The sequence below is a fragment of the Melospiza georgiana genome, chromosome 5 (genome assembly GCF_028018845.1).
Source record: "Melospiza georgiana isolate bMelGeo1 chromosome 5, bMelGeo1.pri, whole genome shotgun sequence".
NCBI classification, from domain to species: domain Eukaryota; kingdom Metazoa; phylum Chordata; class Aves; order Passeriformes; family Passerellidae; genus Melospiza; species Melospiza georgiana.
In genome coordinates, this window is record NC_080434.1 from 18009214 (window position 1) to 18081302 (window position 72089).

The 72089-nt window shown below is 38.3% G+C and overlaps 1 protein-coding gene across 1 annotated transcript; it reads right to left on the reverse strand.

The window, feature by feature from the left end:
- Window positions 1–1599: 1599 nt before the first annotated feature.
- PAPSS1 (3'-phosphoadenosine 5'-phosphosulfate synthase 1) lies at window positions 1600–41573 on the reverse strand. Its single transcript, XM_058024524.1, has 12 exons — window positions 41287–41573; window positions 33773–33887; window positions 31373–31608; window positions 29852–29990; window positions 27643–27761; window positions 22839–22952; window positions 20809–20920; window positions 17688–17893; window positions 15428–15563; window positions 13255–13523; window positions 11306–11535; window positions 1600–2655 (listed from the first exon to the last, which is right to left on the reverse strand). Exons 1-12 carry the CDS (start codon window positions 41344–41346, stop codon window positions 2517–2519), a joined length of 1875 nt encoding a protein of 624 aa, XP_057880507.1. The 5' UTR covers window positions 41347–41573; the 3' UTR covers window positions 1600–2516.
- Window positions 41574–72089: the final 30516 nt, after the last annotated feature.

Below are 72089 nucleotides of genomic sequence, written 5' to 3' on the forward strand. Positions count from 1 at the left end.
TTGCATGACACGTCCTGAGGTCACAGCTCTTTAGTGCCAGAGCAGGTGGGAAGGCACATGTTTGGTGCAACAACCCTCACCTCATTAGTCCTGCTGCTACCTCTGGAGAACCCCAGCTGCTGTCTCAGAAGCACCTCAAATGCCATAGCACCCTTAATGAAGCTGAACCTGCTGTTGAAAGCAGAATGTTAGGACTTGTCAATTGATAATGCTATCCCCTGAGAGAAGACAGGGAAAAGCTAGAGACACTGGCAAAAGAATAATTTCTGGTAGGATAGCATTTTCTTGTAAGTATGGCTTCCTTAAATATGGAAGCTGCAGACAGGAGGAAAAATTTGAACTCTAGAGTGAAAACTCATATAATACAGGAAAATATTATTGTACAGAGCAAGTCCTGCCTACAAATGATCAGATGCTCCTGTTCCCAACAGCATTATGCTGGGAATGCTGTGGCTTTAGGTTCACAAAATACTGCAGCTTCTTTAATGCAGAGCCCTCCAAGAAATGCTTTGCAGAGGCACTGTAACAACAACATGGGATGCATCTAGAAAACGGGATATACTTGTAATCACTGTTTTAATCTGCTTGAAGGCATTTCTGCTTCTAAATTCACTTCACAGGATGATTCAAATTCACATTCATCACTCCCATTTATTTTCCAAGCTTCATATAGCATTTTAAAAACAAACTTCTGTGTTTGCTATTCTGTTAAAATATTATCTTTCATCACAGCTAGCAAAAGAATCAAACCTGACAGCAAAGAGTCCAAACTGCAACTTCCAACAGCAAATCCCATTTTAGCAGCTGACAATTCTAGTTCACCTTCATGGTTAAACTTGAAGTTTTCCATGAACAGCTGCACATGGATGAATGGACTCTTTCTTCTGGATTTTATACATCCTATATATTGATACAACCTAAAAAGAAAGTTCAAGTTTGAAGAAAATCTGTTCAGTGATTCTGCTTGACACTACTAAAACAGTCTCAAACAATTGCTGTGGTTTGCTAATAAACAAGCTTCTAGTTTTTCCCAATTTCACCTTACTGTCTATCAAAGTAAAGATTCCACTAAAAAATATATTCTACATCTCTTCAGAGACAGAGGAAGAGGTCAGTCTCAAAGAATTTGTCTTAAATGCTACTGTGAACAAGTAGACAAACACTTCAAGTAGCATTCATCCAATTCATTACACAGATTCCCCACATCACAACCTTCCTGGCATAAAAAAATTAATCTAGATGAGCACATGCTTCATCCAGTATCAACATTCTAACAACAGTTTTGAGCTGGATATTCCTATATACACTGTTTAACAAGAAAAAAGTTTCTGTGACAAGGATATGAGGTAGTTTCTAGCTAAGAGAGGTTATGACTGCTCCACTGGTTACTTGCAAATGCTTGAAAAGACACCAAGAGACACCAGTGTTACTTTACATGTGAAGAAATGTTTTACTTTTCATTTCTTATGTTTCTTCAGGATTTTTGAAGAATCCTAAAAGAACATGTGCTTTGCCTTTAAAGCAAGCAAAGCTAACTCACAAAAATTACTCTTTGGAGACCTTGAAAAATAGACAGAAAATTAATATCTGAACAAAGCATTTTTACCACAGGAAATACCAAAATCTAAGGATTTTCTTTATTTTTCTTGCAATTATTAAACATGAAATTAAGTTTGGGCTGCCATGCTTTTTTAAAAGTTGTAGTAGGCTGATTAAGCATATCTGGACTCAAAAACCAGTAAGTTACATCAAATGAAATAAAACATACCCTACTGACACCTGTGGCAGTAAGCATATATGAGAGCAACCAAACAATATATGAATTTGTTACAATTGAAACTGAAAACTAGGTATTTTCTTTTATTCATTACTTGTCCACCTTTACAGGTCCACAGCAGAAGAGAATCAACATACAACTAAATAAACTCCAAAATTAAACAAAGAAAGCAAAATTTTAATTATGCTACATAAAAAAAAAACCCTTCTGCTTTTTGATTACATAGTCAGAAATAAATTTTAAGTGCTTCTGGAGATGATAATAATGAGATAAAGATGAAGACACTTTTACAGACATTTTGAAACATTCTTTACTTTTTTGATTTATAGATAATCTATCCATAGTTAAAAGATTAAGTCTGACATTTTCTCCTACAAACTACTAAAACCAGACACTACCCAGGAGCTTAAACATATGAAAAAGCTGCATCTATTTAACAGCTGCAGAACTCAGGACAGAGGCAGTAAAATATAAAAAAAATACAGGAGTTAAAAATCCTACTGCATGAATATTAACTGTAATAAAAGAGAAGACATTAAAACCAGCAGCTAGTTAGGTGCCAGGACATAATAGAACCCATAAGGGCAGGCAAAGAATGATGCTAAGTTAGGAAGAAAGAATCTGTTTTCAGAGAACTTCCTGACAGACACCACAACAAAGCAACATGAATGGTGACTGTGTGGTCCCCTTCTCGTAAATAAATCAGGCGTCAAAGGTTGATCTGCAGTTAATAAGAGGCCTAAGCCTTCTCCAAGGATTTGTAGTACTCTGTCAGCACAGTCCAAGCCTTGGGAGCCATGAAGCCTTCCGGAGGGTTTTGTCCTTCCCGAGCCAGCCTGCGCATGCGGGTCCCCGATATAAAATCAAAGTCTTCATGGCTGACAGGGTAGGGGTGGAGGAAAAGGGAGGGAAAAAAGAACATACATTAAAGGCAGGCAAAGTTGCTCATATTCCTTCTACTTTCTTGATATTTTACACATTTTTTTCTTGGGCGTATAATGCTGTATAGCAGCTGTCATTTCAAGGCCAGCAATGGCAGTAAATCTCAGGAATATACATCCTCTACAATATTCAGCTTTGGTAACTCCTGAGGTTTTAGCAGTGTAGCCACATTTCTCTTCACAGAGAAAAGCAAGGCACAATTCTTACCAAGAATACTTCTGGGTTTCACATTCTCTGAATGAACCTCAGAGAAAGAAAAAACAACTCTTATCTCATTTACTGCTCCTGTGTTTGTTCACAAGTGGAATGCATTGTGGAAGACTGTTTACCTGAAGCGAATTGATAACTGGATTCTGGTGTGAGTGCTTTGATTCACTGACCAACTGGATCCAGGTGTGTGTGTACTGGAACTGTTGGCTGACAGTCACAAGATTCAGCGCAGTGGAGTGCTTGGCAGATTCAGTTTAGATGTAATGTAACATAGTGTAATATAATATAGAATAATATAGTATAATAAAGTAATTAATTAGCCTTCTGACAAGATGGAGTCCTCCTCATCATTCCTTACCCTCGTCAGGGGCAAAAATATCTACCATATAGCAGCATGGTGCAACTGAACCCCTGTGGACTGAATTCAGTCTGGCTTGCTCTCTGTGAGGAAACAAACTCCTGTTGAAGGAGAGCCATCTACTCTACCTACTGTCTGAGCCCTCTGCCAAGGCAACAGCAGCCATCCTGATTTACACCTTGCCTTGCCAGGGCAGGAGACCAGCCTGATGAGCTGGCTGGATGTTCCTTTGCTGGTTCAAGGAGGTCATTTTAGTGCCACTAGAGAATGTGTAAAAAAAATTTGTACATCTTAGTGGCACTGTTTGGAGAACAGAGAACGTAAAAGCCTCAGTATCTAGAGGCAAGCTTCCCAGCTGTGCCTTTGCCAGACACTCAGCACACATATACATATTTATGCATATTGATAGCATGGCATATACAGCTCAAAATAAAGAGAAAAGCAATGGAATAATAAAAATACCTTCCCCTAAAGACACCTTTTCCCATAAAAAACAAAATTCAGTTGGACAAATGAAAAAAACTGAAGACAGATTAGGATTGTTTACCATTGTTTACATAAGACTCTAAATTATTATTAACTTCTCAGGTATGTAGTCATAAGCAGCAAAAGCTCCACAAATTAAGTTGCTCCTCACAGGACTGAAAGTAAAAGCAAGACAGGAATGCCAGAGCTCTATTAAATGTTCCAAAGGAAAAAAATATGTATTTCTAAATTCAATATACAATTTTACTTATGCCATTTGCTCAATTTGCAACATGTATGAATTACTCATTCTTTACTTGTCTGTTTGAAATAAAAACCAAGTATTGATCTCAGATGTAAATGCCTTAGACAGAGACAGGAGCCAAGTGTGCACATCAGAGGGCAGAACTTGGCTCTAAGTGCTGGTCTATGCTCAGTAGGGTATGGAAGTTAGCAAGATGCAGAAAGCATTCCAGAGTTCCCTTTCACAATAACACTAGCCCCATAACTTTTTGATTTGGGCTGTATACATTTACACACCAGCACTGCCATACATGCTCTTTTCTTGTTGCTCTAAATTTGGGACTGTGGGTTCCTGAAGTGTCACAAGACAAAAAAATCCTACTGTGCTTTAGTCCTGCAAAATATAAATCACATAAAAATGAAAAATTAAACTTGGTGTAGCTCCATGGGAGAAAAAGTTTGCACTGCTATTTATAACATCTGAAAATTTTATGCCTTAGCAGAGAGATGTCTGCTGTTCACTAACACTGCCTGGAGGTAACTTGAGTGCTTTGCAAAGAGCTATTTTTATAAAATATATGTGGGGAAGTGATAAATCTGGTTAATTCTGTCAAAAAAATACCAAGTGTTCAGATGATCAGGAAGAGAAGAGTAAAGCAAGTACTATGAAGTTACTCCATGTGTGGTTTCTCCACACTAAAGCTCGAGCATTAAAAAAAAAAAAAAGGTGCTTTATTTCCACTTGTTTCTTAAGATTTCAGAAAAGCACTCAACTTTGTCCCATACCCTGCAAGTGAAATAATGCTACCAAACTACTACATTTAGATATGTCATAGAAGTTTGCATTAATAACACATACAACTCCTTTAGCTGCTTCTTATCCCTAGCTGCACAAAAAGCAGGTAAGAAGCAGAGATACCAAGGAAGAGAGAAACACAAAGCTGAAGAGATCTATAGAAATTATAAAAAAATGAAATGAAAAAAGTGAGTGAGCTTCAGATCAGAAACATAGTACATTCAGCATGTTATAATGTTTCCAAAATGCTATTAAAAATTAAAAATTATGTCCTCACATTATCCTGAAGGTCTGTTTTGAAAGGGTTTTTCTTTAAAAAAAATTCTTATTCAAATGGAGCCTTGGCAATATATACACAACAAGACAGTATTTTTGCCTTTTTTAAAAAATTAAAGCATTTAAAAATTTCAATAAAATTTCAGAAACTGAAATTCCTGCTAAGGAGAAAAACCTCATCAGTACTGTGACCACTGTGGCATGTGGCCCACAAGCATTTTGAAATAAAACATATCAGGATGAGTAACTTGCTTTAGTAGAAGGAGATAGTAAAAGGAGTCACCAAGAAATGTCGTTCAGAGTGAATTTTTAGGACATTAAGAGTTAGTCTATATAAGGTGGATTTGAGTGGAACATGAGAGGAGGAAACACTTCACCATTAAAGATGCTATTTAAAAAAAATCATTCAAATCCCATTCTTGTCAGATTTGAAATGACCCTCAATGAAACTTAACACAAGCCTTTTCTGAGCATGGTATTTTAAGTGCCTTTAAAAATTTTACTCAGTAGCTGGTGGAATCAGCTTTCTTTTAGCTATGCTTGATGCTACTAAATACTCTTAACATTAACTTGACTTTTTACTGCCAATTGAGTTTGACTGACACTAACTTTAGTGCCAATTGAGTTTGACTGGTACTAACACAATACTTTGTGCCACTGCAATTAAAAGCATTCTCCAAAAAGAAGGAGGAAAAGAAAGCAGAAATAGAACCACAACAAAAATTTGTCAACAGAAAAACAGTCCTGGCACATTTCACACTGAGGACTGGTATTTGCTCGGAGGCATAGCATCCTAGAACTCTACTACACTCACAGTATGGAAAAAACCATACCTACACACACTGTGAAATTTTCTTACTGATGGAGGACAGGGATTACAGAGACCTAACAGGTCCTGTGGCAAAACAAGGACATCATTAGTTTGCAAGGAGGAAGTGACTGCCACAGGCTTACAGGGAACCTCCTGTGCTGGATCTCTGAGGTGTCAATAGTGCATTAATACAGTAACTGGAGAGAACATTTCTTCTGCTTCAGTATTCCCTACAAATTTAATCTAAGTATAGACCACATTACATAGTAGATTTTTCATCTGGAGAAAGACTAAAGATGACTAAAAATCAGTCATAATCTTGGGAACCCTGACCTTCTCTCAGGTATGTCCAAATGATCTTCTAGAAACTCCCATTCTCTGTGGAGGGCAATGTCTGATGCTCTCAAGGTCTTAAAGAATTACTCTTAAATACAAGACTCATGATGAAAGTACAAACCATTCATTCACAGTTTTGCCTTTTTTTTTTTTCTTTTTAGGCAAATAGAACAATAGGGAAATAAAATAATAACATGACTTATTCACCCTGTTCTGTCTTCAAAACAACTGTGATGTTCCACTCAGCTACTAGACTTCAGACTAATTTCTGGGACAATTCACAGACTCCTTATCTGGGGTCTAATTCTAACCTTAAACTCCTTCTAGAAGGACTTGCTCTGAATTTAAACTTGCCCTTGCAGCATCAAGTCATGACTTACTCTGTAACTCTTCCAGGAAGTCTACACTGTGCCTTGGGAATGAATGTCCCATGATGCTGAATGAACCAGCTACTGCCAGCTAGGTTCAAATCCCAACCACCCTGGAACAAACTTGTAAAATCAGAACACAATATTGTGATTAATGTCAACATATGCAAAGCAAATCCTTTCCTAATTCCTTTCTGACTGGCAGGAGGGTTAAAGTCTCCGGGCCTGATGCAGAGCTTCAGTGTATCCTACATTATGTACTGATGGTAATTGAAAAACCATATTTCACATAACTAAATTAGGGAGAACAGTCAAGTGTGCTTATTGCAGCCTCTTACTATCACTTTAAAAAACTAATTTGAGAACAGTATGTACTTAGTTGGAACAGCTCCCCCATAAGTATGATTTTATAGGATTAAAGCAGTAATGGCAACCATATTAAAGGTCCCAGGAAAAAAATATATAAAGTTAAAATCTCTCTTCTTCACAGATACCCATGCTTCATTTACATTTTATAGACAGCATGAACAATCTGCTCCAGTCACCTTACTTATGGGTTTCTTTTAGCCAAAATGTTCTCTTTGGTTTTCTTTCAGGAAAAAAAAAAAAAAAAAAGTAATTTAATTCCAGACACTGTTGTGGCTTTTTTAATTGCCAGACTAATTTCCTTTCTTAATTGCGTTTTTTCTCAGCAGCAGTCTGTGGCTGCATTTTATAGAACTGATCTTCCATAAAGAATTGGGAATCTCTGCTCCCAAAACCAACTTCTATTATTAAGCCACCAATCCCAAATTACACTTGTCTGTGGTAACTGTGTGAGGCCTTTTTGGCTGAAGAATCTCACTAACTGATTTTCTGAAGGAATTTCAGCATTGGGTAAGCTTTTTTTTTAGGGGGGGTGGGTGGGTAGGGGTGTTATTTGTTGGTTTCTTGGTTCTTTGGTTGTTTTCTTTACACTTCACTCTACCAGTTGTTTACAGGTCAGACATTCAATTTAATTATCCATTATAACTAGAGTTCTTCCTATAAGCTTTTCTAAAACACATTTGCATATATTCAGTTACAGATAAAAATTTTATAAAATATAAAAGTGCAAAAACTTTGATAAGGACTATAATAATATTCCTGCTAGCTTTTATATGCATTAATTCAGAATTCTATGCAAGTGGAAACGCTCAAGCTTCCCACACAGAAACTCAGATTAGGCTTTCTATCTGACTTGAGCAAAAAATGGAAATTTTATTTTAATCATCCTCATTTTGACCAAAGGGAAAAGAAAATTAAATTAGTTCTACCTGTGCTGCTATACATCACTTCAAATACATTCGTCAAATCACTCTCCTAGATCTAAGTTTCAGACAAATTGTTTTTCAAAAAATAAGTTTCAAGAGTTCAGTTTCATGAGGTGCTAAACCTAGTTCTAAGATGTCCAAGAAACAAATTTAAAGTTGTGCTGGCTTCATGAGGTAAAACATTAATATAATTCTAAGTCATCGGTTGTTCATATGTCTTAATGTTCTAAGGGGTAACTTTATTTAAACATTTTATAAAAGTTAAGCTTTGCACAGCACTTTGCAACTACACTTGCTGTGCAGCTGTTATTAATGCTTTCAGGTCAGTCTTTCCTTACCCCCTCTCCTCACAGACAATGCTGTTATCCTGAATGCAACCAGGGTATTTCTGCCTTTCCTTACTGACAGGGGCCAAGTGACTTCAGCTCCCACACAGCAGCTCAGCACTGTTAAGCAGCAGCACAAGATCCTGACCAAGTCAGCAGTCTCCACACTGGTCCCAAGCAGCCACTGGATCAACTGAAACCCCAAGGGCAGCACATGTTCTGGAGGGTACTAACAGAAGTGAGAAACAAACTGACCTTCTACACCAACTCCACAAACTGTGCTTGTGCGGTCACCTCTGGGAGCAGAAGACTTTAAGCACAATATCACAGGCAGCACACCAGAGCAGTAAGGGCCTCTGGCACTGATTTGGAGGCAGGGCCAGTGTAGGCTTTTTGGTGCTTCCCAGGCCTGCCAGCAAGGTCATGAGCAGCTCAGGCACAGGCAGGTCTCACACAGTTGCCCAGCACCCTACTGGAGGCAGCTGACCAGTGGTGACCCAGCCTCTGAACCCATCCCCACAGGCATACAAGGAGTGCTGTCAGCAAGTGTTACACCTTTCTCATAAAAGCTGAGCAAATCAACTCTCTGCCACCGCTAATTCTGTAGCCACAGCTTTTCAGACATCCCTCTGGCAGCTGGACCAAGCTTTTGGCAACCTCTCACCATGAGCCAAAGATTCATCTACCACCATCCTCATGTTAGGACTTCCCTGAGAAGCCAAAAGGTATTTCACTAATGGCAGCAAAGAGCCCAACTGCAAAATCTCTGCATGTCTTTGCTCCCAAGCCAGGTGTGGGTGCAACTCTACCAAATTACAGACACGCTCAAGGCAGCAGATGGGGTCTACTATGGCTTCTCACAAGCACCCTCCCAGACAGAGGAGTCCAGGAGGCCTGAAAGAACAGAAGAGATGACCACATGGGGAAAGAATAACCACACCCAGCAGCTAAGACACAAGGCCAGCTATAGCTCAGTCCAAGGGAAACCCCCTTGCCATAAGCTTCCACACATTCATTAGTGATGTAAATTCTGGAATTGTCTAGTTGGCTGTCAGATGTCCAAGTCTCGAAAAACTGAGAAAGGTGCAAGAGATAACCAAATTACCCTTTTCTGATACAAGTCACAGCAATGCTTCTATGCATACAACCCTCCTTCCCACATTTTCACACTGTGTTTTTCACCAAGTGAGCTCAGGAAATATTTCCACAAACATCACTATTTCACATGCAAGGGTCTTCCACCAGCACTGATCATCTCATGTTTCCAGGCAATCTCTCTTCCCTGCCATCCTCCTTGCAGAGTCAAACACCACATGGTCCAGGAGTCTGCCACATTTTCAGCATTACACAGACTATCTTGGATGGCAGCCAGCTGCACCCACCCAGGCTCTGAGTCTGTCTGGAGCCTACCACAGTGCTCGTCTGGCAGGCAGAGCAGTGACGGAAGCCTGCACGTGTCCGCATTGCCACCTAGAGGATTGCTGCCACACACCAGCCCATCTACAAACAGCATCCAGGGAAGGACAAAACAAATGGGCAGCACCAGGGCAGAACTGCACACATTAGTGGCAGCATGGCCTTTTTTCCATGACACTTAGAGAACCATGGAAAAAAATGCCCCAAATCAAGGCTTTATAGACACAGTGAAAGGATAAAAGGGCGCACATGATGTGCAGTCTGTGACCAAAGGCAAAATCTGTTCCCACTGCTTTTTATAATGAAATCTCAGAGCTGTTTGGGTTCTCTTTAATCATTTGCTACACTTAATGACAGAGGTATAATTTTACTTGATTCAAATCACATCTATCCTACTAAGAGTACAGTATTGATGATCAGAGAATCAATATTCTGAATTTTGGCCTGTCACATTGCTACTTCCTTACTATTCTAATTTAGTAAGAATTGATATACCAATAAAACTACTTCACTTTGATCCTTCTGTATTGAAAGATCTTCCTGACCAGCAGGTCCAGGAAGGTGATGTTTCCCTTCTACCCCACTGTTGTGACAGCCCACCTGTACTGCATCCAGACCCTAGGGACCTCAGCATAGGAAGTCCATGGATCTGATGGAGTGAGTCCAGAGGAGGGCAAAAACTTTGATCAGAGAGCTGGAGCACCTCTCCTCTGCAGACAGGCTGAGTGTTTAGTCTGTAGAAGAGAAGGCTCCAGGGCAACCTTATAGCAACTTCATGTTCCTAAAGGAAGTTACAAGAGAGCTGGAGAAGAACTTTTTGCAAGGGCATGTGGTGATAGGAGAAGGAGGAATGACTTCAAACTGAAAGAATGTAGGTTTAGATTAGATATTAGGAAGAAACTCATTCCTGTGAAGGTGGTGAGGCACTGGAACAGGTTGCCCAGAGAAGTTTGCATTTCAGTACCAACTTCAACTGCAGTTTGATGCAAAACAAAAGTACATGTCAATAATCTGAATAAAGAGGGTTAAATTAAAATGACAAGTCATCTTCCCAGTATTATTCATTGTCACCAGAGCAACACATACACAAAGTTTTGAACACTGCTATCCCACACAAGGGAAAAATAACATTGAAGTATGCATACAGAAGATTAAATGAACTGTTCTGTAACTGGATTAAAAATAAAAACCCAACAAAACAGCTGAAAACCCTGGGACACAGAATGCTCTCAGCGCATCATTGTGCTTTATTACCAATAGAGAAAATAAATAGGTATTTGCCACCCCATCTTGTCCACTTTCTTTTCCGTGCTGCACACTCTCACTGTGTCTCTTCCCTCCTATCTGATGCACACCTGACACCTGAGAAGCTTATTTAGAAAGAAAGCTAATTTTACCATTATAATAAATAATAATATCTTTTTCTGGATTTACCAATCTGTGTCATTATGTTCCAGAATCAGAGAAACTCCAGTACCTGGGGAGTCTTCATGTGGCAGCTAAAGTTAGATCAGGCAGCTGCACTGTGAACCAAATCATGCTGAAATTAAGCTACATTTGTTTAAAATCACATCTTCAACACTGCCATATTTGAGCAATATAAATTTAGTTATGAACAAATTTTTTATGTGGGCAGGGGTAAGAGGCCGCTATTGCTCAGAATTTTCTTAAAATGAAAATGCAACTTACTGATCAGAGTCATAATAATCCATGCACTTCTTTTTTTTATTATAGGCTGCAACCCTGAAGGGTACAATTTCCAGTGCTCGGAGGCCTGGAGCCATTGTGAGCACTTTGGCACCATGGGTTGGTTCATACAGGTCTTTCCCAGTGTCAGGGTGTGGCATCCCTGCTGGATCTCGCCCTACAATGTAGAAGTTAGCTCCTGCAACCATCCGGGATCTGCAGTGCCACTGAACCTACAACAGAGACAGCAAAAACAATTAACAGAAGAAAAGGCTCCAAAACTGCGGCTCTCAAAATGGCCATGCACTCTGTAACTACTATTTTTCCTTAATCAGATGTGATTTTTACTATGGAGCCACAACATAATAAAGAACCAGTTAAGATGACCACCATCAAACTTACAGCTAAAACATGCTATCCCCTTTTTATCTGCACATTAGGTACTCAGAAAGTTACTTCAGCACCATCTACACATTCAGAATGAAAAACCACCCATGTTCAGCATTTTCAACTTGTACATGTGGCAAGGATATTGTTCAAGGTAGAACTAACACTTTGTCTGCATGAACATTAAAACCCAAAGGACATATAAACCAGGTACACACTGCACATGAATGCTTGTAATAGATTAACTCTCCCAAGCAGGTGAATTTATTACAGTTTGATACAGCTTTCCCTTACAGAACTCTTGCTTTTCTTCCAAGGCACTTGTCAGTAATGTTAAAAATACAAAAAAATCCTAAATTGACACATATTAAAGTTGTCCATTTGGATTTTTAAAGACTGGAAGAACACATCCGTCCTGTAGATAACCATATCACCAGCTGCTTGTTCTTCTGTAAATCATTTATGCTATAGAAACAGATAGGGTACCAATGACTTTTAAATAACCTATGGAAAATTATTAAAGAAAGAATCTCTCTTATTACTTGAACAAATATTACTGTCAGGCTGTACTCTGAGGTCACTGTAAATGACCTCATAGGTCACAGGAGGAGAAAAATATGTAAGGAGAAAAAATTTATCCTGTTCAGAATAAGGAATGGGGATTTTGCTCCTCCTCACACATACAAGAATGACGTAGAAGATTTCTGTAAATTCTCATTAAAGGCCTATGGAGAGCAGCAGAAGATTCCCCACATGAACTCACTCACTAGATCAGGACTGCAGTTCTTTCTCTGGACTGAAAGGCAGAAAAAGCTCTGTTTGACCAGTCAACTGGCCAGCAGAAAATAAGTGGCATCTGCCTAATTTAACTTCACTGGTAAGATCTCCTATCTATGAAAAAGGCTCCCCCAGAGTTAACCTCAGAGCCTGGAAAAAGGAATGAGACGGAGAATCAATATCCCCTCAAGGAATTGTCCTCAACTAAGAACATTTATTCTTTCTGCTGCCTCCCACAAACCTCTAGGGACTCCAACCCAAGACCTGGCTCCTAAACAAAGTGTTGCCAAAGAATTATTTCATACAAAAGTCTTGAAACAATTCTCTCTGAATTAAGTTTGCCAAAAAATAAACAGACTGGTTTTTTTCTTAATTTGTGAATGCCCCTCTAACATATAAACTTCCTGCTTAACAATCATAAAACTTAAGTATTTTTAACATTCAGAACAATCACTTGGTATGTTAACAGATCTTATAATTATTTCCAAAAAAGACCGTAAAAAAAGGAGGAAGGATTAAATTATTATCATATCCTTGTAATTGTAAAGAAAGGAACCTATAAACACAATATTTTCTCCCAGCATTTCCAGCAAAATCCTCCAATATAGACGTTTCTTCAGAAGATAATGTTTTGGATGGTGACAGAGACTTGATAATCTGCTTTCTCAAGCAAAATTAGTCTCTCCCTCCATTAAAACAACACAACACAAAACATCAGATGTCGCGCAAAATATCTTCGTGCACTATGAAAAGGGTTTTGTTTCACTTTCAACTCCTGATGTATTTACCTCAGTGGGTCCTGCATACATCATGGGGGAAGGGAATATAGCTACCACTGTCGTTTCTGGATTCAGGACTCCCTCCTCCAGCACTGCAGCGTGCTGCTTCATGCGCCACATGAGAGGAACATCATCCTCCTTTGTCCAGCCCCCGAGGGGGTGCAGGAGCAGAACGGGGCGCCGGTAGCCGCGTTCCAGAAGCTGCTTGTGAGTGTCCTGCATCAAAAGCGCGTGCCCGTTGTGCACCGGGTTGCGTAACTGGAATGCAAAGACAGCATCTGGGGAGGAAAAACGAACAAGACAAAAGATATAAGGGAAGCAAGTTATTTTATCAGGAGGTGTACAGGCATGGAAAAAACTTCAGTGTATGTTTTTCTCTGAGGTCTATTAAACATGTGTAATAGCAGTGCTCGCAGGTCATTGAAGAATTATCAATTATTACAAAATCCCTGTACTTAGTGTTATAAGTAAAAGTTATGTTAAATTAGGGTATAGTTCAATTATATTATATTAATTATATTATATTAATTGTATTATGTTAAGAGTGGGCGGGATTATTAAAAAGTTCTACGAAAAGGGTCCAGAGTTTGGTGGAAGGGCAGTCAGGCAGGGCAAGACGAAGTCGAAGAGGGATTGGAGAGAAGATCTGACCAATCATTCAAAGCCCTGCAGGAGCAATTGGTCCAGAATGAATGGCATTAAAGACCAATGGGAAGCCTGGAAATGGACCAATGACCATGCAGATCCAAAATGGACCAATCCTGGATTCAAAGGCGGCTATAAATGAGGGAAGTTTGGGTGGGTTGGGTGTTTCTTCTTTTTGGAAACTTGTTTTCTGAGGAGAACCCAGTGCACTTGGGGGCAGCGCACTGTTCTGTTTTTCACTCTCTCTGTGGGTGCCTGGGCTTATCCTGGGTACTCTGTTCCTTACAGCTATTTTAATAAACAATAACCTCTTTCTCCAGAGAAAGTTTGGTCTCGCTCATATTCATAACACTTAGTAAGAAAAACTAATTAAAAACAAATGTACAAAACAAAATCAGCTTCCTTAACTTCTGAATTTTCTGCAGAATGACTCTAGTTTCTCCAACTTCTATTTGGATTTTTCACCTGCATAAGGGTATTGTATTCTACTAAGAAATAAAACTATGCTACCTATCTTAAAGGCTAAATATTTCATCAAGAGAACAAATGGAGCTGTTTGGAACAAAACTCATAAAAGGGGATTAAATGTTCCTTACTAAGTTTCCTTTGCCTTAGTTTAGAAGATTTTAAGCATGGTAAGAACCAAGCAAGACTAACTGCTATTCCAGAGTGTCACAAACCCTTCAATGAAAAACCCTGCCACAGGATTTCCCTCTCTCCTGCAAATTCAAATGAACTTGAGTGCCCTGCAAGACAGCAAAACCACTGAAACGAGAGATTCTCCAACATGGAACCAACGAAACCTAGAGAACAGGGATTTTTCAGATCTCAAATACGTGTTTGTTTAGGGGTTAGCCAAAAGACTGATATTGCAGACCTACAGCTCCTACACAGAACCTACAGACCACACAGAACAATGACAGGAGCTCAGGACCAGTTGTGCTTTGCATTCTTAATCTCTCTCCTCACATTTACCAGTGCAGCTGCCTGCCAGTCACTGCCACAGTGAAAGCAGCATGTTTGTTCTCTGCTTTATGACATTCCTCAGCCTCTTACTTATCTGCCTAACACAACCACTTTTGTGAAAAAAAACGTTTTATTTCTTGTGCTGGAAAGAAACTTGGCACCAGCCTACCTGCACTACTTTCATAAGCCTTGTTTCCCAGAAGCAGCATGGAACAGACTTAAAAATAGCAGAGCATGAAAGTGCACCATTCAACCATACATCTGTAGTTTTGGCCAAACATGATCTTTAAATCACAACTTACCACATTTTAACATTATCTTTTCTTGCATTACTAACATATCTACAGTGCATGGAAAGATAAAGTTCAGAACCTCAGGCATTACCAGCTTCTGTTATGCATTTAGGCAATGCAATTCCTCAGATCATAAAAATTATTTCATTTAAAAGCAAAGAAAGGCGCCTACAAGAGCATTCAAAATTTTCACCCTTGAAACAATGCCAGCCACACTGGTGGCAGCAGACATGGATAAGCCTCTGCAGGAAGAAAGCAAGCAAAAAAAATTTACTCACCGGCATTCATTTCCTTGAATTTTTGCCTTAGCTCAGCCGGAGTGAGGCGGTATTGATCTAGTCCATCATTCCAATAAATACGATCAAGGACCTGTAGATCTCCACCCACAAGCCAGTTCCCTTGCTCCATAACCATCTAAGAAAAAAAACAAAGTTCATGTCAGGATTAGTTATCAGCTTCTCTTATCAAGAGCATTGAATGGGGACACATCTTTACCAAGGATTGTGTTCCAGGTTAATTTTGACAGTTGGAAGTAAAGCATCAGTGTTAAAAAATGAAAAAAAATTCACTGGAGCATAGTCCAGACATGTTATCCCATGATACAGGAGAGATGCACAAACCTTCAGTAGGCCTTTCTTTCAAAATTGAGATAATATAAAGAAATGTAAATAGCCAATATTATTAACCAACACTGCATGACAAACAAAGATAGAGTCTTGAAAGGTCTATTACAATTTATTTAGCATATATTAGCATATATTTTTATTACTACATATTTTAAAATTTAATTACAATATAGCAATACAACAAAGTTGCACACTTAATAGTTACTGGTCAAAGCAAATGCTATTGAAGCTTTTGTAATCTCTAATATACAAGATTTACAATGCTGCAATAGAAGATAATGCAGCATTTGAACTCTGTATTTTACAAGATTCTAGTCAAGAATAAAGTAACAAACAAAACAATTCTGATTAACTATTCACCCATTTTCATCTACAAGTAAAATCACAATCTTTGAAGTAGAAGAGCTTTTGGAGTTGTTTCATGGTAGCAGTTTACCCAAGTAACAGATGTTGGACAGTCACTACACTTCTTTTCATATCTTTAAATATCACCTCATGCTTTATCAAAAAATAATTATGGCAAGCTGCTTAACATACTCTACAAAGAGACACAGACATTACTGTGAAACTTTTAATTTCTAAGAATGCATTTTCTTTTGAAGACAAAATCAAAATACTTTCAAGTTTCATACACATTTCTGATAACTTTTTTAGCCTTATGCAATTATAAATGATAATAAATCTTGATATCATAGAAGATACTACATACTAAACCTAAAAACCAAGGTGTGAAAATTAGGTGTGATTTTTCAATTTTTTTTTTCTTTGACCTGCAGGAATTAAATGATCTCACAGTAACCATTCCCTTCCTGAAGAAAATACCAGATCTTGACAGCTTACAAAGGTGGAGGGAAGGTGTGATAGTGGTACAAGGATGAGAAAAATCTGCACTACAGAATCTCTCAGGTACCCAAATATTTCTGATTAAGAATAGCCACCAAATTAACATGCTGTTATGTTACTGCTATACACCCCAGTACAGGCATAAGAACATAGTTCCTTATCTTCTGTATAAGTCATTCAAATTTTGTCTGCACAAGATTTTCTTATAAGTTATTAGATCTAGGTTAATTTTTCAATAAAGGGATAATCTTATCTTCAACATCACAGAATACATCAAGGGCTTTAAAAATCTTCTATTAGTCATACAGATACTTTTACAACTTTTCAAAGGCTTTCCTTTTTCAAGAGCAAGCTCATAATTTGAGGTATGCTTGATTTCTCTTCACCTAATTTATGTCATAACCTGTAAACAAAAATACCTCAGAGACAAATGGGGAAATAAACATATTTTGGCTCTGCAGAGCTGAGATGTAACATTCACATCAGCTTGCATAAGCCAACACAGCATTGTGGTGAGTGTGTTACAATTAGAACATTTCAGTGTGACATACACAAGGCCAAGATAATAAAACATAACGAACACATTGGATGGGAAATTACTCCCCAGAGAGCTAAATGATGAACTCTCCAGGAACAGGGCCCGTTTGAAAAACATCTAAAGCAGGCAGGTCTCACGTGCACCACATGGAGGCAGAAAAGAAGTTTTATATCCTTCACAATGCATATATCCACTGATTAAGGAGCTTTGATGATCCATCTGGTGACACAGAGGGATGTGTTTCCTAGGCACACTGGAGGGCAAAGTTCCCTCTTCTGTAGCACAGATTCTACAGTACACTTCTAAATTCATTTCATGTGTACATATTGACATTAGATTTTCACACTAAGTACAGACTATTGAACAGCTGCACAGAAAAAAAATACCTTTGTTTCTGCTCAGATATTTTAACTAATTTTCAGAGTAGTTTTTTTGTCAAAGTACATCAATCATAGACATGCACTTCACTGAATTTGCATCTCCACAACAGTACAGTGAACAGGACTGGATTTCCAACTTTCAAACACACACCTTGATGTAGGGATGTTCCTTGCATGTGGTTCCCCACTGCCTAGCACAGCGTTCCTCTTTCCTGTGCTCGTAGAATTCGGGATTACGGAGAATGGCAACGCGGCGACCTTCGTACACCAGCGCGATTGCTGTGCACCCATCGAGCCTTTCCTTGTCTTCTTGAGTAGCTGTTAGCACTATAGGCACTGACAGATTAATAACTCCCCCTGCAGAGGAAAGGAAAAAAGCCCTTTATCCCTAGTAACAGTCATTGATGTTGTTATAAAAATCTACCTAATTAACATCTTACTTTTAAGGCTGTAAGTGTATTACATGACAGGTAGTTGAAACACTTAATTTAACAGGGATTAAACAACTTTTAGAATGAACTCATTCTTCCATAAGACACACATGCTATAAAATTGAGCAAACATTGAGGTTTGAGAAAGAGTACACTGAGGTTTGAGAACACTGTACTGAAAATACAGCTCAAACACAATACACAGCAAGTACTTAGAGCTGCACAAAAATATTTTAACTGGCAGGATACTGCTTTTTGGGAAACTTAACACCTTTCTTAAGAATCTCTATAAAAAGTAGAAATACACAAATAACATTTTAAAATAAATCATCTAAATATAAGACAAGATTATTACTGGAGTGGATAATTAGTAGAAAGGAAATCATATTCTCAGTAGACACAATTTGGGCCCCTAAGAAAAAAACCATTGCAATAGGAGCAGACAAACGTACCTAAGTAGTTACCATGCATAACTGAACTGTTGCAAAAGGTAACTTTTTTTGTATACTTAAAACTGTATTCAGATTCAAGCATTTACCTTCCAGAAAAAACTGCTGAATCAGGCAAACATTCTGCATAGTTTGTTCAGCTGAAAGTTTACCAGCTACTTCACTTCTAAAACTAAGGCAATGTAGCTGAATTTTAAGGTTGTGTGGTCCTTCTTTTTAAGTACCTACTTCACTGCCAGATGCTGAAGTCTTCTTTTTCTTTTCTACAAGAGTGAGGTTTGAGAAACCCAGCAGAGTAAATATTCTAAGTCTTCTACAAAGGCCTGGGTTCTAAACTTTTGTGTGGTCTCCAGGAGAAAAGTCATGGACCCTTTAAAGTTAATGGAGGTTTTGGCATTTGCAAAGACTCTAAAATAAGGCTAATTTTGCTATAATTTAAGCAATACATTTTTTATTAGGAAAATAAATTTCTTAAGAAATTAAAAATTATAAACCTGGATAAAAAGTTTAAGAGAAAAATAGATCCCCCTTCTTTTATAATGCAAAATATATAATGCATGCTGTGCATCTCCTCCTAAATTCAGTCTTGTTGCCCAGTTATTTTCAAAGCAACTAGGTCATAAAACTGAATTTGGCAGCAGTCACACAGAGTGGTTTGACACCCCAAAAAGGATAAAAAATTGCTTTGCAGACAAGTAAATAAATATTTCAATGTATGAAGACATGTCAAACCTGTTGATTATTTTGTCCATAACCAACAAATAAATACATAATATCTTCTACATTTTTCTTCAGCGACTGCACAAATAAGAAACTGAGGCAGGGCAGTGAGGCAAGTCTGTTAAATCACAGATGAGCACAGTGTCAGGATGAGACTTCTCCAGACAACTTAACCTTTAAAGGGAGACTATCAACACATCTGCACTGCTCTCCACAGCTCAGAAGTCAGTCAGTACGAACACTGCTTTTAAAGCCCAAAGGATGAGATGCACTGCAGGTAATAAACCATTTCCCTCTCTTCAGAATCAAAGCCCTGCAAAATGACTGCTGCTGTAGGACCCAGAACTAACATACAAGCAAGGAGGAAACTTTGAGAGTGTTGTTTTGACTTAACTGTTGCCATTGCTGCAACTAGCAAAGCAGCTTTAAGGCAATCACATGTTTCTAAAAAGATTTGCATATGTAAGTGCTGTAGTAGATACCTAAAAAGAGAAAATCAGGAGCAGGACATTTAGAGGAACATAATGATTTTATCCAAACTTAGGACTGAAAATTGTTTCCATAAATAAGTTGCTATTTTTCATTACTTGTATTTTTTGTAGCACAGACGAAGTACTCAAAACAACAGCAAAAGAAGTTTAAAAAATTGTTACATTGTTATATCTGAAACACTCACCCATACAAGGTCTTAAATGCTTTATAAAAATCCTGATTTACAGAAAATTACAGGACAGGACTAGGACCTACAAGCTATTTTAGCAGTTGAATGCATTGCATATCATCTGCAGAGGACTTTTCACCTGGATGGATGTACAGAAGGCAAATGAAATGAGAACAAAACTAGCAGCCCAAAATTATACTGCAAAGTAACAGGATGGCATTATGCTGTCTGGGATCGCACCTAGACAAAAGGAAATTAAGAAATATAAGAAGGATGACAGATTACTGTATTACAGAATTGAGAGAAAAGCAACTTCTTTTTGTTCTGCTATTTGCAAGACAAGAGTGATGCAAAAGGAAGCATGAATATAGGAAAAAGGTTGGAGTAAAACAGCCTTGAAAGAGGAATAAATGAAAAATGACAGAGGATCACAATCAAACTCCAAAATGTAAGGATGTTATGACTTACTATCTTAACAAAGTTCTTAGCCAACTGGTAATGCAAAATAAAATTTATTCATTTAAATCATCCCTGGAAATTACAGTAATTCAATTACACGTGACAATTGTTCATACTCAGATTCTGATTTCACACTTGCAACAGCTCCAGCACTCAAGTCAGTTTGTTGTCCTTTCCTTCATTACTAATACAAAACAAATCTTTTGGTCACAGAGCTAAACAACAATTAAATTAGAATTTGGAATTGCAAGATAAATTTCTTCAAAACAAATTAGAATTAAATGTTTTTCAGAAACTAAGATATTTGAAAAAAATTTGTAAAGGCAAAAAGACAAAATATTCAAATTCTAATATGATGGTAGGTATAAAAAGAATAAAACCATCACATTTAAAACTGGTTATTTATAATATTCTATTCCCTTATCCCAGACCCGAAGTTGTGCACAAGCCTGATAATGTTTTACCACACCACCACTAGAAAGCAAAGCATCAAAAATATTTTGGAAGTATGATTAGTTTGCTCAGTTTTACAAATGGTGTGTTTTACCCTACCATCAAGGAGACAGTCAAAGTGAAGGCACTGGAGGTATTCTCTCTCTCTCATAAAGCCATTCAGGGGTGTTGCCCAACCTTCTGCTAGCACTTGTACCCACTGCATATCCACCTTGTAAAGAAATGGACAGATAGACTTAGAGCAGATAAAAGTTGCTGCTTAATTACTGGCATCAGGTATTAATCATAATAGATCATGCTTTAATTCTAAAATGCAGGACAGTACAAATGGAAGATCTCTCAGTGTTACCATTTTTAATCACAAATAATTCAAAGTTTCTACAAGTAAGGAAAAAAAACCTGTTCCTCACTGTTCATATTTTTGGCTATTTCCCAGTCTCTACACTGGATCAAATTTCCATGTGTTAAAAAAACTAAACCAACAAACACACAACAACAAATTTTATTTATAAATCTTGATAAAGTTCATCTTAGTAAAATTAAAGAATCCCACTTTCCTTTATCTAACAAAGTAAAATAACAAAGATGTTAAAAAGAAGAAGAAAAAACAATAACAATATATATGATTACCACTAAAAAAAAATCAGAATTATGAAGGTAAATATTAAGAGGTCTAATCTTTAAAGAAATGCGAAATAATTATTTTTCATAAACTAGTGAGACAATCCAGAACTAAAATTCTCTCTGGACTAGTACTTGTTTTAGCAGGAGATATCAGTTTACACAGAATTTCCTTCCTTAGCACTCAGTCACACTATGACTTAGTGTGTGGTCTCCATTATTTCTGCATGTGCATTACTAAGACTTGGTCAAGTTTTTGACAAGGACAGGCTTTGCTTGTGCAAGTCTCTTTTGCAAAGGGCATGATTAATTTTATTACACTGTTTAATTATACTGAGGCAAGTACAAAACACAATTTATTCCCAAAGTCGCATCAGAATCTTGATTGATATTTAACAAGCCGGTGGTTGGGGGTGGAGGGAGAAATTATTTGTTTTTCCAGATAGGGAGCAATTTAGAAAGGGACCCTACTGAAGTTTAATAATGGTGACCTTAAGTATTTATTCCTCAACAAAGCAATTAATAGTTCTAAACAAATGTATATGGAAAAAAATAGAAAAATGTGAAAGGAAGTATCAATATTCATTACTAGTAGAAGACCAAGAAAATTTTAAAATTACCTAGTTGAATGCTTAGTAGGTCACCTCAATCCTTCAAGGTCTACTCACAATAGATGCTGAACTCTGAGCTTAGCCAGCTCCTAGATCAAATGCTTAGCTTTAACTTCTAGTAATACCATCAAAAAGCCAGTGCAAAAACTCATCCACTGTATCTGTTTTTAGGCTTAGTTATACAGAAAAATGAATGAAGTAGAACAAAAACACAGCCAGAAGCAGCTTCATCTAATTGCTCTGAGTTGAAAAATAATGTATTTAACCAAAATAAGAATAGGGCTGATCAAGTTATTCCATGCTTTTCTATATTCTCTCTGCTGGAAACTAGAAACACAGCACAAGTATGCTCTAATCAGCAAAAAAAGCAATAAACTAGAGCTGGTCTTTGCAATTGTTTGAGTTTGGTATGCATATTAAAAGTTAATGTTGTTCAGCTGAAGGCTACCAACAGGAAGAATCAAGAAGTAGTAATTGATTTCCCCTATATTTCTAGGCAATTACAATTCACAACAAAATGGTTTATGTAAGTAAACTAAAAAAAAAGGAAGCAATACTTCTAGAAACAATTTCTCATACAAGACATTCCAGGCATGGTTTCATCCATGGATCTGGAGGGAGTGTGGGAGGAAATCACTGTAGATTTTTGCTCCAGGGTGGGGATAAACTAAGTAACACTATACCAGACATTATTCATGAAAGTATGAAGATGTATTATCTCTGGTAAGTAAACAAAGAAACCACAGATGCTGTTGCTTTCACACAGGGAAAGAAGGAAAAAGTCTATCAAGTTGTATTCTGTAACCACTGCAGGTATTTCTGCTGCATCTATTTACACTAAGCAACAGATCAGACTGTCCTTCAAGTGCAGGAATGAGACAGCTGAACACACAATACCTTATTTATTTCCAGGGTTAACAGAGACTCAGCATCAGTTTTGGCCAACTGTAACTTGTTTTCTGGCACATAAAGCTCTTTCACCTCATAAGAGGCATCCACTGGTACAATGTCCTGTATAGAAGGAATAAACAGAACTTAATGTTTGCTCAGAATGCCTCTTAGGCACTGAACACACATCAAGAAGTAAAATTCTAATGTTGCACTAGACAGCAGCAAGAATTTATTAATTATGCAATTTTTGCTCATCTAAAAGCCAGCACTGTTCCACGATTATGATATATTGTTAGTTACTCAAGCCAGCAGACTGGCTAAAGTGAAACATTCTGACAAGAGGTTTTTTTCTAAACCTTAAGTAACCCATATAACATTTATCTAGTAAATATTTAACTGTTGAATTGAATGAAGTTTTTATGACTTCTTAATGCCTACATTATCTACAGTAGAAAGGCAGACTCAATGCTTTTAATATGCTGAAGAAGTAAGAAAAGATTTAGAGACTAAGCATTTATGATTTTCAGTTATTCACTATACAAGACATATTAGAAATGGCAACATGAAGGCAAAATACATAAAGCTCCTTCTCTACTGAAAATTAATACAGAAGTACACATTAAAAGTATTTCCTACAGCTAATGCCATAACACCAGTATTTTCATCTATATCCTAACTCTTAGAATATTTAAATGTGACATCATCTGTGCATATATATGCAGTGAACCAAAACCTAGCTCTATAACCAAAATATTTTTATTTGAAAAAAAATTCAGTGCTCTTCCATGTGTATTAAGCAAGATATTATCACTCCACAATGCTTAAGACTTTAAACTTGTTTGAAGAGATCAACAAAGATAAAACCATAATTAAAAGAAGAGAGAAGGTCATTATGATAAAAATGTTAAGAGTCTCCTCCAGCAAAGGATGGTATAATATGTCAAAACCCAGTCAAATGTTCCAGTGATATTCAGTAGCAAAAAATCAGTGAAAAGAGGCTGACTATTCTATTTAAAACATATTTTTTAGTGTTTGAGAAACTTTTGTAAAATAATGCTTTACTTTTGGAGGAAAAAAAGCTCACCCTTAGAGAACAAACAATAATTAAATTATCTTGACTTTTCCAGTATATGCAGGGTAGAATGAATAGGCATGCTTGCGGAAAACACAAGGTTACCTCAGGAATTTTAATGCATTTATCAGACCTTAGGCACTACCTCCAAGGAAAGAAAAACAAAGGCAGTAGAATAGGCTGACAAGTGAGAGATAAAATGACTAAGGGAGTATCAAGATGTGATGAGTTTCACTGCCTGTTGCATAATTCATATGCTCAAAGACGCATCAAACGAAGACAAATTAAACTAGCACTTAGAAATTATGTTTGATAAGGAAAAGCTTGGTCCATTACATATCAGACATCACTTTGGAAGCAGATTTTAATACATTGTAAGTTAGGCAAAATCAGCCTTTTGTTTTCTCTGCCTGAGCAGCAGCATGACAGCCCAGGAGAGCTGCAGCAGACTCCTGTGACAACAACAACCCCAGAATCAAATGAAGGTTTTGCCTCCTGTAAGCAACACTGTAATGATGGAGAGCACATTAAGCTGCCTCACAGATTTCCCTCTGGACCCTGGCTCATTACCAGGTGAGGATGTCCTAATTTTACAAACCATCAATAGCTTAAAATAAACGTGCCTATTAAAAAGATCTCTTCAAGTATTACGCTGGTTTTAGTGTCCCACTAATGGGCAAAACAAGATTTCACAATGCAGTTTCTGTCAACAATCTACTTCATTACACAAATGTAAACAGTTTGAAGACAGTTCTAGCAACAGAGTCTGACATTGGGAGAACTTGTAGGACTACTAAACCTAGATCCCCTTGCACACATGAAAGTGGTTCTTAAAACATCAACTTAGACTACAAAAACATCAACAAAACAAGAAAACCAGCAACAAAAAGAATCCATGCATCTTTAAACTGCATGAATTTTAGGAATTAGGAAAATGTTAGGCTAGCAAGCCATCTAGTGACCATTCTGAGGCATCAGTTTTACAGAAAGCTTAGTTCTACCAAAGGACAAGTTAAAGAATATTTCACAATATTTGTTATTTCACAAGGCATTCATATAAAAAATGACAAAATAATAAAAAATAAACTAGAAGCATTATGGAAATGTGCCTCCTCACACTGGGGTGGTGGGTTCTTTGCTGATGCTGATTGCCTCCAGAAATCATCTAGTCCAGTCTCCTGCTCAAAACTGGTCCCACTACAGCAGGCTGCTCAGGACCTTGGCCAATCAAGAATTTAACATCTCTAAGACAGAGATGTTAAGACAGAGCACCCCAAACACTCAAAGCAACTTGTTCTAATAATTGACCATCTTTATAGCAAAAGGTTTTCTCCCCTATGTCTAATTTTAATCTCCCATATTTTATCTCATGTGTGCTGCTGTGTATACTTGTACACCTCTAAAACAAATCTTCATCAGTCTTTCCTATACTTTCTGACTTGGATGATAGAAACTGCAACAAGAACTCCTTTAGCCTTCTCCAGGCTGAACAAATCCTCTTCCTCCCAGCCTCTCCTTGTGCAGTGACATACTCTAGCCTCTGGCCATCTTGGTGACTTTCTGCTCAGCTCACAGAAGCACGTCAATGTCTGTTTTCTTCTGGGTGAAGGAGAAAGGCACAAACCTGGACAATGTATGCACACAAGGTCTTAACAAGTGCCATATAAAATTGGAAAATTGCTTCTCTTGAGTTCCTGGCTATGCCCCTGTTATTTAAAGTAGAGCATGTAGGTAGCCTTCTCTGCAGCACAAGCACGTTTCCATAATGCTGAAAAACGTTTTTATAATGCTGAACAATTTATTTCATAGAATCATAGAAGCATACAATGGTTGGGGTTGGCAGAGACCTTAAGGATCATGTAGTTCCAACCTCCCTGCCATGGGTAGGGACACCTTCCACTAGACCAAGTTGCTCAAAGCCCCATCAAACCTGGTCTTCAACACCTCCAGGGATGGGGCATCCACAGGTTCTCTGGACAACCTGTACCAGTGTCTCACCAGGCTCACAGTAATTAATTTATTCCTGATATCTAAACTATCTTTTGTCACTTTAAAGCCTTGCCTTCTCCCTAAATGCCCTTATAAAAAGTCCTTCTTCAACCTTCTTAAAGCCCTTCTTCATCCTTCTTATCCAGACTACAGGAAATCTACAGAAATCATATTCTCAAGATAGCACTGAATTAATATAGTCTAAAACCAAGACATGCCCATTTAGCCTTGCCTCGACTTCACTGTCTCTCACAGAACTAAGCAACCCCTAAGGTATCGTGCCATTCATTATACTGTTATCTTCAAAGAAGAGGAAAAAAGTGCTAGATGTGCCTTAAACAAAGCTGACTGGGCTAGGAGCCAGCAGTCAGCACTGTGTACCAATGCAAGCCTTCGGGAATCATTATCTTGACACATGTGACATAGGTTTCTATAACTATGAATTGTTCTGAGCAGGAGGCACAGGGCCCCTCCAGGCAGAAACTGCCACCTCTCATAGGTGGGACTCCTACACAGCTCTCCTATTTTCTTCCAAAAAAATATTCAGATGGGGGTTTGGGCAAAAATTATCTTATGGTTTTCTGCCCTGTCTTATCTCCTGAGCAACCCCAAGCAAACAGTCATCCTTGAGGAATTTTCTTGAAAATTTCAGTACAATCTCTCCAGAGCTGTACTTACACAGAAGGTCAAAATTAACTCGTACCAGCTGCATGGTGAGCCTGTTTGCTTGTATCAACTTCAACACTTCATAGAGCTTTATTTACTCAAACTACTGTCTATACCCAAAACTTCCAGAACATCCAACTCACATAAAAAAACATGAGTTATTATCTGCAAGAGTATCTCAGTTAAAAAGAAATAGTTATCTGGAATATCATCCACTAACCACTGACTATAGCTAAGAATGTAAAGAAACACATTTCTTCTACATGAGGATTAGCAAATTCTTGGGGTATGGTTCCAAGAGGATAAAGCCATCTCTTTACTGCCTTCACTTTTAGTGTTGGGTTTGGGGTTTTTTGTCTGTTTGTTTTGTTCTCCATGCGGCATTTGTTGGGGGTGAGGTTTTTTAGGTTGGGTAATGAGCCAAATCTACTTATCAGGCAACTAGAGAAGGCTTGGAGACTTCAAAAGGGATGGTGTTGATTGCAGGCATGAACAAGGAAAGAGATCTACCTTTTCAGAAGCTATGAACCATAAACTCAACTCAGCCATGTCAGAAGAAGATAGCTTTCTGAGCTGGTCATTACACAATTGCAGGAGTACTTTTACTAGTACAAGAAAAACAGTGGAAACAAGGGAAAGCAGACACAAGCACAGCAGCCCCTATTTAAGTGAGATCAAATCAATCTGTAAGTGCACTCCTGTCTCTTCACATGTGCAGTATATATTAATTTGTACACTATTGAGACAATGTAAAAATTCAGACTCTTTAAAATTGGTTGCTAGCATTTTTAAGTCAGCATTCACTGTTGGTTCTGTAACAATTGAGACAGCCTCCTCTACAGTTATTGATACAAATTAATTTTCCACTTGACCAAATCTTATTTCACTTGGAGATCAATGCTGTGCATTGTTTATACTTAAAAAGGAAACACACAATAAGACAAGTTTAAAAGTTTGAATTCAAAGATGCATGAGCCTTTATGTGTCAAAAACTGTCTTTGTTTTTCCCAGCACTTATATTCAGATTGCGCATACAAATACTTGGGAAAAACATTTCTAAGATATGTCTCCATTTCTGCTCACCCTCTCTTGAAGAAGTTCTACAACTTGTTGTATACAATCATTCACATCACAGGAATCAGTTTTCAGCACAAGCTCTGGGGCTTCTGGTTTTTCATACTCAGAGTCAATCCCAGTAAAACCTACAGAACATAAAACAAAAATATTAGGTGACTTCCTCCAAAAGATGACATCACTTTAATGCTGTTCACAGGCAGTTTTCTATATATAAATGAACACATCAGGCAGGAACATGGAGTTTTAGCTTCCTTAATACAGGAATTCTTAGGGAAATCAGCAGGTTTTTTCTTTATCTTCTTTGTTAATCACAGTATCTGACAGCATCAAACATCAGCATTCTGCAGTACATACAAAGCACTTATTTGTTGGTGAAGCTATTTGATTTTTACTGTGAATTAAAAAAGAGCACTGGCAGAAGAACTGTGCACATCAACTCAGAGCTCGACACGCTATCATCTGACTGTTACTCTTAAAAAAATAAATAAAGGATGAAAAGATATTACGAACATCCAGCATATATGTAAATTCACACTCATACCACCAAGCAGTACTCTGAAGTAAGGAATTCCAACACCTTTTACATTAGTTGAGCTAATTTACTCATCTCAAGATAGCTGCTAATGTAAGATTGATGACTGTGTTTATTATAATAGCTGTCACACACTGTACAAGCTACCAGTGACACTTGTTCTGGCCTACTTAGCTTGCAACCTGCTTTGAAATTGTGGAGATTCTACCACCCATGCATAAACAAGGAAAAATCAAGCCCAAAGGCAAAGAGTATCAGCACTACAAGTCACATCTGCATCAGGAATATCAGCTGGGCTTCAGCAACTCAACACCTGCATCCTCCACAAATGCAAATGCAAACATTAGCACTCCAGTTTTTCCCTTTGGATTTAAATACCCTCAAAATTAGTAGTTTTGTTCCTCCTCTAAGAAAAATATCAATTATTGCAGTACCTCATGTAATAAAGAAAGGCTGGTACCTTTTCCAAAACCTGTATACTTTATAAGGATCTGATTACTGGAGGAGTGGGAACATGAGACAAAGAAAATGTCTCACTACCATTTCCAGAGCAAAACTTGATAACAATTGCTCACTTTCCTTATGAATTGGCAAGTTTGTTTAATTTTCATCCTTCGTATATCAGACAGGTCATAAGATAAAGTCACTGCTACACCCACTTGTATCTTACTCAGGCACTGTTTACCTCACTACCACTTCTTCAGGAACACAGTTCCATTACGTGGCTTGTAAAATTAACAAAATACTAAGGATGTTCATAAAATAGGCACAAATAAGGATTCTGTACAGAACTGTATCTTTGTATCATGTCAGCTCAAGCCATGTTGCTTTGACTTTGAACAAATCTTGGTTCAGCTTTATTTATTCCTGGTGCTTGCATTCAATATCTTGTAGCACTAGAAGTATCAAGCAACCACTCACACAAAATGTTTTTGATTTCTTGAATTTTTTATCACTTCTGATTAAAGTGAATTCATACAGCATCTGCAAACTCCACCCCCAGAAGAGATTACTTTAAAAAAAAACTACTTTGCTACTAAATACAGAGCTATCTATCATCGGCTTGTGAAACTGTAACATAACACAGCAAAGCAGCACTTGAAACAATACTTGCAATGAATGATTGCACAGCTAAGCCTTTTTTACTGCAGGTTATACTTAAATCTTGACCTGAGGCTGGGAATAGGAAATAATGTCCATGGGAACTAGAATAGAACACAGATTTAAAAGTTAGTATCTTCAGAAGTGCTCTTAATGGTCTTTACAGGTGACAGTGGCCATGTTTGACTTTTTAGAAGAAACTAGCAGGTTTTAGGAATGCAGTTCTTTAAAGACTTTAGAAAGGATTAGGCTCTTTTCAACTGGTAAATGCACACACAAAGAAGACAGACTAATCCTCAATCATTACAGGGTTTCTATTGCAACCTTTAATGTGCTCAAGGCTTTTTCTATCTGTGGTCAGCCACTTCGTCCCTTTTACTGTCCTACATGCTTAGCTACTCAGTTCCATGAGTTAGAAGTTAATTCCAATTTTCTTCCCAGTCCTGTCCTGAATCCATGCTCTTTTTAAGGGTGATAGACTTGAGCACATCCACTCATATGGAATCAAATTACACCAATGGTTCACTAATTACACCAATAATTACACTTCTGTAGAAAGGATGTGATTACAACTAAGTTCACCTTTAATTTCTCCAGCTCTGGCTTTCTTATAGAGTCCTTTAACATCTCTCTGCTCACAGACATGCAATGGGGCATCCACAAATACTTCAAAAAAAGGCAAACTTGCCCCTTCATGAATTCGTCTGGCATTATTACGATCCTGCAAGAAAACAGAAGAAAAAAACTAAAAGGTTGTCCCCATATATTTTTACTGGTTTTTGCCTTTGAAATTCATTTTAAAGAAGATGACAGCCCAACGAAAGCAAGTTTCAAAGTTTTAAAAGAGAAATGTGATTTGATTATCTGATGCCCTGCAAGGTGCATCACTTTGGCTACAGTATATCACATGGTAAAAGCTGACAGGAAGATGTGAGATATTTTACATTAAACTTGATTTATAACAAAAACCCACAATCAAACCCAGCCAATAGAATGCAGGGTTTTCTATATCCATACATATATATCTGAAGAATAACATCTGCCTAGTTGAGTACAGCAGGGAGGAGGTGTTATCTGCTGCTCTTGATATAACCACCCTTCTCTCCCAAGTACCAGTCTTCCCTACATTCCTTAATCTGACAAGACTTGTGTAGTCAAAATATTGTATTATTTGCATTATTTTATCATATTCTTTTTATGGCTTGCCAAGCATTGGAACAATATTGGTGAGTTTCACTGAGAGAACAAAAAAATTCTTCCAAAATCCACTAAAATCTTCTCTTACTAAATAATGTTCATTAGTTATTTTTCTCATAGCTAGAGACTTCTGTTATACTGTAGAGTTTGAGTTCCCCAAATTATTATCAGAAGAAGTGTTTGCACCACTCTAACCAAAGAAATAACACATTCTCATTCTGTGAAACACCTAAGCTTAAAGTCCCTGGGTCATTCTTCAAGAAACTTGGGTGTTCACACATCCTTTTTGTCTCTCTCCTCCAGGTTCTTATGTACAGGTGAAAACAGTCTTAACACAACAATGTGAACATGGATTTACATTAATTTTAAGTTTTAAATAAATGTCATATTGTATACACAACATGAAATAAAGTAAAAAGAACCTACAGGCAATTAAAACACTTTTCCCTTAAGTCACTTGGTAGAAATAACCTTCTCATCATTCATTCACTAAAAGAGAAATTGCTTCTAAAAGCAATTTGCCTAAGCCTTCAGGTCAAGTGTACACCTAGTCTTCATATTTAAAAAGTACTGGAATCTACATGGATCAAACAAGATATTGCAATTTTAAGAGTCTTTCTTGGAACATCACTTGAGCTTGTTTGTATTATTAGAGTAATAATTCTGTCTAATGGACTGAAGGATAGTTCCACTTATAGAACTAATGTCAGCATTTTATATTTTAAATTAATATTTCTGTTTTGAGCAATCACCTCCATAAAGCACAAACGCCACCAAAAAAAAAAAACCAAACAACCAAGTAAGTATTAGATTCTGGCTATGCTCAGAAATGGATTTTTGTAACTAGGATTCTGAATGATATTTTGCATTTTCCCTACACTTCATCTAAATGTTTTTCACACTCACCTGAGCATAAGGAGAGATGAAGCTAGTAATGCACACCAAACCAGCATCTGCAAACAATTTAGCAACTTCAGCAATACGACGCACATTTTCCTCTCTATCTTCTGGTGTGAAACCCAGGTTCTTATTAAGGCCTTGGCGGATATTGTCACCATCCAAAGTGTAGCACGGAATACCATGGCACACTAAATACTCCTCCAGTGCCATGCTCACTGTGGTCTTCCCAGCACCAGACAGACCTAAAATAGTCATTAATAATATAAATATATAAGCATAGGAACAAGTTAAGGCAAGCTGTAGTACATGTACATTGTGAAAATCCCAAAGTGACAGGTATCAGCAGCAATGCCTTCTGGATAAACTTACTTGGAATATAAGCCAAGTGGCTTTTACACAGACAATAGGTAAAGAGAGAGTAAGGTAAAGGGTTTTCTCCCTCTTGTCTGTCTGGGAGGAGGCTGTGGTAAGTTCACTGATGATTTCCTAAGTTAAATCAGCTCAGTGTTGAGTTGGGCAAGAGGTACAGCTTGTGCTAGGCAAGAGAAGGAACACAAGGCAGGAAACAGAATGGTCTTCTTTTGGCAGCAGTTACGTACACCCCCATCACAGAAAATAGGCACAACAGTCCAAAAGAAGATTTCAGCAACTTCTTCATTTACTTCTCACTGAGGTCTTTGGCTTGCCATTTTTGTCCCCACATCAAGCTTGCTATTCACTCACATGCTCTGTCTTTTCACACATCATTTGGTCTCCAACATGCAATGAATTGCAAAAGTTAAGGTTATACATTAACATACTTAAAAACATTCCTCAAGCTGACAAGTCTTTAAAATAACTTACACTCTAAAAATTGCATATTATTTTACACATTAAAGCAATGGTTTTCCACATTTTTCCTAAATTCCTCAGTTTTCTTTACGAGGACCCTCTGACTCAACATTCATTAAAAAAGAGCTCTCAATAAAGGTTACCTTGAAAAATGAAAAGCAATCCCTGGAAGATCTTTCCATACACTCCAACTCCATGAGTGCTGACAAAGTGAGAGAGTCTTGGAGTGTCCCAGTATTTCAGCTTTTATTCTATTACCTATTAGAATTTTGAGACTCATGTTTGCATGGTTCTAGAATGGCTAATATTGCTTACTTCAATGCCTACAGTCCTTTTCACCCTTTCACATTACTGCTCAAACATCTTCAAAAACCTAGCTTCCCACACATATCCTTGATATCTTACCACCACCCTCCTTCCTGAAAAAAAAGGAAATTGAACATTAAGATTACATTTGTTTAAGAAGAACATTGACTGGAAAATGTTGCCATGCAGATAACTGAGAACACATTTTTATCATGACCTTTTTCAAAATTAGATTAATGAATTACCAGAAGAAACAGAAAGGCAGCCCACCAGATCATTCAAGCATTGAGACAGGCTGGAACTGTGGGATGCAAAGAGGGAGAGAAAGGGCTCCATTCTTTTCCCAAAGAAATACATGACAGCAAGCAAATCTGCTTGGAATGGCTCTCAGCACTTTGTTAATGACTGCTTTACATTTCACACACATTTACTAACACTAGTGGAAATCAGTTTTACTTAATGTAAATGTAGGAAGTTTCCCTAATACTTTTTATCTTTTATGTTGCAATACAACAATGTTCTAAATGTTTACAAGCCAATTAAATTATATATTTTGCTATTTTTTTAAATTACCAGATTAACTAAAAATAAAAATAAAACAACTTTACAGGGAATATTTTAAAGCTTCCAAAAACTTTGCAAGACAGAAAAAATTTCCTCACTGTTACAAAATAAAAAATGTCTCCAGAATGTATTTATCTTCTCTGTATACAAAAAAAAAAAAAAAAAAAAAGTCCCACAGAGCTGACTTCAAAACTAACTGCCAGTATGCATTGCCTAAACATGCAATTGCTGTCCAATGGCTCAGGTTTATATTGAAATGTTATTTCAAACCAAGGAGACAATAAGAATCCAAAGAGAAGAGGCTTTTACAGAAAAGATCCAGAAGTACAGACTCTTACAAAAACAAAGCTGCGTTGCATTTCATTTCTAAAGAGATAAAATAGACAGTACAAAGAACAAAGAGACAGAATTGGTTAAAACAAAAAGAATGGGGGAAAAAAAGCAAGACACACAAAGGAAACCAGAATTAAGTAGCAGACAGTATCAAAAAAACAACCCTCTCAGAGCACTGAACAAAATATATTCTCAAGTTACTATTTGTCCCAGAGCAATTTCCTGCTAGTCTACCTAAAAATAGTAATAAAATTGCATCAAGGTCTTAGATTTCACAAACATTCAGTGTTGCATGCAAAAAAGAGCTACAGCTAAGTAGCTTTTCAAAGGAGTAACTAACACATAAGGATCCTCAGAAATCCATGGCTGTACCTGTTAACCAGACTGTGCATCCACGAAAACCACTTCTTGTTCCTACCACTTGGCCTCTCTTATTCCTGCTGACATGATGAGCTTGGTAGGTAACATTGGTTGCCCTTTGCATTCCCTGCAAAAGAAGAAGTCGATTAAGTCTTTGATAAAGGGTGAGTTGGCAAAGCAAACAAATTCATCCACAGGCACAAAGAAAGACTTGAGGACAGAAAAATGGAAGTAAAACCAATACTGATTCCATCAGCTCCAGCATGGACCAAAGGCGGCACAGGAAATTAGAAGAGTTGGCCAGAGACAACCACACCCCTGGGGCTACTTCAGTGAAGCTTGGGACTGACAGGTTAATCAACTTCTACTTTCAAATAAAACTTGCTTAAGAAAAATCAACTATAAAAAAGAGAGATAAACTGTTAGAGCTGCTTGAGTTGACTTCTATTCAAGTACTGTTAGGGATCTGCTTGGTAGAGCACCATGAGATAAAGACCTTAATGGAACAGGGGCCCAAGAAAACCAGTTAATATTCAAGGACACTCTCTTCCAAGCTCAGGAGTGATTCATCCCAACAAAGAGGAAGTCAGGCAAAACCAGCTAGGAAACCTGCATGGATGAACAAGGAACTCCCGGACAAACTCAAACACTAAAAGGAATCCCATAAAGGGTGGAAGACTAGGGAAAATGTGGGCTCTCTCTGGATGGAAAAGGGAGACATGGCTACCAGAGACATGGAAAAGGCTGAGGTAGTCAATTATATTTTTTGCCTCAATCTTCATTGACAAGTGCTCCAGTCACACCACCCAAGTCATGAAAGGCAAATGGAGGGACTGGGACAATGAAGAACCATTGCCCAAGGTAGAAGACCACATTTGAGGCCATCTGCAGAGCCTGAAGGTGCACAGTCCATGGGACCTGATGAGATGCATACACAGCTCCTTAGTGAACTGTGGTGGAGGATGTGTCTAAGTCATGATCCACCATATTTGAGAAGCCACAGCAGTTTCTATTGAAAAAGGAGGAACATAATCCTGTTTTTGAATAGGAAAGTAAGGAAGACCTGGACAAGTACAAACCCACCAGTCTCTCTTTTCTGCCCATCAACATCATGGGGCAGAAGATCCTGGAAACTATGCTAAGACACACAGAAAATAAGGAGGTGATTTATGACAGCCAACTTGGCTTCACCAAGGGCAGATCATGCCTGTCAAATTTGGTGGCCCTGGCTCTTTGGCTCATTTTTAACTCCTCAGAGGCCTTTTTATTGCAAACTATGCATATCTCTTCCAAATTTCAGTTAAGCAAGTGTCTTTATGTGTGGCACAGTCTCCAGTCTATCATCAGTCTCCAGACAAGAGATAGTTATCATTCATTCTAAATGTTTAAAGAAAGTGCTATTTCAAGGAACTTTTTAAAAAATTTATTTTAAAGATAGGGGTTTTAAAATATAATTTTAATTAAAATAAAGCTGGTTACCGAGTTTCTTAAAACTATTCAGCATAATAATCTGCTCTACAAATAAATTCAGTAAGATAAGTCTGCTGTCAAACACATGTCACAATCTGAAGTGAGAGAGCCCACAGGAAGATCAGCCTTGGCATCATCCCAGACTTTAATGGTATCTGGTTATATGAACTTTGTGAAAGATCAAGACCTTAGATTGTCAGACCATGCATGAACAATCAAACAAAAAAAAAGACTTTAAAAAAAGAGAGAAGGGGGCAGGGGATGAGAGGGATTAGTGGTATCTTTAATGCTGCTTTAGCTTCCCTTGCTTGCAAATATATTGCCACTACCTTCTCTTTCATCATTGTTTCAGTGCCAGTCGAAAAAGAAAAGATGCAGTATATTTAATATAAAAGAAAGTAGGGACTATTTTCCTCTATGGAGTACTAGCAGAGAGCTGTTCATAGTTCCAGAGAGGGACACCACAAAGCAGAATTAACAAAAATATGGTATCTACTTGTGGCTTCAAGGACTGCTGCTACATCATTCTTCTATTCAAAGGTTTATCCATAACTTATTTGGAAATCATGAAGTTGTGTGATTTTATGCCCCACTTCTAGACATGGCTGGGCTCACAGCTAGTACAAACAGAAGCCCAAGGTAAGAACCTGTGCTCAGTTTTAAACACAATAACTCTGTAATTCAGTGGTGATAGTCCAGCAACTAAAGTTAGATGAACACCGAATATCAACCCAGAAGAAACCACAATCTGCAAACAAGTTATAGCCATACAAAATGACGTTACGCTTGCTGATCATGTTACTTCAAATAATTTATCTCCTAAAACAAAGCTGGTTTGTGCACAAAGTGCACGCAGTACAGCTGACTAAAACCAAAAGTCAAAAAGTCAAAATCTTTCTTCTTATAGCAGGAACAATTATGCAGTACATAAAATTGGAGATCTCAGTGAGCAAATTGTGGAATTAAAACCAACACAAATAATTGAAGTGCTTCAATTAAAAGCTATATAGTGCATAATGAATGTACACAGCCATTCAAACTAACACAGTAATAGCTACATTCTCTCTCATTAATTGCAGTTGTACTGCATTGTACCAGCCACTGGAGAAACAGCAGTCTCAAAGCACAAATCCCATGCCACTGTCTCAGTAAGCTCTCTTACAAGACATAAACCCACACATGCTTGGCTTTTGAACCCTGGCAACGAGTCTGTCATCAGACTCGTACATTAGAGGTCAAATGTCTCATCCAAGGAGACTTCTTCTAGTCCATATTCCATAAGTTATATCAGCTTCCTCTCTTTTCTAGGAAACTAGGAAAGCAGCAATGAAACTAATCAGGGTATTACACTAGGTTTAAAAAACTCACGAAACCCTGAGGAAGTAGGCTGGAGGGATTCTTAAAATATGAAAAAGACACAACATTTATGAAAAAAAAAAAAGTATTAATATCTACTTAGCAGAGATGAGAAATCACAGCAAGGAGAAGGAGAAGGCCGTTCTCGAGGATGAGGCACACTTGTGCAGTGGAGCAGCCAGCGAGCTGAGCAGAGGGACAATAACTCACCTGTACTCCAGAAGCAGGCACCTAAGACTAAAGGTTACAGTGCCCAAAGAGTCTGCATGCACTCAAACACACACCTGCCAGCCACCAGCTGACCCACCTTTTGTGTCTGTGTACAGGCACACAAACAAGGCAGCTCAGCACTAATCCTGGGCAAAGCAGTACCCAAATCCCCCTTATCTTCTGAAAGAAAACCAGTTTTAAAGAAGTGCTCTAAAAAGTTAATAATTTAGCAAGTCATTCTCCGTTGCTGAAAAAAGAAAAAAAAAGAGTAGTTCCCGAATTATGTTCACTTTCCTATTAAATAATTTGCTTCCCTATGATTTGCTCACACCACTGAGCATATATAGCTGAACATTGTATCTTCAATAACCCAAGTTTTAATTACTATCCCTGACATACAAATACAAATATTGATGTGGCACAAAAAAATACTCACTGGCACATATTGTTTGTGGTCTTGAATTATTTAGGAAGTCTTCAAATTCTTGTACATGAAATTTGATGACTATCAACTGATGAAATGACCAACCAAAATGATACCAGACATAAAGAACAGTCATTTCCTTTTACACTATATCAAAGCATCACTTTGGAGGTCTATATTAATAATGTTAAAAGAAATGAAACTAAGGAAACATGGGATAGAAAAACAGTGTGATGAGCAAGTTCTCTTTGAAAAAGCTATTTTCAAATTCTAAGCCAAATTACATTCACTGTAGTAGTCACTGCTGTAAGGACACACTACATTTTTTAAAGTGGCTAATGAAAAAAAGGGCATTAATCACCAAGGTTTATCTGCATTTTTAACAGCCATTGGATATTTCCACTCTGACATCCCCATAAAAATGTCTTCCACCCTGCAACACACTGCTTCTGCATTCTGTAGACAAACACTTCACTTTAATATTTTCCCTCCTATTTTAGCACGTAAAACAGAAATAGTGCTTCAGTCCATTGTGCTTCATTATAGCAGTAATGTCAGCTGAGAATACTGATTTACCCCTCCTTTCTTCTCCCCCACCATGCTGGTTCATTTCTCACAAGAAACTTAAATTGCTCCAAAAGGCAAATATCTTGGGATTGAAGTAAAAAAAGGGTACTAAAGAAATCCTTTCTTGGATGTGCACTGGAGAGCTGCAATGATAAAGAGGGAAGGATAACCCCACTGTTTACTTTTCCTGCCATGAAGGTAAATTTTAGCTTTGCAGGTAGTTGACCAAGGAAATTAATGATTACAGACACCTTGAACAAAAGAAAGAAAGAAAGATGATGGGGGTCAAAAGGAAATACTAACTCTGTCAACTTTTTTATGTACAGACTTCCTAAGATGACATAGTTTTTTTATTATTATTCTTGATGTTTTGCCCAGTTACAGCTATAATTTTTTTATTGCCAAAACCAAATCAGACTTTCAGTGCCAAACACCTTTGATGCAAGAACACAGACAGGCAACCAGATGACGGAAAGCAAACCCAAGCTGCAATGCCAAGATCATAAGACGGCCAAAAGAAGAGATTATATCTTAATTGTTTTATGGTTAACAGACAAATGGCATATACACTGGCATAAGCTGAATTTATTCCTCATTACTTCCAAGCAACAATAAAATATCATGATTCCACGATCAATATCAAATTTTAAGTTTTCACAAAGCAATTTACTTCTGGGGAAGGAATTCCCTTCTGGGGAAGGAAGTAAATCTTTCCATGGCAAGCTGAGACTCCCCAAGCTGCATCATAAACTTGGGACAGCTTGAAGCTGGAAGGATCAGAAAACAGACACAGTTTCCATATAAACCACATACACTGAAGAAACTGTAATTCCATATCTTTATGCTCTAAAATGACAGTATTGGTTTCCCAAGCCAGGAACCCCCATAAGTCTGCAAAAGCCACACATGCAATCTCCCCTCTGAATTGCAGTCTTACTTTCAATGCCTTTCTCACTTCCAGTCTTAACAGAAGTTCTTTAGGTCATTTGTTAACTTGCTCACCATGGCTCTTATAAACCAGTGACTCCCTGATAACAACACATCTTTATGACATTTATTATTCAGCACTGATAACCAATCGGTAGCTTTCTTTTTATTCCCTGCAAAGTGTTCTGCTCAATAGCCAAACAGAAACTCAAACACATGGAGCAGTGCCCATCTTTTTTGTCGACATACAAACACAAATAAGGAAAACAGACGTGGTTCCAACACAAAAATTCAGCTACCACAGAGGTTATACCTACATATTTATATGAGATTTCAGGACTAAAAGATCTGTCAGGAATACTTCCCATTAGCTACTTTCTCAATTTCTCAAATTCTGGTTTGAAAATCTGTGCTTTGATTAGGACAACTGTGCTTGGGAAGGAAGGGCAAGCCCAGAAATTACACCTGAGCAATATCTTTTACTCTTTTAAACACATAATTCCCCAATCCATATTCTGCCATAGCCTATACCATTACATTTTCTCCCATTTACAACAAGAATTCTTACTTGGATCCTTACAATAGCCCACCAGAAACCAGATTACCACAGTGACAATAAGGCACTTAAACACCTCTACATAAAGCACCACCCAAGCTGCCAAATGCATGCTCTCAACACAGACTAGCTCCCCTTTGCCAGGTGCTCTAAAGTTGGGACAATTTGAAAGATCACAGTAGCAGCAATCACCTAGAATCTTCCTCAGTACTGTGGATACAAGAAATTCAGTGCTAAAGATATTATTAAGGAGCGTGTCTTTGCTTGCCACCTGCTGCCATACCAGTATGACCAAAAGCAGAGACAGCTCATTGACCAGTGCTGGAGGGGACTCACTGCCTGGCCTCAGAGGGGATGGATAAAAAATGAAGCCAAAATTACCCTACTGAATATGCTCTCAGAAACAAGAATTGGAGCAAGTTCTCATTCTGAGTCACCTGCAAACTGACATAACAGCTGTTAGGAATGTTAGGAATCCAAGCCACTCTAAAGAAAGTTCCACGTCTCCCTATTAAGCCCTGGTCTCCACACTTAATGGCAGTGTCTGTGGCTATGCTGTGCCTGTAAATGGGGAGTAACTGTTTGCTGTGCTCAGAGGTGGGCTTGGCAAGGGCATTCCCACAGGCAGAGGTGTATTTTGAATCACACTGCACACACAGAGAAATTCTGAAAGACAGAGCTCTGCCTACTCTCCTGGGGGCTGCCAAGTCCATCAGGGTAAGCTGCTTTGCCTTCGCTCTCAGCTGAACAGATGCAGAGCCAGAAGTGCCAGAGCATTTGCCTGTGGAGCATGTGAATCAGCGGCACTTTTGCTCCTGGTGCAGCTTATTGGTTTATAGAGAGCATTTCAGCTGAGGTCTTCTGAAGAAAAAGGGAGAAGTGGAAGACTTCCTCTGCTTGCCACGTAGCACAAAGGGGGTTGTCAACCTCAGCTGAGCTCAGCAAATACTTAATGTTCGTTAGGGAATTGCCCCCGTTTGGACAAAGCTATCTTGGCTTTGCTTGTGATGAAGGAAATGATACAGAGTAACTTTTGCATACACTCTGTTAACCCCACGCAGACATCGTCTATTTCACTATCTTCTAAACATCTGATTTTGCTTTTTTTCTAGTGGAAACTGAAAGAATGTAAATTGCCGATTACTCTCTTTGTGAACGAGTTTGAGCTTGTACGCGGTGTCAGAGGCTTGGACAGGCACAACATCTACCCAGAACTACGACAGCAACTTCCCCGTTTTTCAGGCAACAGCTGCTTTTATCAAGAAAGCTGTGGCCTGCGCTACTCACAGCAAGACTTCAAAGACTGATTTACACTCTTACATTCATATCAAATCTTTTCTGGATCTTATGTCTTGCCTGTTTCAACTCAGCATTGATTGAAAGAAATCATATTTTCTTTTCCATTTCTTTTCGCTTGTCTTGCATCATCAGAGGTATCAAATGCTCTCAAAGGCCTGCAATGTCTCTTCTAAATAGCTGCATTTTGGTCTTTGCTGTAAACCGATCTTCCCCCATCTTTATGAACAAGAATGAAGGCTTTGGTTAGATTTTTTTAAGCCCAGTCTCGACAGTTTTCCACATAACACCCGCTATACAAAGAACCCCAGTCTCTGGCCAACTCAGGTTTATGAATGGCCACATTGTACATCGCATTCTTAAGTCTTCCTTCTTCCAAAAAGCTGGAAGCCGAGGGCTCGCGGCGGAAGAGGCAGGGATGAAGCCTTCAGAGCTGGGCGCTCCCCGGAGGGGCTCCCTGCCCTTCCCCGAAGCCGCCCCGCGGGGCTCCTGGCCGCGCTGCCCCCGGCGCTGCCGCTCCGTGACCGGGCTCGCCCCGCCGCGCCCCCGCCCCGCATCCCTCCCGGCCCGGCGGGCAGCGGCGCCCGGAGCCCCCGTCCCGGCTCCCGCTGCCGCCCCCTGCCACATCACCCCGGCGCTCGGCGCTGCCTCCTCCCCGCTCCCCTGCCCCCACACGCCCACCTGCCCCCCGGTGCACCGCCCGCCCTCCCGCCCGCTCACCCAGCTCGGCACCCTGTTGCTCAGCTTGACTTTCTTGCACTGGCTCTCGGGCAGCTCCATGGCCGCGGGGCAGCGAGAAAAGGAGGCAGGGGAGGAGGACGCGCCTTCCCGACTGATGCTCGGCACGGATGAAGCCGCTGCCGCCGAGGAGCGGAGCCGTCTGCGCACTCCCGCGACTCGGCCAAAGGTGGTGCAGGGAGGAGCCGCGGCCCGGCGGCCGGAGGGAGGGACGGCCGGAGGGAGGGAAGAAGGGGAGGAGGGAGACGGCTGAGGGGAGCGGGAGCCACGGCAGCCCCGCCGCGCGCCTGCGCCGCGCCGTGACGTACGCGGGGGGGCGGCCGCCGCCACTTCCGCCGCCGCCGCCTGGGCTGCATCCCTCGGCCGTGTCCGTGTTCCTGGCGCTCCCTATCCCTGCCCATGTCCATTCCCTGTCCTTGCCCATGTCCATGTCCCTGCGACTCCCCGCTGCCCGGCCCTGCGCCCACGAACGCAGCTCGCTTCATTCAAGAGGACATAGCCCTAAGCTATGACGAAAGGAGACAGCCTGGAGCTGCGCCAGGGGAGGAGGTGTAGGTTGGACGCTGGGAGGAATTCCTTCACAGAAAGGGTGATGAGACCCTGGAACGGGCTGCCCAGGGAGCGGATGGAGTCACCGTCCCTGGAGGTGTTTAAGGAAACACTGGATGTGGCACTTGGTGCCATGGTCTGGGTGACAAGGTCAAGTTGGACTCGGTGATCCCAGGGGTCTTTTCCAGCCTCGTTGATGGTGCGCTGCCCGCCCGCTCTGCGCTACAGCATTCCGCCCGGCGCCAGGGCGGAGATGTTCTCTCCTGAGCGTGTCCTCCCCCCCTTGTGCACTTCATGCACACAGGAGAGAGAGGCTGGGAGCGGAGATGTTCTCTCCTGAGCGTGTCCTCCCCACTTCATGCACACGGGAGAGAGGCTGGGAGCGGAGATGTTCTCTCCTGAGCGTGTCCTCCCCCCCTTGTGCACTTCATGCACACAGGAGAGAGAGGCTGAGAGCGGAGATGTTCTCTCCTGAGCGTGTCCTCCCCACCTTGTGCACTTCATGCACACAGGAGAGAGAGGCTGAGAGCGGAGACGTTTTCTCCTGAGCGTGTCCTCCCCACCTTCTCCGCTTCATGCACACAGGAGAGAGAGGCTGCTGCGCCCCTTGGGAAGAGCTCGTGCGGGGAACGTGCGAAGTGGCTGTCGCATTATTCCGTGACAAAAATTTCTCCAACAAACAAAGCCCATCCCGTGCAGCGCTCTAGGAAATTTCTCTTACTGTGGATTTAGAACCAGAAGTTCTTAGGTTCTTATTTCCAGAACGGAACTGGTTTAGCAGTTAGGTGCTAATCTTAAGGTGGAGACGATGCCATGCTAACAGGAGTGGCATTTACTGTATAAGTCCATTTACAATAGTTAAAGAAATAAAGTACTTTAGCACTTAAGTGTTATGGGTGGAAATGGTGCTGTAATCACAGGAGTTGCATTTACTGTAAAAACATTAGGCTAACATCTGGAGCATGTTTGTTCGCTGACAGTTTAAACAGGAAATAAAGCTTTCTTTGTGGATCAATGTTTACTCCTGCTATATCAGAAAGATATCCTTACAAGGTAAAGAAGGTGTTGGCTTCTTTTCCTTCTAAGTATTTACTTTATAAGTATGTACTTCTAAGCAAGTATTAATACTCTGATTAAAGTCCTTATGCAAAGTAGATAATGTCTCCAAAACCAAGAAAAATAGTTAGAAATGCTCTCAGCCAATTTGAAGGTCTGATGGAATTAATACAAAGTAACTAAGAAATTCAAAAATTGCAGTTATTTATTTAGGCTTGACTTGAATGCTATACCACATATTGCCCTGCAAGTAACTGTTCAACAGATGGTCCCTGGCTGTATTCTGATCATGACAAACAGTGACAGAGACAAAACCTCCCATGCAATGCTCTCCCAGCTATGGAAAGAGAACCAGCACACTGCTGTGGAACAGTGGCTTGAGAGCTTCCACCTGCTGACTGTTCAGTTATGTCTAGGGTGTGCTCAGTTCGTGTGCTTTCACAACATGGTTTTACATGGCTTAAGAGTAATTCTCGGTGTTATTTGTGGTCACGATCTTTTTAAAATTCTGCTATTATTTTATTCTGATTGTATTGGTATAGGTTGGTACTGTTCATTCTGCACTCTGAGATACAATTGTGGGAAAACCATAGTTTGCAAGAGTTGTAAATTAAATCCAAAAACAAAGGCAGCCCACTTAACTATGCAGCAGTGATTTCTTCCAGGTCCATTTGGCTCCCCTGTAATACTCACACATGAGCTGGGAGCAAAACACTGGATTTTTAAAAATAGTCTGCATAGGAATTTAGCCTTGGTCAGCTCCTAGACAGCAAGAAGTCCCATCCCATCACAGGATCTTTTCTGCTACCTACTTTCTAAAGAAATGGTGCAATCTGACTTGAACGTTGAGAAAACAAGGCGTTGAGCACTGGTGAAGTTTTAGGCAACAGTATTTAGGGTTTGAAAAACCACAAGAGAAGAAAATGCAGTTGTGTTGATCACCATGTATACACAATACTGCCCAAACAGACTGGAGGTGGGGAGCTGCATGATTCCTTCCAGAAAATGCTGAAGAAACCCTAATGAATGAACTATATACAAGTGAAATGTGAAGTATGTCTGCAAATGTGGAGACACTAGTGGTCAGACAGATGACATAATCTTAGAGGTAATTAAAAAATCAATTTCTGAACAGCAATTCCTAAAACAAATCACCTTTTATGATTACACTAACATTCTAAAATAATGTATACTTACATATGCATATATAGTATAGTAAAATATTACAGTAAAGGCTCACACTTGGATGAGGTATATCACAAAACTGGTAAGTCTGGAAGGGAACACTGGTGGGCTCGTCTGGTCCAACCTCTCTGCTCAAGCAGGGAGCACAGGGCACATGAATGCTTTTAGATGGTTCTCGAGTATCTCAGTGAAGGAGATCCCCCAGTCTCTCTGTTCAATCTGTTAAGTGTTCACCTGCACAATAAAGAATCAGAATCACAGAATGGCTTGGGTTGGAAGGATCATCTTAAAGATCGTCTACTTCCAAGCCCCCTGCCATGCGCAGGGATACCTGTCAGGGACCAAGTTGCTCAAATTCAAGTGGAACTTGTGAATCAGTTTCTGTCTGTTGCCTTGTGTCCTATTGCTTGACAGCACTGAGAAGAGCTTGGATCCATCATCTGGGCACCCTCCCTCCAGATGCTTACAGACACTGATGAGGACCTCTCTGAGTCTTCTCGACACTGAACAAGCCCAGCTCCCTCAGCCTTTCCCCCTCCTAAGAGTGATGCTCCAGACCTTTGACCAACTTAACAGCTCTCCACTGGACCCACTCCAGGAGCTCCATGTCCCTCTTGTGCTGAGGAGCCTGGAATTGGACTCAGCACTCCAGATGTGCCTCACCAGGGCTGAATAGAGGGAGAGGATCACATCCCTCCACCTGCTGGTAATACACCTCCTAATGCAATATATCAGACAATAACCAACTTCGATATATTTTACAGAGGCTGTTGTCACAAGCATAGGTCACATCTCATCAGCTTTTGTCAAAGCTGTTTCAGTGGAAATGTAAATGTAATTTTATTGTTTGACATGTAAGTCCATCCAGTGCTGCCCACACATTTTGCGTATTTAACTTCTTAACCTCCTCAAACTATTAAAGAGGGAGATGAAAAGAACTTTCTTTAAACATAGGAAGCAAATATATATCCATTTATACAAAGATCTGGGGAATTAATCCTTTACCTATAAATTCTCTGTAAGATAATGTGCAAGTTCTGCAGGGCTATTAAGGGGTAGGCTCCAATTCCACTTCCCTGAAACCTTTCAAGAATGGATTAATTTTGATATGCAAAATCATATGCAAAAGTTTCTGAACTTTAAAAGCACATTTCTGTGGGAGCCCTTAGTGAAATTCAGGTCAATACGAACTGCTGCTATTTCTTAATCTTCACCCAATCTGAATTCAAAAACTCTTCTCATGACAGTGCTCTTGCAACCCCTCTCTATGGAGTAACAGAGCTGGATATGGAGCTAAGGCTGTGCCATTACTAAATTTTAGATTCTGCTCAGAGAATGAAGGCAGAATTGAGCTAAAGTTCATGAGCTATATTTCTGGCTAGTCTGAACCCCCAAAAAGAAGACCTACTCAACCTCTGAAAGAACCATAAGGATTTAGTATCCTTAACCTGGTTTTAATGCTGAATACTTCTGTCAAAGAGCTACTCTGTAAAATGACAATAATAAATTTGTATTTAATGTCTTGCAGGAGCAACAAACCCAAAATATCCACTGATTTTGGGCTTAGTTTCAAAAAGGGAAATTACATTAAAGTGGAGTTATTTGTTAAAAACAAAATACTAGAATCTTCATAGCCAGCACAGAGACTAGTTAAAGAAACTATTTTGGATTTTGATATGAAGGTTGGGAAAAAATAGTCTTTGAGCACAGATGAAGTTTTAGGCAAAGCTACAGACACATAATACCCCTGAAGAAGGACTCTCAGCCCAGAGCAAACTGTACACACGGACACGCTGACCAGACCAACTTAGGGAAATCCTTTCAATCCTACATAGGGCCACTTTTATAGAAAATAAACTTTTATAGAAAATAAATAGCAACGCAAATTATCTAATACCAATCAATCCCAAACTTATAGTAAGAATCCCAATGTGTATAATTTAAAATTACTGAGGAGGCACATGGTACCATACAGTTTCAATCTCCACTAAAATCTGAGCAACTGATCAAATTAGGAACAAGACAAGATTTCTTTTTAGGTTATATTCCAAAGAAATGTGTAAATTTTCAGCAGAAAAGTCAGCATTTCAAAGAAAAAATATTTAATTACAATATTAAAAAGTTATTTTGCCTGATAGTTTTTACTACAGTGTTTCACCAAACAACAGAGATAAATCAAGCTTTGGATGTTCAAAAATATTGGGTATTAGAAAAAATATTTTGAGTAGCTTCTAGGCATCAATTCTAACATAAGAAGAATGTTTAATTGAGACTTGACTACAGACTAGAGACAAAGTATTCTCTAAACTTTGGTTTAATGATTAAAGACTGACCATCTACTTGTACATGACTTGGTATACAAGCCCAGAAATGCCTTGCCTATAAATATTAGCTTTAAGATGCATGTCCTCTTATTTCTAGGAAGAAAAAAAATATTAATGAATCATTCTCTAGAATCCACCTACTGTTGTCACTTACAATAAAATGAATGAGAAATTAGGGAAGAAATTCCTTTAATACTGGAATTGCTACTTTGGTAAGCATTCTGATCAAATTGTGATGACATCTTATGCTCATCTACAGATCTGTTCTTTTGGTTTTTTTCCTTGCAAAATATCCAGAGCAGTAAAATTCAGGCAGTCATACAAGCTGTTCACAGTTTTGCTCCTTTTTTCTTTTTTTGAGAAAAAAACCTATCTTCAATGTAGATTATGCTGCCTCCATAGAAAAGGCTCCTCACTGTTGTCAGCATAGTTTCCAAACTATTTCTTACATAAACTATTCTTCTTTTGACACTATTCTAGTAAGTAAGACTCTCAGAATGCCTTTTAAACAAATTAAGCATTTTGTTCAAGTTTCTCTCAAGTATTTCTCAATACTGGAAGTAGGGCTATGAAACAATCTTTAAAGGCTTTTAACCATAAATTCCTTATTCACTGATCTCCTGTTGGAGGTGCTATTCTTTCTCTGTTACCAGGTTTGTGAAGTGGAAAAGATAACGAGCAAAAGCTGCCTGAGATGAAAAAATTATCAGGTGGATACTTCACCTATAATGCAGCTTGCATTGCAGATACATAAAAAATAAAATATAAGAAGTTCTGTATAACGTCCATAGTTGAGAAAGATAGTAATAGAGGTGATATTTCTCAGAACCTGTTTTCTGTCTTTTGCAAAAGCTTTTAATACATTCTTTAATATCTAGACTGATATCCATGTCCAGCAGAACAATCTGGCCCAACTGTTTAAAGAAGCCACAGAAACATCAGCAGAAATGCTGATAAAACCCCTGAGTGATGAGAATACCATTTGTTTTCTGACATATTGCTGAATGTTTAACTCAGACTTCTTTTCATGTCCCACAATACTGAGGATTAGAGCTCTCTTCCCAATTATATTGCAAGTATTAAATCTGCTGAGTTTGCTCTTCAGACAGAGAAGCTCACTCCATGTGCCATCTGTGTTCAGAATGAAGGGGTCTGCTTTGGCCAGCTGTGAGAGGTGGCCCTTGGTGGCCCTTTTCAGGTAATACAGTGATGTTGTGACAAGCTGAACAGAGGTTACAGAGGTAACAGAATACACTCAAGGCTGTGTTGGATGACAGAAGGATGTCTCTGACAAACTTCAAAGTAGCTGAGGGAGATTTCAAAGATTGAGGGAGGCACTGGCTAGGGAAAACAGCAAGGAGCAATGCAGGTGTTAGAACTCTGGCTTAAAACTCCTGCAGAGTTCCCAGGGCTCACTGTATAAAGTGAAATAAAATATAATTTTAACAGTGCCAGAGGTAGAGAAAAATTTCATAATGGACAGTTTTGAAAATAATTTATTCTCATGCTCTACATTTCACCAAAAAATGTTCATCATGTTCTGAGCTGGCATTTCAACTGCTGTAAAAGCCACGATGAATGACCACTAGAGGTCATTCAATGAATAAAAAATAATTCAGGCTTTCTGTTGAGTGACGTTCTTACTTGGGGTTTATTTTATTTTGTTCTTTGTCACTAACAACATACAGAGATCTAAGTACTAAATTTCTGAAGATAAATGACTCCCTGTGTGCTCTATAGGCACACAAGGATTTTAGGTAGCCCTATGTCACTGCTGACACTTTCACAAGTGCTACTGAATTTGAGAGCTAGACATACACTTAGAAACCTGAATATGTTGTCGTGTGTTCTCTGTGTATTTAGGTAATTAATACCCAAAAATCCTAATTCCAGCGTTCAAAACTTCAAAGTATGACAGATGTCTTTTTTCCACGTGACTTGGTCTATTTTGAATTTAGGTGCCGTGTAGTCACTCTGTCTTTGTCAGATAGAAGAAAGGACAGGTGTATTGTTTATTTAAGCAGGAGTAAAACTGATAAACTCTGGACAGGGGGACCTCTAGTGAAGCAGAACTAAAGACAGTATAACTTTGAAGGTGTTTTCTCTCCCTATTCCTATTAAAGCCTTTGTTCAACATTGGAAGAAAACCACTTCTTTTCCTTTCTTTTTCCACATCTCTGCACATGACATTTAGGTGGGGGTAAAAAAGTCTTGTGGCAAATCTGTAAGCTAAACCTGGTGGCATCTCTGAAGCTGAACGAGGTTATCAGGCAGGAAGATCAGAAGTTGCTTAGGAAAGTCATCAAGGAGAGGAATGAGGAGTTAAAGCTCCTGTCAGATGAGCAAAAGTTGAAGAAATTACATGTGGCAGTTCTTATCCTAAAGCCAAAGAAGGAACAGGACTTTTTAGCTATGCTCCTCATAGCAGACTCAAGCTGAGAATGAAAGTGAATGTGAGCTATCAGTTTGTTTTCTTAGGAATGAAAATATACAGAAGACTTTCATGCCTGTCAACAATGTCAGAACACGATGTCCCCAGGGCTGTTTTTGCCAAATCACAATTGTTGAAAAGAAAGTTCCTTCCAAGAGTAGATGGTTTTCAATTTAAGTAAATGTATTGTATATAAATATTTGTAAAGTAATTTCTAATGTCTATTATTGAATTGCTTTCTCACCAGCTAAAAGTTTCTACCACTTTGTTTGCTACTCACTTCATAATATCATTTAACTACAATATCATTTCTGTCATTAAAATTCAAACAAATTTTCTTTAATGAGGAAGACCCCTTTCTCAGAAGTATTTGTACCACAATTTCAATTTTTTTTTATTTGTTACAAATGGGAAGTGTACTATTAGAGTTCTTTTCAATAATTTATTTTTCTCAACATGCAAATTCACCTTCTAAGAATAACATGTTTAGGACAAAAAATATATATCTCATCTTGAAAAGACCTTTGGACTGCTGACTAGAGGATTGTATCATATGTACACCCACCTGTTGGAAAGAGCTGTAACAGCCACACTATCTGATTGCCAATGCAACTGTGGCATATGTTGAGAATCCAACTCATATTTACCCCAGGAATTATTTATTCTAAAGAAATTTTCAGAAAGGTTGCTTTAGTTGCTTTAGCAGTTTTGAAAAAAAATACATGTAATTTAAAGTTCTACTTTTTTTCTAAATGGAGTTAGCAAGTTACAAGATAATTTTTAAGTAGAATGTTGCCCACAACAACTTCAAAAGATGGGAAAAACATTCTGTAGGAAAGTGTTAAAAGTGTTGTGCTGGTGGATACTGTAAGATAGACGGTGAGTTGCTGCAGAACCATTAACTTTGAAATGTAGCTTTGCATGAATCACCACTGAAAAACACTGAAACATTGAAGGTTTCCAGAAAAGAATAGTCTGCTTGTTAGAAAAGAGGACTAGGAGCATGAAATGTGTACTGGGAGGGAAAAAAGTAATTTATACATTATACTTCCACTATTTGTTCTTCACTATCAGACTTGTTGAAATAAGTTTTGGTGGACTACACAGAGGCCCTGTAGATGCCAACACCCTTGAAAAATGAATGTTTAAATAGATATGCAAAATTACTACATGACAAAGTTTTTACTAAGTTTTTTGGCTTGTCATTGTGTGTTTCAATTTCTCCTTCTATAACATATGAATAATCATTCTTTTTACCGTAGCTGCTTAATTTGAGGAAAATGCCTTGAAACCAAAGACTCGTTATACTCCCAAAATATTACTATGTCATATGCATTCAATGAAGTTATTCTACCATGGTGGCATTTGCTAGTACAGAATTATAAAATATATTTTGGTGGAGAACACCCAAAGGCCAAAGTTACCAGAGACTCAAAACACATTTCTCATTCAGCTAAAAAGGTGATTAAATACAACAACTCAAGAGCAGGGAAAACCCTTCTTTAATCTAAAATATTTAATTAAACTACAGACATCTTCCTAAAAGCAAAAAATATTGAATTATTTGTCAGATGTGCAACTCTGAAGCAACTTCAACTAAAATACTTTCTTTGAGTCATCTCTAAGGAACTTAGAATTCATTTTTTCCCAGAAGAACTGCTTCAATCCCCAGTGGGATACAAAACCAACCAGAGTTTAGAGCAGAGCTGCTGCACGTTGTCTTGGTGATACCTTGACCCTAGATGTGGTCACTTCCTGTGTCCCCTCTTCAGGACGAAGGTGGCAGCAGCAGCAATCAGCTGGCTGGTTTGTTAACTAAGAGCTGACTTGGTTCCCAAGGAGCAGTTTCTCACCTTGGTGCCTTGGGCAGGTGCTGGTCTCAGCCTGACTTTACTGTGGCTTTGTGGTCAGAGTGACACAGGGAACAGCTTGTGAAGTGCTGGCACTTGGATCTCACTCTGACTCAAGCTGAACAGATGATTAGTGCACTTAATCAAATCAAAAGGAGCTGAAGGTTTTAGCCCTTTTAAAGAGGCTTTCAGCCCAGTAGCTAACAGGAGATGACTCTCTAAATGCTACAGTAATAATTTATTTCCTTTTATTGCTATTGATGTCCAAGAACAGTACTATTTGCTATGCTGACCTGAAAAATTGAAATAGAAGAAAAACAACCAAAAAAGAGCTGACAGTTTAACTGTTCTTTCCAGAGGCACAGCCAGTTTTGGTTAGACCCATTTGTCTGGTAACCTTGACTCCTCTCTAACTCCTTAAAAATTCTCTCTTGGGATTATAGACAATGTAAAAAACGGAGAAATAGTTTTATAAAGGTCTTGGAAACAGAGACTTTTCAAACTTTTTAAATTTTAAAACTCATTGGAGCAATCTTTTGAGTCACGCGTATTCCCTAACTGTAGAGCTAAATGAGATATCAAGGGACACTCATGGCAAAAGATATGGGGTTATTCTGAAAAAGACTGAAAAATCTTGGGCAAACACTTCAACAAGTAGACCAGATGGGCTTGCATCCAGAATCTGACATTTCATTCAACACCAGCTAATGGTTCCAGGCTAGTACCTGGCTGTTCAGAAAAGCTTAAATTTTGAACTGAGGGAAGAAATCCTGAAAAAAAATATAATACCAAGAATGATGCCCTGGAGGAATTCAGGATATACTGGGGCAGGAGAAGAATTAAAAGAGGTCCTTTCATTATCATATGAAGAATGGAAAGAAAAGGAGGCAAAAAACTAGGAGAGAAGACATATACCTTCAGAAAGTTATTCTGAAATTTCTATCTGTAAAATGTCTCAGTAAAAATGAATCATTACTTCAGGAGCACTGTAATCATGTGTCCCTATCATGAATCTTTCTTTCTTGTACTATCTTTCTGCCCTAAATAGTTCTAATCATATCAAGCTTCCTCCCAATATAAAATGGTTCATTTGATATAGAATCCAATCAGATAAGCTGGATGACTGTTAAAAATTGTTATGAATATACTGAATATTCTGTGTCTATGTGGAAAACATTTGTACTCATGTACTCCTGTTATAAAGGATTAGAGTAACCTGATTATGAATTGTGTTATCTCAAACTTAAAACATTGACAGCAAGCCCATATGCCATTTTCATACCTGCATTTTGAAGCAGAATTCCAAGAGAAGTTGGCCTAAGATTGTAACATTTTGAGTATTATCTTTTATACAAGGAGATACTTGTTTTACAGGGCACCCTTTGTGGTCTGCAGCAGGAGAAAAGGATGGGGTATTTAAGCTACAAATTACCTGGTTGCCTAAGGTGATAACTAAGATAAAAAAGTCTTTTGGAAGAGGGGCTTAAAGAATATTAAGAACTTAAAGAATATTAAGAGCTAACCTACATGGGCATTTTCACCCAAAGCAGGTAGAGAAATTGCAGGAAGAAGTCCTGTCACATTGAACAGACAGACTTCTAATAATTTGAAATTTAAAATTGAATTGCATTTAGATATTGATTTTCAACCAGTAAATCTGCTACCTTGTAAATAAAGAAAGTTCATATTTTAGTTCTTTTGCAGCTCACCAAGTCTTTTCCTTCATATCTATGTATGCCCAAAGAACTGAAACATAGTCCCAAATGTCAAATTCTTCTTGAAAGCATACTTAAACAACAATAAAAAAAGCCTGAAGAGCCAACAATAGGCATGGGAGTCAGACTGTTGAACGGTATGTTCAGTTTCAGAAGGGAGCACTAAAGTTTGTACCTCACAATAAAAACCCAAATGAAGCACCTGGACTCTCTTCAGACTCCAGAAACTCAACACATTCCAGGCCCAGTGGCAGAGGACAGGGAGCAAACAGATAATCTGGTAAGTGTCCAAGGGACAGACTGACCTGGTTTGTGACAGCATCAACTCCTGTGTTACATTGTGTTTTATTTGCTCATGACAGGTGAGCCTGCAGTTTGTTCAACATTTCTAAATCTTTATAAAGGTTATGTCTGTATATGGCCTTTGAAATCCATGGTTTAATTTGTATTCACTTGCAAGCTAATTCCCACAAAGGACTCTGGTAATGTTCAATAGAATGCCTAATAGTAATTAGAGAAAAAAAATAGAGAGTTATTTATTGTGGTGAATAATTTATCATATTAACATTATTGCCCAGAGTTGGCTTTAATGACATAAAATACAGTCATGCAGGAAAAAGAACATTTCAGCAGTGTGCTTTTGTTCTCTAGAAAACTGTGCTGCAGAACAATTTTTCAAGATGTTACAGGAGAAGGAAAAATAAAGTTCACAGTAATTGGAAAAAAGAGAACATTTGAATAGGAGGAATATTTGAATAGGAAGCAAAGTGGAAGAAGTTAAATAAGTAGAAAACAAAGAAAGTTTTGGATTTGTAAAGCAAGGCATACCTTCTGCAGAATCATATCTGTATTCCTATCCAAATTTTCCTTTATACAAAGCCTCCCATCTTGTTAGTCTGTAAATAAAAGCAGATGACCAATATTAAATTGATATCAATATTACTTGAAAATACAATACAAGCATTCATATACAGAATCATCTTTCAAGAAAATTGTTCTTCCTGAGCTAATTTTAGAGACAAACATCACTGCTCCACAAACATCATCTCAACACTTCCAGCGTTTACACATTCCCTGATGATTAAATATCATAGTTGTTTTGACTAGGAAAAATGGCTGCACTGAGGTTTAGCTTGCCACATGTAAATATCACCTATATATCTCAACTGGCAGTTAACAGAGTGCTACCTAAATTCAATCTACTGTGCAGAGTGGCAGAAGCATGATTAATTGGTTGGGTTATAAGCCAAAGGCTTCTATGTAGAGTTTTAATTTCAATAATTTACCAGAACAATTACACCTTGAGATAAGGCAGCTTTAAAATCTTTCTCTGTAGGAACTGGCTAGCAGGGCAGAATGGAGAGCATGATCTTACTAGAACAAGGTAGGGTATTGCCACAGGATTATTTAATGCATATTTCAACTAACTTTTTCTTTTCTTTATCCTTTATTTTTTTTAGTTAGTGAGGGTGAAAATTTGAGGAATTTTGTCATCGAAAGGTAACCCACAATGATCAGGGGAAGGATTGTAACAGGAAATACGCATTTGTTTATGTTACTGTTTATGATTTCAATCTCCTCCAACTAACCAAAAATAAAAAATATAGCTTGGACAGAGATGAAGTGCATTCTAACTGAATCATTCTAACTTTGCTTAATAAGGAAAATTTACTGCTTTATTAAAATTCTTTTATTTAAGAATAGTATCTTCCTAGCAAACTCATTAGACTTAGTTTTAGCTCACATTGACTTGAGTTGCTTAGCTTGGTAAAGTTCTTACTTGACTTCATCCAGAACATGATTTCAAAGGCAGCTACGTACTGTGGGGCAGGCTCCATTTGATCCTTAGCCTTTGTGCTTAGTCCCTTTGATCTGGTTAAACTGACCTGTCCCATAAAATGAATTGATTTCTTGCTGCTACTCAACGTTCACCTTGCCTAATGTGCTGGTAACCATCTCAATCCCACTCATTCTAAATATTTGTCTACACTTACAGCTTTTCAATAGAGTTAGAGTGACCAGTTCCCATTGTGGGGAGACAGGATTTACCAGCAGAAATTCTTGTTTCTCAGTCGGGTTTACATACTGGCTGTTCTGTCCTGAGTTTTTTTTTCTTTTTTGAATTGGTAGAGCTAAAAATGAATGAGGGGGCCTTTGTGGAACCTGTCATTATGGCACTCAGTGAAAATTGCACCAGATGAAAGCCTAGAGCAACTATTACGAGAAACCACATAAGAACTACTCTGTGTATATTTACACAGCAGCCTATAAAATTTTATTCAGATCTGAAATCTGAGTATGACCTTCATAATCTTCCTGTATAATTTGAAAGTGTAGAAGTACAGTTTAATGCATCTTTTTTAGCTCAGAAAACACATTCTTCTCAGAGAATTTTTCAGGTTTCTTGGGAAATTTCCTGAAGTTGTAACTAGTGAGGTATGGGTTAACCTGTCAAAAACAGAAGAGAAGAAAGGAAAAAGCAAAGATAAGCAACTTACACGCCTGTCTTTAAACAATCCCTGTGTCTGTGTATATCAGGGAAGTGTAGAATCTGAACTTTGCATTAAACCAAACTATAAAGCCAGTTATTTCTTTTTACAGACACTGTGTCATGAGAGGGCTTGCTGACAAATCTTTCGTAAAGAAGAATAATCTGTTCGACATATAGAACACAACTTCTCACAGACTTTCCCCTGCACTTTAAACAGTGCAAGCTTTTCAGGTTATTTACTCTGAAAAAATGTAGCTGAGCTCCAGCAGGTGGTTTTTTATGGCCTCATACCACATAAGAATCATAGCACAAAGAACAAAAAGAGCAAGCATCTTGTACCAAGATGACACGGCGATGTATCTTCTGACTGAAGTAAAACATGAAATCAACAGTCTCCATACAATGTAATTCATGCCCTCCTCCACAATCCATGCTCCTCAGAGTCTATACAGTTTGGCAGATTGGGATAATTCTCTACTCCCCACTTCAGCCTCACCCTTTCCATCTAAGACTATAATTTTCAGGCCACTGGCTTGAAGGGCTCTTTTGTAGACCTAACATTTATAGCAACTCGCGTGATATATCTGTACAAGCCAGTCGTCTCTTCAGAATCTGTAATCTCTCACTTCAGAGCTCATATTTGAAGCCCTTGATTCACTGTGATTTAAAATGAGACTTTGAAGCAAACTGCATTCTTTGGCAATGAGGAAACCCACAGGCTTTGGGCCCTTTTGATCCATTTGTCTGGTGCCTAGCAAAGCAGAGGCCTTCTTCTATCTTAATAGCTATGTCCCTGAAATAGCAGACGTGGTACACACTGACGTCCTATTTACATTTCAGGACATTAACCAAGGAAACCAACCATCAGGAGACATGGTGTTCAAAGATGTAAAATAAGCTACTGCATCTCCTTGAATACCACTGTTGAGAAAGGCAGGCATCAGACCAGGAGAGCTTCCTTTTCATATTCTCTGGCTTCAGGAGAGACAGCTCCAGATTTGTGGTTAAGGCTTTGTACCAATAGTGTTAACAGAGTAAGACAGACAAATATGTGAGAAAGTTGGAACCTAGAGAAAATATTAAGGCCTTCCATATTACCAGAGAGTGGTCAAAATTTAAATACATGATTTTTAGAAATTCTAACTTAACATACTTTCTTTACTAACCAAAAGTCAGATTTCTCTGGAGTTATCACTGGGAAGGCCAAGTGGCATCATTTACTGTAGGTATCTCAAAGAAGAATACAGTTGTCTATGCAAGGAGTAGAAGTTCAGATTCCTTCTTGAAAATTTTGCAATTATCCTTTTTCATTCCTTTTTTACAGCATAAGACAAACAATGAAATTATTGTTTTATCCTAGAATAACATGTTTATATAATTTTGAGATATATGTTGTAAGAATCTAAATGAAAAGTTTTACTGTTCACATTAAAAGATATAAGGATGGCAGTTTCAGATGTCTGGGCTCTGCAGTGGTATGTCAACACAGAAAAATTTAATTTTAAATATCTGCTATGGAGTAAGATTTGTACCATATGAACTACAGCTGATGAGAATACCCTAAGCTTCATTTTCACTTGTGCTCCTTGGAAATTCTGACAAGATTCTCTAGAATGCTGGCCAGTCAGAACACTGCACATCTTTCCTGTTTTGGTGTAGATGCAGGAAAAAATATCACATGTTAATTACAAAATATATTTGAGAAGGTTAAGATAATATAAACAACTGAAAAAAGTATTACTTCTGAAGAACATAGCATATGATAGTGAAGAACGATTCAGACCAAACAGATTAGTCATTGTTATGGTAAATCACAATGACTTCCAGTAACAAAGACTAGGAAAACCAGGCATTTCAGTAATTAACTTAAGTGAGATACAGTTACAGGAGACTCCTCCTTCTATGCCCCCATTTAGATAGAACCCCCGTGAATTTGCTGACCATCTGGCACACAGCCAAGTGAGTTCTGTATCGTTGTTGCTTCAGGAGCCCCAGTCCTGCTCCTAATGGCACATTGCTCCTTGCAAAGCTTATTTTTGAAATGACAAAATTTTCTAAAAATCTGTTCCTTTGCCTGAAATGGTGAACTGAACAGCAGAGGCAAGAATTGCATCATATTACTAAAGATGAGCAAATGGAGTATGGAAGAGGAGAGGAAGTAACTAATTAAACTATAAACCTATTAAGATGACTTTAAAATTATGAAAGGTTTATAAACACACAGCATGGGAAAGAACAATTAACACATCCATGTAAATGGAAATTTGAAACAGTGAAGGATAAAAAATCCTTTTATGTTCAAACAGACTATGAGAGATCTACCTAGTGGGCTTCTACCAGATAAAAACAAATTTCCTTTTTTTCCAGTTTACCTTATTAAACCATTTATACATTAGCCCATCAAAAATTAGCCCACAATAGGAGAAAGGCTTCACTGTGAGAGAAAATAATAATTTAGAGGAATGAAATTAACTGAAATCAGATCAAAATTACAAAGAAAACCACAAATTCCTTGGTGTTGGAGAGACTCTACTGCCCTCATAAATACAAACTGATTTCAATACAATCTATTGCATTGAAAGGGAAAGTATGTTTGGAGTAAAGCTACCAGCAGAATTTTCTAGGATTAGCTTGGAGACTAAAAATAGCACATAGTATCATGACTAATTTTGGTACAGCGTAAGCGTGTGCTTATGACATTTTCTGATGACAAAGTCTGGAGGCAGTGTCAAACTAGAAAAGGCTTGGAATATCATACAGGTCATTGAACTCCAGTTACTGAAAGGGGATGAGGTTAGAGTGTACAAAGTGCATGGCTGCAGCCTTGGAATTAATAACAGGAATATTCTATTACCAGATGATAGTTCATAGTTTAGAAAAGATAAGGTAAAAAACCCAGTATATACATCTGTTGCAGCAAAACTACATACTATGAGGGAGATGAAGCTATGAAATCCACCCTAAAAAGGATTTATCTTATTTATTACATTATTTCATTTACCTTGTTACCTTCATTTCATTATTGAGGCTAATTAATTAAAATCTGTGAAAATGTTCATTTATTATTTCTCCTCAGTTATACTGGGGATGAAGAAGGACAAGAGAAACACTAAAAGGAAAGATATTTGAAGTAGAACTTTGTTGCAACATGAAACCATCTGAGAAAATTGCCAAGAAAATTCATCACAGAGACTCAAGAAGTTTCCAGTTGTTGGGGACATACAGAGCTGCAACGGCTTCCTAATGGGAGTATGGGGGCAAAAACCCCAAACCTGTTTTAAGATGAAAGCTTGGTAAATTTAAAAATGGGGTTGTATGACCTGTTTAACTGCTGCAGGGAAGGAACTAGGCTCCATTATCCATGAAATATTTTCTGATCCTGCATTCTATTTAGAAATAAAGCAGATGAGAAGGCTTCAGCAATGGAGGAAGCACAATGCAAAATGGACGTTTCAGTCCAAACATAAAGGAAAAAAATTAAATGAAAAGTAGCTGTGATCTGATGACCTGGACCTAGGTTAGCTGGCAAAAAGGCAAATTCTCTTACTTGCAATTTTGGAAAATGTCCCTATTCTGTTTCCTTCACAGCATACCCTGCTGCTCTTCCAACTACAGCTCTGGTATGTTCCCAAAGCTGCTAAGGGTGATAAATTTTTGTCTTAGCAGTTCTACTTTGGTTTCAGTTATAGTGTTTTCTTTACACGGATAGTCCAGAGCCAAAACCTCTCTCGATAAGTCTCCTGTATACCTCGAACTCCTCCAGTTCGCTCCCCAGGGATATTCCCTCTGTAGCAACAGTTCTCGAGTCCTAGACCAAGCGTGTTTGGCAGCAGGGAGAGGAGATCCTGTAATTTATGTACCCATGACACCTTTCCACAGCTGCACAAGTCTGAAGGTTTTGTTTGCCCCAAAGCTTAGCTGTTTTTGCCAAGAAAAAACAGCTAGTGCAGTTAGTCCAATAAAAAGCAATTCCCTTTATAAACCTTGCCTTGAGCATTGAGTAAACAACAGGGCAAAGTCGAGACCTAAAAGCAGTTCTCAAATAACCCTTTTTTTTAACAACAGAAGCAATTCTCAGGTAACTGCTGGCCAAATTTTCACCATCAGCCTTGGGCTCTGCATTGTGGCGCCCTTATTTCACTGAGTGCTCGTCGCTGGCTGCGCCTAGCTGGCACAGTTGCGCTGCCAGTTGCACTGGATTCATCCCCTTGCAACAGCCATGCCCTCCTAGGAGTGACTTGCCCTCGGACAGCCCTTCCTCTCGTCTCTCCAGTCCAGAATACGCACAACTCCTTGGGGTCGGTGCCTGGCTCGGGCAGCGGCACACAGGGGGCAGCTCTGGCCGAGCTCCGGGCTCGGCGGCCTCGCTTGGCCCCGCTGCCCGCCCGACCCCGCTGTTCCCGGCCGGCCTTGGGCGGCCCCGCGGCGGCTGCTGGGGCACTGCCGGGAACTGGGGCCGGGGCCCGGCCGGGGCCGCAGCCCTGCCCAGCCCGGCCCGGGGCACCGCCGGGGCCCTGCCCAGCCCAGCCCTGCCCGAGGCACCGCCGGGGCCGCGGCCCTGCCCAGCCCTGCCCGGGGCACGGCCTGAGCCGCTGAAAGAGAGTGAGTGGCGATCGCAGCGCCTCAGGAATGAAAACCTCACCCCTTCCCCTTCGTATCGCTAGTTAAACCGTCCAACTCAAAGCCGAGTTACTCGTTCTCCCCTCAAAACATCGGCTGGTTTATCCACGACTCCTCTCTGTGTGTTCCTGCAACTTGTGCTTTTCCACAGAACTATTTCTCTGCAAGGGCACGGCTTGTAAACTCTTCGGGTGGTCTCCTCAGGCAGCCAAATGTGCAGGCTGCACATTTATTTTAAGGAGAAATGGGAAAAGCATTTGATTACAAAGGATGCTCAAGCTGGCCTCTTTAATTTTGATTCCTTCCCGCTTGAAGCTATAAATACAGCTGAAGATTACAGAGGGTTGTAAAGTAAATACCAAAAGACAACATTCACAATTTTCCACACAGCTACACCCTAAACCCATAATATAAGGGAATCTGCCCAAAACTTTGAAGTGCTGTTATAATTTGTTATATGACAAAACACTGGGATTTCTATGTGTTTATTTAGCCACCTGCCACTCCCTCACCAAGTTTTCAAATCCATTTGTTTGCTATATAGCTAAACAGTATTAAGGCGAATTGTACTTTCAAGTTATTTGGATTACAAAACAGTAACCAAAAGCAAATTCATGCTAATGAGTATTTCTGACTTGTACTTTTTGACTTGTACTTGGATGATAAAATACATTTTTAATCTAATTTTTTTTTGGTGGGGAGAAAGAAACCTTCAATCTGATACACCTATTTTCTCCTTTTTCCCTCACACTGGATGTTATTCCTATGTCTCCACCAAAAACTTTTAAATTTTAAAAGTAATTTTTACCTCAGTTCCCATTATTAAAAAAATCAAAACACAAAAAGACAAACTACTAGTACTTCTGCTCATTTGGGAGCACATTGAAGGCAGCAGTTGCTACAGATGATCTAATTTTACCAAATGATATAATAAAGCAAAACTGAGAATTAGGAAGATTTCCTTCCCTGTTTAAATTCACTATGATCCACACTGTAGCATGTCGTGTCTTCCAAAACCAGACTCTAATATTGCAGCTGATAGAATTATATTTGCAGACCAGATTTCTGTTGTTGCTTTGTTAAAAAATCATCAGGTTACCTCCTTTGTGTTTTCTAGTTTTTACCACAGTGTATCTCATTTGCAGTTCTCTGTGATGTTCCCAACTTAAGCAAAGTTGCACACTTGCTTAAGATAAACATCCTACATTGTGATTTCACTTTAGAATATTATCAGCATATTTACCCCAATATGAGGTAAATCTCAGAGCTCTTCCAGTATACTTTGGTCTACTGAAGTTTATGGAAACACCTTAATGGATCCGAATTATCTCAGCAAGGTGCTGGCTGAAGGATGCTATTTCCCATACAAATTTTTCCGTCAGGAGAGGACTTGATATTTACGGTGTGACACAACTTTTCTTCTTTGCTACATTTGTAAGAAGTATAATGGAAAGCTTGAGTAGAATCCACTGAAGTTATGTGAAGCTTGGCTGCTAAGAATATGAGGAAAGCTAAAAGAAAATGTTTGGCTTAAACACTGGATTGCAGTGGTGTGTTCTTGGAAAAAGAACAAAAATATTTAGCTATTAAATGAAAATATTTTTAATTACAGAAGAAACCACACTGAGTTTGTGATGGCTGTTTGAAGCCTTGTGTCTACAGAAATGCACTAACAGTAAATTTCAAATGTTTCCATCAGAAGGTTTAAAGGAATTCTTAGTGCAAATAATTCTGCTGTATTATATGAATTCTTCCTAGTAGAAGCTGTGTTGCTGCATTTCAAGCAGTTCTGACAATTACTCTCTTGTCTCTGCAGGTAAAATTTGTACTATGAATCTAAAAATTACTTAAATCTTAGTGCAATGTGCATAGGTATGTGGCAGCATTGATAGACATGTCGTGCAGACATCCCCCTATGTTATGGTACTTTTTAAAAAGGAGGTATTTATAGGCAAGCTAACCTGAAGTTTAATGTTTCTGCAGTGGAAAGTTGCAGCTGGCAAAAAGCACACAAATTGTCTCTTCTGCAATTTTAGCAAAGAAGGGAGTAATACTAAATCAGTTTAGACCACGAAACCAACTGCAATTACTCAAATAATTTACTGAGATTATTCAGTAGCACAAGTGTGGGTGCTTGTGAATGTGCCCCAGGATTTATCATACCCATCAGGAGTTCTAAGCTCTCAGTTGCCAGGGAAGAGAGTAGAATTTTTCAATAGTATGGCTCTCCCTATACCATGTATATATTATGTATATATTATTAATGTATAATTAAACTCAACACTGAATTAATGGAATTGTGGCATCCTGCTAATACTGCATATCAGATCACCATCTAAAATTATTGAGAATATTTGAACTTTAATAAATGTAGCTATGAAGATGGAACAAAGATGACCCTCTCTGGACCTCAAAGAAAGACTTCAGGAACAATACTTTCCTTATGTCTTTCAATGTTGCTTATTAGCTGCCTGAATAAGATATTTTTTGGAATGTAATTCTCCTCCAAATACTGATCCTGCCTAAAAGCTTCTCAACTTGGTAATTGGTGCAGCCAAAACATTATTTATGTGCATACTGAACCACTTTAAAAACAGTCAAGAGAAATATTTTGTGTTGAAGAACACCAATGACAGCAGTCCAGATCGTAAGAGTCCCTTCTCAATACCGAAAATTGAGTGGGTGCTACAGACTATGAGGAAAAAATAAGGCTCAATTCAAAGTGAGAGACTGTTTGCTACTGTTCACTAATTTCAGTGCCAGATTATTTTAAATTGAAGCTCCACCTCATTGCCTCTTTCAGGACAAAGAAAATAAACTGGTTTTGACATGTTCTTCAGAAAACCCAGATCTGTCTGATAGGGTAAGTTTCATCTCATTTAACTTTGCTTGGGAAGATATCAGAACTAAGCTAGTTGCTTGCTCTTCTGCTATAGTTATAAGGAAGAGAACAGAAAATATTTATCTAAGGTGGTTTTAAATGGCATGTGTTAATTTCAGTCTTTTTACATTGGGTAGAGAAAGCCTTACAGTAAATACCAACATTTTCAAAAGCCAGACCAGGCAAGATGAATTTCATAGTCTGCAACTTGGCTGCATCTCTTTCATATGAAGAGTAACAAGTTTGGAACGCAGCCTTAATCCTTCAAGAGTAAGCTGCATGAATGTCTGTCTGTATATATATAAATATTTAACAATAAATAACAAATATTTAATATATACATGTTTAGGAATTTATAGTGAAGAATATCTAGAACCAGGCAATACAAGGGAAGTTTGAAATAGGGCATTTAAGTCAAATTATAAACCATAACAATTTGAACAAGGTTTTTTCTGTTTTTATCTTGATAAATATGATCTATCTACAGGCAAGTTACATATGAGTTTATGAAGTAACTGAAAAATGGGGGGCTTTGTATTGTAGTAATTAACATTAGTTTTATTCATCTCTTCCCTCCTTGCAGGTCTTTCCAGACATGCTTCACTAAAATGGAGGGTGAGTAAAACCAGCTGGGTTTGGTACAGAGTAGTGAACAGATAGCAAGCACTCTATGTCCAGCATCTCATCCATTCAACAGTTCAACAGTGCAGCTTTAACTGTAGTAACATGAGCTGTATTATGTTAAAGCAGTAGAGGGGGTTATGTTAGATCTGGAGCAATACATACCAGGAAAGTAAAAAAAAAAACAAAAACAAAACAAAACAAACCACCAACAAAAGGGAACAGTACAGACTATGCTTGCAGATTCTAAACACTAAAAGACTCTCTGTAGCACAAATTGAAATCCTGAGAAGTTAATGCTGTTAAGACATCTTGAGAAGGACCTTTAAATTCAGTTGGTTTTACAGCTTTTCCGTTGTCACAGAGTAATAGTGTTTTACATGTAAGATTTTGTGATATATTTAACTTAATCCTAATCCAATGTTTTACATGCTGTAGAAAGTGAACAGAAAAAATTGCATGTTGGTAACTAAGGTCACAAACCTTGTAGAGATATGGAGAGATAGCTGCAGAGTTTTAAAGTGAAACTCAAACTAGCTTCAAAGGAACTAGCTCAGCTACTGGAAACAGCGTAGCCATGGCAGCAAGCAGTTCATGTCAGCTGTAAAAGCTGCCTGGAAAGGTAGGTAAATATTTGGACAACTTGCTGGCACAGAGTTCATGTGCTACAGCAGCTACATTACTTCAGCATTTTATGTGCCACTCAGGATGACCTCAGCCTAAGGAGATGGCATAGTTATACCTGCTGGCAACTCAATGCCTTGCACAATAGGCTTGGAAGCACTCATGAAAAGAAAAACAAATTTAAAACTCTACCAGTTCTTTATGAGTATCTGTGTAGAAATCTCTTGGTCAAGAGAAATTAATAGATGCTTATTCCTAGTCTCAAGCTGTCAGTGGCTTTTCCCTCCCCAGTACTCAAATATCTGCCATTACAGAGTAAGTGATAACAATTATCAGTGTATTCAAATAATATTACCACTTCTTGTATGTATATGTTTCCCATAAACTATTTTATATATTCACCTCATCATTCAGATGAGCACTCCACAAACTTGGTTTTGTTTTTGCACTGTTAAATGAGGAGCCCAAGAAGACTGTTGACTTTGGCCAGTACTGTTTCAGAGTGCCCACTGAAAGCCAGATTCCATTTCTTTAAAAAATTGCAAACATGAATAATTTCTTCAAGTTGTTCAATAGTACAGCCCCTGTTCAGGGGAATAGATGTGATAAGATACCCTTCAATGTATGGTGTACCCTTCAATGAAGGGTGTTAATCTCAAGGCTTTAGGACCAGTCATTTATTATCCACATTGGTTTTGTTTCCTGCCCTGAAAGAACATAACAGGCTAGTTCTTCTGAGATTAAGGTGCCTTCTGAGGCCTCTCATCTAAACTTACTTTGCACCACTGCCTTTATATTCAGTGGCTGAGAGTGGTTTTTACCCTCAGTATCTGATGCCCTCAGTATCACCCTCAGTGACTGAGATGCTACTAGCAACCGATGGATTGTTAGAAATCACTATAGCTAAGCCAGCTGACCTCTCAATTCTACTGCCCTTAAAATAGATTTCACTAAAGGTATTTTTCTAGAATTGAATTTGGTTTAGACATGAATAATTTAAAGAGGTCTTTTACAAGACACCACAAAAGATCAATTCAGATATAAACATACCCAGTGCTGTATATGCCAGCTACTGCAAAATGCCCTAAGTGTTCCTTTTGCAGAACAAACTCCAAACATATGTACCAATTCAATACAGATTGTTTTCTTTAAATCATACAAGCTATCCATTAATGAAATAGTTAATAGTGATTTCTTTTTTATTTTCTTCTAGTTACAGAGTTAGATACAAGAAGAAAAGATTAAGTTGCTAATCAGTGCTCTGCTTAGGCGACAATAATGGCTATTCATTTTTCAGAGTTTATTTCTATTTTAAGTTTCTATAAATATGCTAATAGTTAAAAACTGTATTTTCATAATGAGATAGCAAGATTTTTCATACATACTTTGTCATATTTATGCTTTTATGTACTTATGCATAAGACAAAATTGGACATGAGGAAATGCGGTTATTTAGACAGCCTAAACTTATTTGGCTCAAATGGCTTATTTGGTTACAAACAGGCAGCAAAGTGCATAGGAAGGCCTTTGTCTGTGAATACTCATGTTCTACAAAGTACATAGATTAGTCTTTATACTGTTATGATTAGACTTCTAAAATTAATATTGATAGGAAAGATGATAGATGGCTCTGTCTAGAATTATTTGGATCTGAAATTCTACCTATGAGATTTAGGTTTTATAACTGAAGCAACTCACCTAAACAGAATCCAGGAGAATCTAGAATACAGTGATGCCCTAGTATTTAACCTGAAAATTTAATTGACATTAATATCTACTGAGCTTTAAAAATGCGCAGAAACAAGTGTAAGTGGTTAATTGCAGCTAACAGCAACACCTTAAGATAGATTATATTTACCATACACATTCATGTTTTTTACTGTGAAATCTCACAACCATTTTCTGGAACATGTATATGCAGTTATGCAGTTTACCACCTATCACTACAAAATAATATCATAGTAAAGATTTGCCTTGTTCTAAAAATAGTGTAAAATATACATTTTTAACATGTTTTAAACTTCAGAGAAAATAAATATATGACTAGCCCAGTTTTGACAATGGGTTGGATTGCATGACCTCTAGAGATGCCTTCTAACCTCTGCTACGATTTAAAGAGAACTCTGTGGCCTAAATAACCTTATGTTTCAATCACAGGGAAAGATAGGAGCACCTTAGACCAGAAAATTTATAAGAGAAAATGGATATTCCATACAAATTTATGTTTTTGTGTACTATTTTAAAACCTGGTTTCCAGACTGACTGATTTAAAATATATTCTCTGATGTGTCTGTAGCTGAGCTGCTCTGTATTAATTCTAAAAAAAGCATTTCTCATGGAAAGCTTGACCCAGAGTTAATTTTAGAGGTGCTAGCAAATGCTGCTGTTATAAAGCCTCTTTTCCTGTTTATGGTAAGAATGATCTCCTCTTTTTCTCGTACTTATAATCTTGCCAAAAACAGAGGTCATTAGCAAGGTGAATCTCTGTTTTTTCAGTGCTGCTGTCAATGTAATTTTAGGAAATATCCACAACTGCTGTACAAGTTTTCAGATGGAAAGAAATATTAGTTTAATCCACATTTTTTCCCATTGCTGGTATTGATGTTTGTACTTGGTATAAGGGATGTAAAGGTGGTTTTTAAATTTTTATTTGTTTATTTATAAACCGTACAGGAAATACTGTTTCAAGTAGAGGTTCATGCATTTTCCCTTATAACAGTGAATTTCTGTAAACTGAGAAGGGGTTTTGTAAAAGGTGTAATAATTGCAACTAATACAAATGACTATCCATTAGGGTTTAGGATGATATGACCCCTGTCTTAGCTGAACTAACATTAGCACCACTTAAAATACATGCAATATACTTGTATATTAAAAAAACAACAACCTCTTTAGTATATACTTATGAAATAGCCTGGGAAGTCAAAAAAAATGTATAAACTTTATCCTCCTAGTCAGAAATACAAGTACTTACAGTCCTTTTTTCCAGATCTTCACTTGTAGGTGACATTTCAAAAGTAATCAGATCAATGGGAAGAAAAAATTAGGGGATGGGTCGCCCCCCCCAAACATTAATAGACTTATTTAACAGTTTCAAAATACAGTCACAACCCATCTAAATCTTTGATAGAGGAGGCTGGTCACAGTCCCTGGTAACTGGGCTGCCGAAACCCAGTGAAAATATATATAAATTATAATTAGAAGCAACTTGCCAGACATTGCAAAGCAGACATAGAAACAGAATTCCAGTCTTATATTTGAAAATCCTAAGACAAATACTAGATTTGCAGCATTCCCTATCCTTTATGAAGTTTATGAAGTTTGGGATTTTAGTGTTTGGCAGGCTAAAAATGTTTAGCATAATACTGTGGGCTTCTGTGGCCTTCTTTTCTGCTGTAATATTCTTGGAATAATATAACATAGTCATGTTAAAAGGATTACTCCAGCACTTTGTGATTCTGAAGTTTCTTCTCATACTCCAAATACCAGAGGTGTGATCTGTCTCACAGTGCAAGCACACACACGGACACTCCCCCTGTCTCAATATGTTCTAATTCTGAACTTATTTTCAAAATTTCAAGATTTATTTATTCTAGATGCACTAGATTTCCCACTGATGAAAAATAGTGTCATGTTTGCTTGTGGTATATAGATAATTGAGCTGCAGTCATAAAACCTCATCTTCTTTCTGATATGCGGTTGAATGTTGGAGAAGTCAATACTGTACAATCCCATTTTTATCTAGTAACTAGGAAAGCCATACATACTTTCCTTTCTACAAAAGCCTGGATGCCTAAAGATAAAAAACCTGAATATTTTATTGCTAATAAGAAATTATTAGAAAAATCAACTGAATATTCATTACATATCAATATTGGAAGAAAGATTGAAAACATTAAAATTATGTGAGACTGAGGTTAACACTTAAAGAAGACACCCTTACAATATGTAAAAAAATAACCATATCTTCATTTTCTTACTGACTTAAGTGTTTAAGTTATTCAACAAAATCGTAATTTTTTTGTCACTCTGAGAGTTGTGTAAAGAAAAGAAGGCAGGTCATACAAACTTTGAATGAAAGCGAGAATATACACCAAGCACCTCAGCCATTCAAAAATCTGCAGAGCACAGGGAAAGAATAGCAGAGGAGGATGATGAAAATAATAATGAACAGGGAAAATTATAGTAAATTTAGGTGGAGGAGAAGCAGTCACAATGTATATATATCCTTCAAGACTGAGCTTGTGCATTTAATGACTGCCTTGGATTCTACCATCAGACTTTTGAACAGTCAGTGTGAAAATGAAATATTTATAACTATTATTCTCATACTACAGCTTCTATTCTTGGTTAAGAAAATTGAAGTAGTCATTTTAAATCCTGCAGAAAAGAAATTGTTGTTCTCAACCTTTTTGACATTATCCCATAATACAGGAGATATATGGGACTTTCTTCCATTTTATTTTGGAAAATCCCTCCTAGATCAACAAAGAGCTGGCAATTATGACCCACCACCTTCTTGGTTGCTAAGGACTGAAATAAAATATGATTCTGTATTTCTTCTTTAAATGTTGGATTTCTTCTAAAAAATTTAAGTACATAAGCATATTTCTGAATATTTTATAATATATAAATTTTGTGAGATTTCAAGAATATTATCAGTAACCTGCAGAACTTTATGGATTTGCATGGAATTTTTTATCCAGTTTAAACAGTTTACTGATTTAGCAGACATTCAGTTAAAGTAGATAATAAGTTTGTCAGAAGAGAAGCCCTAGTGAAGGCCTAGAGCAGCCTTCCAATGCTCAGAAGAAAGTTACCAACCAAAAGTCTGATGCCAGGCTCCACAGAGGGACAAGAAAAGAGAATGAGAAACAGCAATCAGCAATCAAGAAAGGGAGTTCCAGCTAGATACAAGGAAAATGGGTTGGAGCAGGTTTCTCAGAGAGACGGTAGTCTCAGTGGTTTTCAAGACCCAACTGGACAAAGCTCTGGGCACTCTGGTCTGAACTGAGTGTTGACTCACCTTTGAGGAGGAAGTTGAAAGGACAGAAAGCGAGATGTAAGTCTGACAGTCTCAAGGAAAATTTAGCTAAGTAAAACAAATGTATTTCCTTCAAGCTTCATTGGGCAGTCACAGTCAGCAGTATTTGCATTCATCCCTTCTGTGCCCTAGCCTGCCTGGCATTTTTTAAAGGATAGCAGCATAAAACCTTCACTGTCTACAGAAGTTATTGCCACAAATCCATTATAAGATGTAAAATGTAATTTACAAATGACCAGTAAATAATGCAAGTGCTTTAAGACAAATACACAGGAAACAAAAATTATCCCAGGAGCTGATGTCTGCATAAAGGACTGCATGACCATAAACCTGTAAGCATCAGCATGTGGACTGCTGTGATGTATAGGAAAAGAGTGGAATAGAAATGACTGACACTGGCCACTGGTGGGCTCCAGTTCTTCTGTTCCCAGGATGACCACTGTAAGTTATATCATGACCTCTTAGCCAAGAGCTCTCTGGTTCAAAGGCTGTTAATCCCCAGATGATTCCAGAGATATAAGGAATATAAGACACTTGTATTCCACTTTACATGCCAGATTTAATATTTTATGCTGCTGGAGATATCCTGTGCCTAATTTAAAAATCCGTTTCCCTCTCTTTCTGTCTATAACTGGAGTCAGAATCACAAATAAGAATAATAAGAATACACACACACACACACACACACACACACACACACACACACACACACACACACACACATATATATAAGGGATTGTTTCTAGTTTGTCTTCCTACTTGTCTCCAAATGACAGCAAAATAATAACACCTTAAGATGTAAAGCAAGGCATTTCAAATTAAGTAGAAATAGGTTTTAAAAAGAGAATTTAAAAAAATCTCAGTACCTCTAAATACAATGTTTAATCAACTTGTATAATCACTGCAGCATGAAATATTCAGGAATCATTACACAGACTCCACTTAAAACTCTTGGGTATGTGAAAATACTTTTCCAATGCTGTGGATTGTGCCATTCCCAGCTGACATGTGTCCCAGGCCCCAGGAGAAAAGGTAAAGAAACAGGTCCTGACTAGCTGGAGTCCCAGTGACCACAGTACTGTGTTTAGCCATGACTGCCTACTGTGGCATAGTTCTCTGTTGCAATATTTTTCTGGTATTCTCATTAGCCACTCCCTCAACATTTTTGTGAAGAAATGAACAAAGTTATAAAATAATATTTATAAAATACAAGTATCAAGCAGAGTAGAAATAAGATATTTGGGTGAGAGTGCATACTGGATATTTGCAGAGCAGGTTTTTCTTGGTTTTGGTTTGTTGGTTTTTTTGGTTTTTTTGCCTTAGAAGAGACCACAGGTACTGCAGGTTTTCCTGATGGGCTAGAAAAATGCTTGCCGGGAGTTATTTCTAAGAGGTGATCAACAAAGACTGCTTTTGGTTCAGGCAAACATTCAAAAACTTCTTCTTTTCATTAATTACATTTGGTCAGTAACTTACTAGGGATGTTATTGTGAGGACAGGGGCTGCCACCATTTTCTCATTGTTATTTAATCAGAAAGAAGTACTACTGTCCAGTCAGAGCATAATTCATGCTTTGCTTTTCTTCATACTCTGAAAGGAAGCTAAGGATCTCATATTTCTGGTTTCAGTATAGCTCCTTCTTCAAAGCCTATTACACTGTGGATTTTTAATGCTTTCATACTTTTTATGCCTATCCCTGAACTGGCACAATGCTAAATCAGCTTGGTGCATAACTAATCAGTAGCAATTATATTCATACTTGGTACAAGATTCCCATCAACATCAGATTGCTGAATATACTTCCATTTCCAGCATACTCTCTATTGCCTTTCCTAGTGTGTGCAAACTTGGAGACATCTATATTTACAACTCCTTGTGATTTATTTATAAGTGCAGAACAAGAATCTGGACTCTTAACAATGAAGACATCTCAGAGGTCTGCCCATGTATAAACTTGAGCACCTAAAAGTCAAGACAGTGCTATTGTGTCTTCCATTGAGATACTTCATGGAAAACAATCAGCCTCCTCATCTGTTCTGAGGTCTGCCCCTCTTCTCAAGCTAGGCACTTGAGAAGATGCTTCATCCTTTTTCTTATCAGATAGGAAGAACCCCTCTCCCAGTATTATAACTCACACCTGCATCCTCCTCCAAGTCAATTTAAAAGCATGAATCAAAGGAAAAGACATTTTAGAACATCTGTTCTAAACATCATCTGTACAACACTGTTTTTACAACAGTGATGTACATTTGGCAGGACATAACAATACCTGGATCCCTTGGCTTCATGCCTTCAGAAGCCATCTAATCATATCTGTCTGATGATACATAGAAACTGGCAGAAAGACTTAATGCTTTTCAGTCTAAGAAATCATCCATTAAACAACATTTTCTTGACCTTTGTGCTAAATCTCATGGCCACAACTTTAGTAAGTGACACTAGGGCATTTTGCTTCCAAGTAAGAATAAGCACCAAATTACTTCTGAATACATTTCAAATACAGTGGAACAATAGTCTACATATCCTTTTTACCAAACTCATTTATCTTTTGGGTCCTGTGGAAAAGAAGACATGTTAATGTCTAATGTGCTAATACACAGCATGTCAAAAAAGCATGTCATATTTAAAATTCAGAATTGATATATGAGTCAGTTCTGTCTTTTCCTTCTTTACCTTTGAGGTTCATGACTCATTCACTTTCCTGAAGGATATCTGTCAGAATGTCTTTAGGCATTATTCAGAGTCAAACTTTATTCTACAGTCTAGTGCAAAATGATAGCAAAATTTCTTTGACACTATTTTGTACACCTTCTGGTATTTTTCCTCAAACTTTTTTAAACCGTTAGACAGATAGGCATGGGATTGTATTAAGGTCTTACACAATTGAGGAGCATCACAACTTATCCACAACAAAAATGCACCAAAAGCATCAATCTTTTGGTGTTAAGTGCATACTTTATTAAAATTTACTTGTTCGTTGCTGGTCTTTTTATTTAAAAGGAGAAAGTGCATCTCCTGTTATGCTAGGCAGGCAGTAAACAAAAGGAAATGTCCTCAAGTTGCACCAGAGGAGGTTTAGCTAAGATACTAGCAAAAGATTTTTCATGGAAAGGGTCGTAAAGCATTGAAATAGACTTCCCAGGAAAGCAGTGGAGGCACCATCCCTGGAAGTGTTCCATAAATGTGTGGCTGTTGTTCTTGAGGACATGGTTTAATGGTGAACATGGATGGTTGGATTTGATGATCCCAGGAAAGTAGTGGAGGCACCATCCCTGGAAGTGTTCCATAAATGTGTGGCTGTTGTTCTTGAGGACATGGTTTAATGGTGAAAATGGATGGTTGGATTTGACAATCTCAGAGGTCTTTTCCAACTTTAATGATTGTATTCTCCTTT

Bases quoted from the DNA above. Each gene is read 5' to 3' on its own strand.
- PAPSS1 (XM_058024524.1), bottom strand. From the start codon at position 41,346: ATGGAGCTGCCCGAGAGCCAGTGCAAGAAAGTCAAGCTGAGCAACAGG. The intron at 27,762-29,851 runs GTGAACTTAGTT...TATGTTCTGTAG, and splicing joins CAGAGCTGGAGAAATTAAAG to GTTTTACTGGGATTGACTCT. The intron at 2,656-11,305 runs GTAAGTTGCATT...CTACCCTGTCAG, and splicing joins GATTATTATGACTCTGATCA to CCATGAAGACTTTGATTTTA.